This window comes from Aotus nancymaae, unplaced genomic scaffold (genome assembly GCF_030222135.1).
Source record: "Aotus nancymaae isolate 86718 unplaced genomic scaffold, 86718_ANA_hifiasm-v0.15.2.pri h1tg000048l, whole genome shotgun sequence".
Taxonomy (NCBI): domain Eukaryota; kingdom Metazoa; phylum Chordata; class Mammalia; order Primates; family Aotidae; genus Aotus; species Aotus nancymaae.
Genome location: NW_026988462.1, coordinates 6,205,263 through 6,266,210, shown reverse-complemented (window position 1 = coordinate 6,266,210; position 60,948 = coordinate 6,205,263). Strand labels below are relative to the sequence as shown.

General features: G+C 37.3%; 1 protein-coding gene and 1 pseudogene across 2 annotated transcripts; both read left to right on the top strand.

Annotated features, from left to right (window-relative positions):
- Window positions 1-330: 330 nt before the first annotated feature.
- GPR180 (G protein-coupled receptor 180) lies at window positions 331-27,677 on the top strand. Of its 2 annotated transcripts, none has more exons than XM_021667909.2 (9): window positions 331-556; window positions 3,751-3,909; window positions 11,267-11,467; window positions 16,794-16,974; window positions 17,112-17,161; window positions 18,872-19,029; window positions 21,800-21,991; window positions 24,462-24,539; window positions 25,430-27,677. In XM_021667909.2, exons 1-9 carry the CDS (start codon window positions 412-414, stop codon window positions 25,586-25,588), a joined length of 1,323 nt encoding a protein of 440 aa, XP_021523584.2. In that variant the 5' UTR covers window positions 331-411; the 3' UTR covers window positions 25,589-27,677. The 2 variants fall into 2 exon arrangements, with proteins under 2 accessions (XP_021523584.2, XP_012314033.1); XM_012458610.3 differs by having other exon boundaries at window positions 480-556; window positions 3,776-3,909.
- On the top strand, window positions 10,497-10,932 carry LOC110567708 (NADH dehydrogenase [ubiquinone] 1 alpha subcomplex subunit 3-like; annotated as a pseudogene).
- Window positions 27,678-60,948: the final 33,271 nt, after the last annotated feature.

The following is a 60,948-nucleotide window of genomic DNA, read 5'->3' as shown; positions in this document are numbered from 1 at the left end:
TTTCTGAAGTTTCTTCCGAATCCCACATGCCCCTCGAAGGCCCCGCGGACTCCAGCCAGCGGGCCGCCGCATGCGCAGTAGCACGATGTGCTAGGCGATGAGGAGGGGGATGAGTTTTCCGTAACCTGAAGCTACATCCTCTTGATTCCTCATTAAAGAAAAAGGCGGGAACTAGTCAAAACCCGGGGAGTGACGGGACGCTCGGATCTGCGCGTCCCGCCCCTTTCGGCCTCTGATTGGCGAATGTCCGCGGCTCATGTCAGAGGAGCCCGCCTTATTGGCTCTCAGGCTCCAGGGGAGCAGATGTCCGGGGCCGACCCTGCTTCCCCCAGCTGCCGACGTGGGGCGGGCAGGGGCGGGCAGCAGAGGGCGTTTGGGAGCCGCCGCGTCTGTGCGGAGCGGGAGGCGGGCATGGGGGGGCTGCGGCTGCTGGCGGTGGCCCTCACGTGCTGCTGGTGGCCGCAGGGCAGCCAGGGTAAGACCCTGCGGGGCAGCTTCAGCAGCACCGCGGCCCAAGACGCCCAGGGCCAGCGCATCGGCCACTTCGAGTTCCACGGTAGGTCTGGGGGCGGGGAGAGGGATGAAGGCGCGCTGGCCCTTCCCGCCGGCGGGGTCCGCCGGCCGCCCCTCCCCGGCTCCTCCCCGCCATGTTGGGCGAGGTCTGCGACTTCCCCAGCCTCACCTGGACCTCCAGCGTCGCCGCGGCTGCCAGGAATGGTGGGATGCGTTCTTTGCCAACCCCGCTGATGCAGCTTTCCAACCCGAGGCAGCTCAGCAGCCTCTCGCCACTAGTGATCGTGTTCTGCACCTAGAAGCTGGTTTCCATTTCTCCAACCCTCTCCTTGCAAACGAATGTGCCAATGAGTGGTCGGCCTCATCTTTCCAGATCCTTCCCCCAAAGAAGCATGTTTGCTCCCTCCTGTCTCGGCCACACTGTGTACACTGACGTCCTATAGATGCTGGAGAATTAAAGCCTAGGAACTTAAATTTCCTTTTTTTTTTTTTGAATACCGATTTGCTGAGACCTACTTGCAGCAGAGTGGATTGGGAAACCAAGTAAAACACCTGATAATGTAGTTGTCATATTGAACAGTTTGGTTACTCGGCCACTAGTGCAGTAGATTTACTATAGGCGGTGAGGCCTAGAATTAAGTTGATGAAAATGCATTTAAGTAGCGTCCTGGAAGCGCCCTAATTTATATTCTGTGTGGCTCTTCTGAAATTAGAGCTGCATTTGATTCTTACCTTTTGGTCTCCTTAAAAATCAGCAGTTTTTCCTTCAATAAATGAATTTGCAATTCATTCTAATTTTGGTCTCATTTGCACCCTCACTAGTACTCTGAATTTGACTAGTACTGTATTTCAATAATTATTTGCCTTGATGACATTAGGATCTTTGGTTTGTACAGTCTTTAGCATTAAAAGATGCAGCGATGAACATCAGAATATTGGCCTAGAAAATATTCGTAGGAGAAGCTAATAGAAACTAGGAGCTACTTTGGTGAGGAAAGGAATTTAAAATATTGGGAAATTACAGAATTGATATAATAAAGGGAAGGGATCCTGATTTTGTTGTTGTTGTTGTTAAATTTTTAAGATAGCCGAGAAAAGGAGTTTCAGCAACCCAGTTTTTCAAAATCCAACGTAGAATATGTTTTGGGTGAATGAAGAAGAAACACTAGAAACAGTTTTATTATTTTTGGTCACATTTTGAGTATCCCAATCAATGGACTGTAACCTTACTTTGAGTATTGACAGCCACTATATTAAATGGCACAGTATGGACAGTGTTGGAAAATCTGGGATGTATAGAAGACATGGGTCATTACTTAGGACCAGCACAGAGACTTGGATGACCTCATAGTTCATGATGATCATCTGGTAAACATGGAGGAGAAACATGTACTAAATTGAGATTTCTCAAGACAGATTGGGGATAAGGTGTTTCAAGTACATTCATTCTTTTTCATAGGTATAAAATAATATATGTATATTTAGTTATTACCAATTTTCATGAATCCCAATTCAGTAAATACTGAAGTAATGAACTGTAACTCAGAATGCAATTTACAGTGTGAATTGGGCCTCAGAGTCACTTTTAAGACTTCATAATATGTAATCAATTTATGTAAGAGACTTATACATTCTTTGATATATATACTGTATATTTAAATGTATTTAAAATGTTTAATCAATGTAATTACAGTAACAAAAGCATAGAAAAAAATTTTCCAGGAGAACAGAAGATCTTAAAATGAATAACAGTCTCCTGTCTTACCTCTCTCACCTAGTCCCTTTCCCTAGAGACAATAACTTACTGCCATTTCTGTTCTGGGCCTTAAATGTAATTGGTGTGTGCAACCAGGTTCATTCTGTATTCATCTTACAACATATATTGTTCTAAAAGTTCTTTTTTTAAAAAAAAAAAAAAAAAAAAAAAAGGAAGAAGCTGGGTTCAGTGGGTGGCTCAAGCCTGTAATCCCAGCACTTTGGGAGGCCGAGGTGGGTGGATCTCGAGGTCAGGAGATTGAGACCATCTGGCTAACACAGTGAAATCTCATCTCTACTAAAAACAAAAAATTAGCTGGGCATGGTGCCTACTGCCTATAATCCCAGCTACTGAGGAGGCTGAGGCAGGAGGATTGCTTGAACCAGGGAGGCAGAGGTTGCAGTGAGCCAAGATCGCACCACTGCACTTCAGCCTGGGCAGCAGAGCGAGATCCGTCTCAAATAAAATTAAATTAAAAGACCATCCTGGTGAAACCCTGTCTTTCCTGAAAATACAAAAATTAGCTAGGTGTGATGGCTCATACCTGTAATCCTAGTTATTCTTACTTGGGAGGCTGAGGCAGGAGAATCTCTTGAACCTGGTAGGTGGAGGTTGCAGTGAGGCCAGATTGTGCCACTGCACGCTGGCCTGAGTGACAGAGTAACACTCTGTCAAAAAAAAAATTTTTTTTACTCTGTCACCCAGGCTGGAGTACAGTGGTGTGATTGAAGCTTAGTACAGCCTCAGACTTCCAGGCTTAAGCCATCCTCCCATCTCAGCCTCCCAAGTAGCTGAGACTACAGGTTCAGCCACCAACACTAAGCCCAGCTAATTTTTTTTTCCAGTAGCAACAGGATCTCACTTTGTTTCCCAGGCTGGTCTCAAACTCTTGGGCTCAAGGGATCTTCCCACCATGGCCTCCTAAAGCTCTGGGATTGTGGATGTGGCCACTGAGCCCTGCCCCTGAAAGTTCTTTCGTAAAAGTCAGAGATACCAAGTTTTGTTTTAGGTATAATATGTCTACCCTAGAACACATACATTTAAACTTTCCTGCTATTAGCTATGTTTATTTTTTATATTGAGTATAATTAAATATTAACACCTATGTTATATTAAAAAACAAACTTTAGTGGGACATTTCTATAGATTATGAATAAAATGTAAAACATGTGAAGTGGTTGTTAAGTGAGGCAAAACTTTTAATACAGTAAATTGTCTGAATACCCCAGGTATTGCTGTTTATTGAGTGAAATATTATCACTTATCAGCTGAATTACAAGGAAATACCACACATTAATTTGAATAATCTCTTGCATCTGAATGTGGTGTTCATTCTGATGTGATTTACTTAGTTAAGCAAGATTTAAGAAGAATTGTGCTTTTTAAATTTCCATTTTGGTAAGTAGAGGTGTTGAGTTGTCCTCGTGTCTCAAGTTTCACGTAAGACCGAAGTAGTTGATAATTTTTGTTTTAATGTCAAGGTGACCATGCTCTTCTGTGTGTCAGAATCAACAATATAGCAGTAGCTGTTGGAAAAGAAGCTAAACTCTACCTGTTCCAAGCTCAGGAATGGCTGAAGCTACAGGAAAGCAGTCATGGTTATAGCTGTAGTGAAAAATTATCCAAAGCTCAGTTGACAAGTGAGTATATCCCTTTTCCTTTGATCATTAGATATAGTTTTTTTCCTCCTAATGTTGAAATATTGTACCATATGTACATACCAAGATGTTTCATGACAGCATACATCCCACTGTGATGACACTTTGTCTAGTACATTTCAAGCTGAGTTTTAAGAATGCCTTTTCCCTCTGTATCATTCATCATTTTCTGAAAAAAAAAAAGTTCCAGGTAATTTACAAAGGAATCCTTCATTCAGACTCTTTACAGTTTGCATAATTTATGCCAATATGGAAGATATACTTAGACCCAGTGGCAGCATGGAATGAATGGTAACATTTGTTGAATGCTAATTATCTACCAGCACTGAGCTAGATGCTAAACATGTATTATCTTAGTTAATTGGATAATTTAGCTTGAGTGATGCTGTTTCACAACATGTCATTCGAACATGAGACTTAGTTACATGGTAATACAATATGTCACTTTGACGGCCAGGTGCAGTCACCCACATAATCCCAGCACTTTGGGAGGCCAAGGTGGGCAGATCACCTGAGGTTGGGAGTTTGAGACCAGCCTGGCCAACATGGTGAAACCCTTTGTCTACTAAAAATACAAAACAAAAAAAAAATTAGCTGGGCATGGTGGTGCACACCTATAATCCCAGCTATTCAACAGGCTGAGGCATGAGAATCGCTTGCACCTGGGAGGCAGAGGTTGCAGTGAGCTGAGATCACGCCACTGCACTCCAGCCTAGACGACAGAGTGAGACTTTTTCTCAAAAAAAAGAAAAAAATCACTTTGAGATGTACCAGCACCACATCATTTGTACACTTCTGAGTTTGCCTCTAGAGAGGCTGTACTTTTAAAATCTTAATCTAGGGGCTTAAATCTGCGATCCCATTCATTCTCATCAACACTGTCCCATGCATTAGGGTGTTAGCCATCCAGAGGGAGTGAAAATTTTTTAAAATACGGAAATGAAGGACGTATGCCATTTTTTCCATTTTGCATCTTGCAAGTTAATTAGTTGTAGGAGACATTAGGAATTTGAAGCATCCGTGAGGAAAAATGGGAATTATTCCTCTTCCCCTCTTTCCCCTTATTATTCAGAGACTCATCCATATATGGAACATGGTAGTCTCTTCTTTTAGCCTAGTCTAGTGAAACATTCATTTCTAAACATCCATTCTTTATCTTAACAGCTGTCTGATTCCCTTGTAAGGCAACTAGCTGGAACAGTGATAAGAGCAGAGGTCCTCACTCCTTGCCACCCATTGTGGGGATCTTTAATACAGATTTGTGAGATGACATTGTGAGAATATAGTATCCTGAAAAATGAATGATTGGATTCAGATATCAAAGAGACAATTAAATAAAATTACTTAGACCCTGAATTCAAAACTTACCTGGGAAATGTATGCAGATTCTCATTCTCAGTTATCTCTTCCTTTCTCTGCCAATTTGCTCATCTAAGTGTTCCATGTAAAATTTGCTAATCTAAGTGTTCCACATATGTGTATAAGGTCATGTCCTTCCGTTCCCAATTCCTCTAGTGTCTAAACTGAACTCACCATCTTCCCCATCCAGACCTGGTCCTCTTCCGGTGTTCCCTGTTTTAAGAGCTGGCACCACCATCCATCTAGTAAACAGTTGAGAAACCAAGGTGTCTTCTAATACTCCCCTCTTTGACCTTTTTTTTTTGAGACAGAGTTTTGCTCTTGTTACCCAAACTGGAGTGCAATGGCGCAATCTCGGCTCACCGCAACCTCCGCCTCCTGGGTTCAGGCAATTCTCCTACCTCAGCCTCCTGAGTAGCTGGGATTACAGGCACGCGCCACCATGCCCAGCTAACTTTTTGTATTTTTAGTAGAGACGGGGTTTCACCATATTGACCAGGATGGTCTCGATCTCTTGACCTCGTGATCCACCCGCCTCGGCCTCCCAAAGTGCTGGGATTACAGGCGTGAGCCACCGCGCCCAGCCTTTCTCTTTGACCTTTCTAAGTCCCCCATCCATCGGTGTCTTGAGGATTTACTTCTAAATATCTCTTGAATTCATCTACTTTTCTTCCTCTCTACCCGCACTGTGTTATTCCAAGTTGCCATAATCTCTTGCCTTTACTATTTCAACAGTCTCCTGCATGGCAGTTCTACAGCCAATCTGGTCCCCCTTCTGTAACTAGATCTTTCTAAAGATCAGATTTGGTTATGTTACATTCACTTCCTCACCACACCCTTAAAATAAATGGTTTCCCACTGCTCTTAGGACAAAGGTAGGCCTCCTTAACCTGATCAGCAAAGCTGTCATGGACTGGCTGCTGCTTACCCCTCCATTTCATCTCAGGGCATTGCCCCACTCACTGCATTTTATTTCACTGCCATCCTGAGCCTTGGCATAGGCTTTTCATCTTCAGCTGCCCCTCTGGCTCTTCCCTCGATTAAGTTAACATCTAAGTTTTTTAGCCTCTTGCTTTCCTGCGCAGTCCTTACTATAATTATCACTTTATATTTTATTTATTTGTTATAAAATCAGTCAATGAGAGCAATAGGGCTCTTTGGGCGTGTTCATTCACTGAGCACTTTCATTGTTTCATGAACTATGCTAGGCACTGGTGATACAGCCGTGACCAAAATGCTGACACTCTCAGTCCTTAAGGCTGATGGAGGTGACCAGAATGAAGGGGATCAATGTGAATAAATGTAAAATTGCAATTTTGATAAGTACTGTGAATGCTAATTGTATGGCACTATGAGAATGAGAATTTATGATACCTTGGTGCGTAGTTAAGTTTTTACTAAGTATTTGTAGAATGAATAGTCATAGACCTTGATGCTTAAGGGCTTTTTGTTTGGTAGGTTGTTTGCTTTTCATGTTTGGCATCTCAAAGACTTCTTCTATTTCCAATAAAAACTTACTAAGCAGTTTAAAGATTTGAGCTATAGGAATATTGATTTGTTCTCTTATGTAGTATTATACTCTATATACTTAAAAACATCATTTTTGTGTCAGTCATATTCCTGTATTCCCAGAACTTCTATATACAGGGAGACAGTAAGGTGCAATGGGAAGACCACAAAACTGAGAATTATGCTAATGATTTATAACAATAATGTGTTATCTTTGAACCTAATTTTACTTATCTGTACAACAAGCAAGTTAGACTAGGTTTCCCTAAGGTTTATGATAGTTCCATAATGCTGCCATTCTCATTCTAACTCTTTTTTTTTTTTTGAGACGGAGTTTCGCTCTTGTTACCCAGGCTGGAGTGCAATGGCGTGATCTCGGCTCACCGCAACCTCCGCCTCCTGGGTTCAGGCAATTCTCTTGCCTCAGCCTCCTGAGTAGCTGGGATTACAGGCACGCACCACTATGCCCAGCTAATTTTTTGTATTTTTAGTAGAGACGGGGTTTCACCATGTGAACCAGGATGGTCTCAATCTCTTGACCTCATGATCCACCCGCCTCGTCCTCCCAAAATGCTGGGATTACAGGCTTGAGCCACCGCGCCCAGCCCTCATTCTAACTCTTAAGGATGGAGTTACTTATGTATAGGACTACAACTTAACAAAACCTTCTGCTATTGTTTCTTTCTCTATTTTCTCTTTCTTTTCTATGTCCTGTTGAGTGCAGAGGTATTCTTTAAAATTGTGGAATGAAAGATATCAGGAAACAGGAATTTGGGAGTAGTGAAGGTTGTATTGTCAAATTTTGGGGCCTAAAATAAATTTAGTATTGATTTCTACATATGTTCTATATATTTCACCAGTTTTTTTTTTTTCCAACAACAAAATCCAAATCTTAAGTCTCTAACTTTTATATATTAGTTGTCACATTTATAGTATGTTATCTGGGAGCTTAGGTACCTTTAAACAAAAGGCATATCCTTAAATTCATGACAATGTAATAGTAACACATATTTAAGAATAATTCCTTATAGCAAGTGCTTTTCCTAGGTGTTAATGAGACTTAAGAGTTAACAGCCTTTCACCTATTTGGTAATGAACTTGGTGACTATGCCCAGCTCCTACGTAAAACCCTGTTGCTGCTGTGCACTATGAAAAGACCAGCAGATTTTAAAAATCTCAGTGTTGAATGTTGCTTGACTCTCCCAAATTAATGTTTGAGAAATTATTTTTCAGTCATCTCTTTGTTCTGTCATAAAAATCCGACTTAAAAAATATCAAAAACTATTTTGTAGATTTTTAAAGCAAGCCGACAAGACATTTAAAAGCACTGAAAATGATGAGTTTATGTATTTCTATCTAAAATTTAATATGGAGATTCAGAGGAATTTTCTATCAGATTACAGGAGCTAAATATAATATTTTATATAAAACATTTCAGTGTTCTTTTTACAAGTTATGCATATGATTCCTTTTGTAGTTTGGTATATTTTTAAAATCATTTAAAGGTGTTAGTATTTTATCGTGTGTTTTGGTTAGCAGTATTCATTTCCTTTTATAATATGATTGGACAATTAGCTATTCAACACCATTCTCTGCAGTTCAAGTTTTGTTAATATTTGAGGTACTAATTACACCAGCATAGAATATGCATGCTGTGCTGTAGCCTTTTGTTTCAGAAACAATGAACACACAGTTTTGTCAAGAGGCTTGTTTCCCAGGCTTGCTGAAAAGACAGCAAGACAAAAACTAAAGGCTGGTATCACTTTATGAAGCACACTTTTCTGTTTGAAGTGAATCCACATAATTTAAAATGAAACATCAAAAGTATATTGGTAAAAGTGTGGTTTTTTTATATTATTTTATCTAAGAGAAAAAGTGCAAATGATAAAAACAGTGACACAGCAGAGCCTTTATATAATGAGGTCTGGATTATATAATTGCAAATTGCACATTTAAACAGTCCTATTTCTGAATCATTTATTGAGCATATATTAAATTCTTATTAAAAATCTTCAAATATTTAACAGAAACTGGAGTCTTTGCTACGTTTTTCCAGAAGCTGTATGGTTAAAAAAAAAAAAAAGTAGTTTAAATGTCAGCTAACTTACAGTAGCCAAAAAAGCAATGCTGTGGTTGTATTAATCAAATCCTCCTGTCCAATTTAACTACCAATGAAGGAAATTCCCATTTGTACTGTCCGAGTCCTCACAATTCAATCCTAACTACATCTGTATCTCATTCATAAAGACAACCTATAAATATTTCCCAACTTTCTACTAGGAAAATTTCCCAACATACAGAAAAGTTGAAATTATAGTACAATCAGCATCTGTATATCCTCTGGTTAGACTGAATAATTATTAATATTTTGTTAAATTTGCTTTATGTTTGTATGTATGTGATTTTTGTTTTAACTGAACCATATGAAAATAAGTAGCGGGTATCACGAATAGTTTGCCCCTCCATACCTAAGCATACATCTTCTAAGAATAAGGATATTCATCTGTTTAACTATCATACCCTAAGAAAATGAATAATTTTATAGTATCCTCTGAAGTCTATTCCATACATAAATTTCTGGTTACCTCAAGAAATATCTTTTATTTATTTAAAAAATTTTTTCTACAATTGAGAAAAAGATTAAGACTAATTTGTCCTTAAATATTGACATGTTGTGGGGGCAACCTAGAGTTGGGGATTAGACCCGTCATAATACTGTTTTAAAAATACTTTATTTAAAATCATGCTTTTTACATAACATTCCATATACTTTTCATTTGCCCCTCACACAAACTCTGAGCTAGACAGGGCAAGTATCTTTATTTTACTGTTGAAGAAACATATTTAGAGAGGTTGCCATTTATTTGCTGAGTCACAAGGCCAAGACTTGCTCTTCTAACTGTACTACTCTTTTTGTTATACTCAAAACTTGAAACACTCCTCCTCTAGGCAGCTTTGTGTTAGTGTTGGTCAGTGCCTCTTAGGTCAGGTCATATTCAGAAACCACAATTACTTTTGCACCAACCTAATAGTTTTAGATCCAGAAGGAATCTTAGATGTCATTTTGTGTTTCTCAGAAGGGAGTGCCGTTGGCATTTTAGGGGGAATAATTTTTTCCATGAGGTTGAACACAGCCCCCCTCCAAGTATAACTAGCTATTGTGACAAAAAGTTGTCCCCTCACATTTTAAAATGCCTTGGAGGAAAGGAGATTACCCTAGATTGAGAATCACTTATTAGTATAACTACATTGTTTTAAAGAAAGGAAAAACAATTGACATTTAGCAACTGCGCTGTGACAGATACCATGCTAGGTGACTCGTATAACTCAGTCCTTACATCAGCTCTTTGCTGTAGGTAGTATCTTCATTTACAGATGAAGAAAGTAAGGGTCATCGCTTATGTAACTTGCCCAAGGTCACATAACAGTTAAGTATTGAAGCCAGGATTCAAACATACATCTGAATGATGCCACACACCCCCACCCCTGACTATATCATACTACTTCAAAAGATTTTGGAAAATCTTTTGAAAATATTAGCCATGGTTTTTAGATATAATTATTTCCTAAGTTGAATGCCCCATTTAAAATTTAACTCAATTAATTTTCAAAAATGTCACTGTGATGTATAGTTTTGTGGATGTTCTTAATGGCATAGACAGTACTTAAAAATGGTTAAAATGGTACGTTTAGAAAGAAGTACAAAATTATTAACGGATGTTTTGATACTCTGGGTGGTAGAATTGTGTAGTTTTGTGTATATTTTACCACAATAATTTTTTTGAATGTCATTAACCCACTTAGAAACTTTGAAAATATTGAAAATTAAAATTCAGAGTTTTGGCTGCCGAGACCAAGATGGCCCCAAGGTTCAGCGCCTTCCTCAAGAATGCCTGGGCCAAGGAGCCAGTGCTGGTCGTGTCCTTTGTCATTGGGAGCCTTGCTGTAATTCTGCTGCCACTTAGCCCCTACACCAAGTACTCCATCATGATCAGTGAGGCCATGCCCTACAACTACCCAGTGCCTGTCACGATGATGGGAACATGCTCAGCATGCCCGGCCACCCCCAGGACCCCCAGAGCTCCAGCTTGGAGTGGCTGAAGAAACTGAGCACTTCCTTCCAGTGACAGAGGCAGCCCCTCCCATGGCTCCAAATAAAAATGTGAAAACAAAACAAAACAAAATTTCAAAGTTTCAGTGAAGCCATTCCACTCACTTGTGCTTTATAGTCTTATTTTTATAGTGATTCCTTAGCTAAAAACATCATTTTTATCTCCTTTGCAGATAAATTCTTATTTATTCCATAAATGTCTGATTTTTAAGACTGATTCCAAATACTACACAAGGTCTTAGATTTCTGAGGCAGTAAAAACTAAACAAAAGATTGTCCTAACCTCAAATTGATTGTATGACTAAAACAACACATATGAGAGTTTTGTTATGATAGGTGTTGTTTTCTTTCTCTTTAAAGTGACCATGAACCAGACTGAACATAATCTAACAGTGTCCCAGATTCCATCTCCACAAACGTGGCATGTGTTTTATGCAGACAAGTATACGTGCCAAGATGACAAGGAGAACTCTCAGGTGGAAGATATCCCATTTGAAATGGTGTTACTAAACCCAGATGCCGAAGGGAATCCATTTGATCATTTTAGTGCTGGAGAATCCGGTAAGAATATGTATTTGAATATATCTTAAATTTAGGAGATGATTTATGCACAAACATATTCATGTTGTACTTTTAAAATAAAAAATGAAAGCAACCTATATGTGCAAAAGTAGAGAAGTGGTTAAATGAATCTTACAGCGTTTTGATAGCCATAATATTAGTTTTTAAAGGCAGAGTATTATCTGAGTGTATTAAAACCTGCATAGAATAAGACAGAAGTACAAAAATATTAACAGATTGTTTTGATACTCTGGGTGATAGAGTTGTATAGTTTTGTTTGTTTGCTTGCTTGTTTGTTTTGGCTCCTAGCAGGAAACAAGTTGTGTAGTTTTTAGTTTCTTCTATACATTCTGAATATTTTTGTTTTTATGATAACCTTGCATTATTTTTATAAACAGAAAAATGGTAACAAATTGAACAATTTAAATTGATAACTCAATGATTAAATGAGATTAGAAACTGAACTACGTTGTATGGTTAACTCTTTACTAGATTGTTTGAACAAATTTAGGGATTGCCTTCATTGAAGCTTAAAACAATTCAGGAATGATTGGAGTCTATAATACTTCCCAGAATCATTTACTCATTTAAAATATTTCATCAGAATGTTGGATGATCCTTTCCTATTGAAGTAAGATTCCTAGCCCCAGCAGAAATGAATGACTTCTTATGTTCATGATAAGCATGCTATAAAGTATAACTGATTTGTAAATGAACGTGTTGAAATAAGGATTTGTAGGCCATCTGTCAAAGAAAAAGGTTAAGGGTTTACCTCTTCATGAGTTCATTGGCTGTTTGAAAGAGTCAATCTGCTCAAGAGAAAAATTTAATTCCATTGTATCCCATTGGCCATAGAATGGGGTGGGTGGAGGTGAGGCGGGAGTGAGGCCACTTTAGCTTAAACTGATTGTTTAGTTCAGAGCGTAAATTTGTCACATCTAGTTTAAGGTTATGAGGTTTAAAACAAAAATTCAGATGTTCACACCCAGAGACTCAGATAGATTTGGTTTGGAGTGGAAGCCAGTTAATGAAAGCTCTAAAGCTGATTCGTACGTACAGAACCACTGATCTAAAAGTCCATATTTGACATTGTTATAGTAGTGTGTTCTAAAATAGAGCCTTGAGGGATTCTTTCTACTCTGTAGCCTCAGGTATGGTATTTGTTTACAGGGGAAATCTTCAATTCATTTTAGAAACTTCTGCTAGTTTGTCTAATTATCTGCTCCAAGTAGGAAAAATTGATTTGCTATGCTTTTTACAGAGAATTGACTATTACCTCATGTCTCAGAGGTTTGAATTAGAATAACCTGGTGCAAATAGCTGCAGTTAATGTTACATGTTATTCTGGTTAAATTTTGTAATTTGTTCTCTTTCAAACCAATTATGTATTTTATATCTACCAGACTTTGGTTAATCTTCTATTTTACAGAGTTGGTCTAGATTAAACAAAGTAAGGTAAGTGTGATGCCACTTGACAAAGTACTAAATAGAATTATAATACTTTAAGGTAAAATAAAACTGCTTCTTTAAAAGATTAGAGTCCTTGTTAACTATGATTGTACTCAAGTTAGAGACTAAGAAGTACCTAGAATCCTGAGAGCGTTATTACCTCAAGACATGTAGACTGCTTTTCACTGGAATATTACAGGCTCTGCCACATCTGCCATCTCACTGTTTTTAAGATTCCAGCAGCTATGTTCATTATTTTTTTCTTTTTCTTTAATTTTCACTACCCAAATCAAAAGGAACTGTGTTCATTCTTTAGTGCTATCCCTTTTACCCTCCATGTCCCAAAAGACAGTGGGTTGGAGCTTCCATTTAACTTCAGTAATATGTTCCTGGTAACACGTTTGAATGTTTTTGGCTTAAAGTAACAGAAAACCCTAATGCAAGTGGTATAGACAGTAATGAAATGAGTTATCTTACACCACAAGAAGTTTTGAGGCTTCTGCAGGGTGGTTTATTTAGCATCTCTGTACCCTGCTATCCTCAGACTATTAATGTTGTTCTTAAGCTAGCTGCCTCAAGTTCAAAGTTAGCCATGGCAGTTCTGAGCATCATGTTTAGATGATGGCAAAATTCAGTATCTCTTGAGGAGGAAGCAAATCTTTCCCAGAAGTTTCCTATCACATTTCCTTTTTCAGATCTGGGTCATAGCATCATAAGAGAAATGTAAGTTGACATGGAAGAAAGAAGATAAAAGTAGACGAATCTGTCCAAAGGGTTAGGTTTACCTCCTACTGGCAAGGGTATGAGAATTTCCGATTGATTTATACTAATCAGGATGTATCTTGAGACACTTGAGTATGGGGGATCACTGGGGCTCTGAGATAAGGTAGGCAGGAATGTCTGTTCCAAGTGCTGTCCGGGAACCCAAGGACTCTTTTCTCCTCACCTTCTCCTCCTTTCTCATTTACCATCATTTAGCTGGGGCTGAATTTATTGAAGCTGTCCACTAAGTTTTCTTGCTACTTTATTTTGCCAATGCTGCTTCCTTTAAGCTTGCCTAAAACCTTATACATTTTCTTACAAGTGTTCACCACCTGTTGTATGCTCATTAAGAGTATTTTTCTTCTTCACTGTATATTTTTTCAGTGTATATTGTCTTAAATATAAGATTTAACAATTAATTGTTAATTTAGTTAACAATTAATTTAACCACCTATTTTAAAATTAGACTTTAATTTCAAAGTGAACAAAAACAAAACAAAGTGAACACAAAGTGAGTTTAATTTCAAAGTGAACAAACAATTTTTTCTTGTGGCAAATAAAAAAAAGTTGGTAGCTGATGATCAAAAAAATAGACTTTTTAAAGAGATGATTTGTTTAAATCAACATTGAGTTCAGAGCTAGCATTTTATCTTTTTAGCGTTTTATGAACAGGTTAAAGGTAAGAATCATCTAAAATTCAGTAAATAAAGTGTGGGATGTGTCCCAGTTCAATTTATTTAATACATCAATGAAATAATTTTTGTATTGGTTATAATATTAGCTTTTTCTGGAAGATTAACTTTGAATAATCCTAAAACATTTTTTTGCTTGTGACATACATCTTATTTTCCAGAGTCCTTTCCTTCTACATTGTTCTGATTCCTCAGTACGTAGTCTGAGGATTTTCAGAATTGTAACTTAATGTCAGAAACTTTATCCTATAAGTCAGAAATTTTGTCTTATAAAATATTCTGTAAAATATTATAAATAAATAGAACTTTAGATTAAATGCCATGTTTATTTCTTTAATACTAAGAAGGAAAGATAAAAACTAAGATTTGAAACACAGGATAGCATAAGGAACTTTGCTCACCTACAGTTACATAATGTTTAGCATTTGTATTTTCTGTCTTGTTCCATTACTATAGTAATCCCAGGATTATGTTGTCATTATTTCTAAGGCTGGAATGCTCTTCTATGTAAGGAGGGACAGCAGGGGGTGGGGAGTTGGGGAGAGATAGCATGGGGAGAAATACCACATATAGGTGAAAGGGAGGAAGGCAGCAAATCACACTGCCACGTATGCACCTATGCAACAATCTTGCATGTTCTTCACCTGTACCCCAAAACCTAAAATGCAATAAAAAAAGAAATATAAATAAGTAAATAAAAAGAAAATATATTCTTTCTTTTGCTTGATATTCCCTTCCTGAAGTCTAAACATGCTTTTGCACCTGCACTAGAAAGGTTAACTGTCCACATTTATATTCATAGAGCAGGAGAGACACCCAGTGGCAGAAATATTTTCTGCTGCTTTTTTCCCCCCAACCAGGCCAAAACATGATGGAACTATTTATTGATTTTTGTGATTTGTGTCTTCTGATTGCTTTTCCAGAATTATTTTCCACATAATAGAAATATTTTCTTATCTGACTGTTAATTGGAGTTTACCCAAATGGGAAACTAGAGTAGGCTTGGTGTTCACACTGGAATGAAAGTTCATCCACAGACTCAGGACGGCTCTATTCGTACCACTGTTACAGCAGTTTGGTGTTAGATAGAATGTAAAAACCTTAATATTAGGGACTGGCTTCACATGTAACCAAGTCAGTGTTAGCCATTAAACTCAAAGCTAGCGTGCTGCTTTACTATGAAAATTGTCTGAAATTTCTGAAAAATGGTGACTCAGTCAAAAGATTTCAAGTTAACAGAAGAAGTGACATTTATCATGAGGTTACATGAAGACTGGACTAAAAAGCTGCTAGTAGGGACTAGAGGCTGCTGTAATGACTGGTTCCATTTTTAATGTAAAGTCTGCACATTCTTTGTTCTTTGCCAGCCATCTCTCTTTCCTCACTTGTAATTTCTACTCCCTCAGAACTTTGATTTTTATCATGGCTCATTTGGTTTCTCTGGCCAGTCCTGACATCAGCTCTCAGCTCCTTTCAACTTTGATTTCTATGGCCCCTTTCCTTTCCGTTTTATAGTTTGATGTACCAAGAGAAGTGATTAGCTTAACTTAGCTTGCAGAATTGTTATGTTGCTGGCCTCTTGCATTGGTAGCCATTTGGTTAGGTGTTAACAATTTTCAGTCAATGCTAGTATGGAGTCACCTGATCTCCTTAGTGGGGGTTTTTGTTTTGGTTTTGGTTTTGGTTTTGGTAAGAGCTGCAGTTTGTCTCAGAAGGGATCTCTGGATCTGACAGGTATTTTGAAGGTTTGTTCAAGTGGAAATTCAAGGTATTGGGACATTCTAGAGCTGTGGTCCTCACGTGTTAGCTGTATCAGAATCACCCTTAGGGCTTACTAAAGCACAGATTACTGGGCTCTACTCAGTCTCTGATTCAATAGATCAAAAACTGGATGGAACTCAAGAATTTGCATTTATAACAAGTTCCCTGGTAATGCTGCTGGGCAAGAGAACACACTTTGAGAAGCATTGTCAGGGTATATTAAACTATTATTGACTGTGAACTAATCTATTTCTAAACATTTTACAAAAGAAATTTATTTTGGAGGTAAACCGTATACCTAACTGAATGCTGAAATTATTATTTTCATTTACTGTTTTCAAACAAAACTGATTTTATGAGTGGTCTTTGGGTTTCTGTAAGAAAGCATAATGGACCATTATGCTTTCTTACAGATTGACCTTAACTAGTTTGGTTTCATCTGCTTTCTTGTAGTTAAAATTTTGCCCCAAGGTACAAAATTGTTTAAGTTTTAATAATTTTTTTCTCTTACAAAGGTGAATGCTATGACTCCAGTTAAAAAATGCGATGACTCCAGTTATAAAACAAGTTCTAGAAATATATTGACAGGGAGATTTGAAAGCAACCCAATATGATGACTGGCTTTGTTTTACTGAAGCAAACTCCCTTTCTTCTCTTCACAGGGTTACATGAGTTCTTTTTCCTCCTAGTCCTAGTGTACTTTGTGATTGCTTGCATTTATGCTCAATCATTGTGGCAGGCTATTAAGAAAGGAGGACCCATGCACATGATTTTAAAGGTTCTGACAACTGCATTGCTGTTACAAGCTGGTTCAGCTTTAGCTAATTACATTCATTTCTCCAGGTAACTCAAAACCACTAAAACTGTGTTCATCATTACATCTAATTAATCCTAATTAGTCCACCAAAATTATGCTTGCTTTGATTATTAACAATTTTTTTCACATTTGTAATTTATGCTAATCTTCTTCAATTCCTCAGTTACTCCAGAGATGGAATAGGGGTACCATTTATGGGAAGTTTGGCAGAATGTGAGTATCTTTCTGAACATTTTTTAAAAAGCATACACTTGCTGTCTGCTTGGTTTTTTTAAATTATTTGTGATAGTAAAAATTTTCTGTCCAAGATTGGTTAGAAATCAGATTGACTGAGAACAGGGTTACAGGTTAAATTTCCATATGTCCTACTTAGTTACTTCTTAATAGTAGGTAATATGTACAGCTCCTCATTGTTTTTTGTTTGTTTGAGACAGGGTCTTATCCTATAGCCCAGGCTGGAGTGCAGTGCTCCTAGGCTCAGGTGATCTCTCCTGCCTCAGCCTCCCCAGTAGCTGGGACTATAGGCACATACCACCATGCCTGGCTAATTTTTAAATTTCTTTTTCTGTAGACGAGGGTCTCACTATGTTGCCCAGGCTAGTCTCATACTCTTGAGCTCAAGGGATCCAGCTGCCCTGGCCTCCCAAAGTCCTGGAATTACAGGCATGAGTCTCCACACTCTGCCTCTTCATTGGTTTTAGGCATATTTATATATATTCTCTCACCTTATCCTCAGTAGAAAAGTAGGTCTGCATATCCTTATTTTGCAGATGAAGGATCTGGGCTCAGTGATATGAAACATATTTCCAAATGTCCTTCAGCTATTTAGTGGTAGAGACTAGACTCAGACCCAAATTTTTTTACCTCAAAGCTGAAGATTTTCTTCCTATTAAAATCCTATTCTCTGTTATATTGATTCTTCTATTTCTGACCCAAAGCCTAAAACTTACATCAAGATACTCTATGAAGAAAAGTGATAAGCTTTCTTAAAAAGCATTAAATACTACCTCATATAATAAGTATATATGAAACTTGAAGCATTTATGGATTTTTGTTGTTTTCTTGTAGTGTTGACCCGGATACAGGTGGTTTGGGTGCATCTTTTCTGTTTGAAGTAGCATGCTTCCCCTGCAGTGTAGGTGATGGCCACCTGGTGGCACATCACACTAATGCATGGAGCTTTTCATTTGTCTTCAGGATTCTGAAAGGAAAGCCAATGTTTGGATGTTACGGGAACTTTGCATTTCATTGTGTTGTTTCTTGTTAATAGGTTTAGGAAACACTCTTCACATTATAGTTCAGCCATCAAAAAAAAAAAAAAACCCAGAAACGAAGATACTCATATTCTCCACATGGCAGAAATCATATTTAGAATTTTTTGTTTTAATAAGCAATGAGTTATAGAGAACAGGATTATGTAGTTAGAAAAGCTAAGAAAAATGGAAAAGAAAGAGAGTTAAGGTTGGACTTAATAGACATGGTATGGGCATATATATGTATTTTTATTTTTTATTTTTTATTTAACACTGGATAGCTGCCAAATATATATGTATTCTTAAATAGTATTGCTGCTGTTTTAACTATTATAAATATATACAAAATGTATGGCAATTTTTAATTCTTTAGAATTATTACATGCAAATATCTCTTAATGAATTTCCTTAGCTTCTCTTTGAAAATGGCTTTTTGTGGTTAAAAAAAAATGTCCTCATCTTATTGCAAAAAGTACTAAATTTTACCAGGCGCAATGGCCCACGCCTGTAATCCTAGCACTTTGGGAGGCTAAGGTGGGTGGATCACCTGAGGTCAGGAGTTCAAGACCAGCCTGGCCATCATGGTGAAACCCCATCTAAAAAAAAAAAAAAGTACTAAATATTTTATATTGTGAAAACTTGGCTGACGTTGGTTTTCATGTCCCATTAGTTTTTGACATCGCTTCCCAAATTCAGATGTTATACCTACTTTTGAGTCTATGCATGGGTTGGACAATAGTCAGAATGAAGAAATCTCAAAGCAGACCTCTTCAGTGGGATTCTACCCCTGCATCCACTGGAATTGCAGTATTCATTGTCATGACACAGGTGAGTGTTGATACTCAGTGTTTCTGCTTAGTAATCCTCAGAAATGCAAACCTGAGCATACCTCATTTCAAAATTGAAACCTGGGACCCATGAGGAATTTGTGTCTTTTTTTCTTGAAATTTCTGCGCTTCTACAATTTGTGTCATTTTAAAGTATGAATTTAAAGAGTGATAGATCAAATAAGCTTAATCATCTGGGTGCTACTATATGTAGATTGCAGAATTTAATTATAATTTACCTGAATTTGAGCTTCCTATCAGCTTATTTAAGCACAGTATGTTTAATACTAGGTTGGAGTCTTATTTCCTACTTAATAATGGCTTTCTTTCATATTTCTCTAGCACATGGTAAGTACTTAACACTGAATGAGTGATTCAATGAATTTGAGATTTATCCATTGTCAAGAATCTTTAGGATTGGCTACTTTGTACATAAAAGAATTCAGGTGATTAGCTAAGATTAATTAAAAGGCAAAATATAGACTAAAAAAGAATGAGATCTTGATTTTGAAAGCAAGTATGAAAACACACAGAAAAACAAAACCAGTCTTTTACGAAGGTCCTGTATGCCTTTTTTTCTTTTCCTCTATATTGATAGTATTGACATGCTAGGATATCCATATGCCTATGTTCAATGGATTTGTAAAAACTAAGAAGAAAGGTTTAAAGATAAAAATTTATACTGAGTTTTTGATGACCATTAGCTATAGATGAAAATGAAATATATACTTGTGCTCTGTAAAGGGGCATCATAATGTAAGTTTAATGCATTAAATAAGTTGAAAAAATATATTAATGAAGGATGGACCAGTACTTTATTCATCTTTCTATCCCTAGTATTTATTTAGCACAGTAGGTTTTAAGTGGAATAGCAGTATTGAATTTACATGAGTCATTTGAGAAAGAGACCATATCACAGTTGGTGATATTTAGAAAGGAGATAGTGCCAGTAAAGGGGCTGATGAGAAATAATTGAATTCGTAGAATTGATTAAAATAAGGTTAAGATTCTACCAACTTAATGTTTTTGAGCCAGGACTTACAGAGAGTAGTCTCAATGTCAAGGTAAATTCTCACTTTTCATTTCTTTTTAAAAATTTTATTTTTATTATCATTTCATTGTAATTTTAATTTACTGTCAGACAAATATGAATCGATAATTGAGATGATATTATACTAGAGTTTATTTGAGCGTTTATGTGAGCATTTATGAAGAATACATTAAACATAGCTCTGATCTTCAACAACAACCCAGACAAGGCAGATCAGACAGGCAGAGACTATACAAATACATGCATATTTTATACAGATCACATATTAGCATATGTATATGAAAACAGGGAAGTTTAAATATGTAAAAATATGAACCATGGGCTATGGTAGCTCTGTAGTAGCACTTCTGTGTTGCAAAAGTAAAGTTTAGAAATGTAGGTTAAGAAATCAGATGGGAGGCCTGGCACAGTGGCTCATGCTGGTAATCCCAGCCCTTTGGGAGATTGAGGTGGGCGGGTCACCTGAGGTCAGGAGTTCAAGACCAGCCTGGCCAACATGGTGAAACCCCATCTCTACTAAAAATACAAGAATTAGCCAGGCATGGTGGTTCGTGCCTGTAATCCCAGCTACTCGGGAGGCTGAGGCAGAAGAATCACTTGAACTTGGAAGGTAGAGGTTGCAGTGAGCTGAGGTTGTGCCACCGCACTCCAGCCTGGGCAACAAAGTAAGACTTTGTCTCAAAAAAAAAAAAAAAAGAAAAGAAATCAGATGGGTATAATTTGGTGGTTTGGAGGAGTAAAACTTTCAGTAACAGAGCAAATATTGAGCCCAAGAAGGAATTTCACATGTCATAGTGACAAAGGAGTTTACCTAACAAGAATAGTAGCAGGATTAAAATTAGGGTAGAGGATGTGAGAATGAGGAAAGGAAAAAGCTGCTGGTAAACCCCATAAAACCTAATAATTGGATTTAATACTGAGTTTTGATCTCTTCCAAAAGTTCTTGGAAGTCACCGAAGACTCAATTCTGAGAGCTGAATTGACAAAGGAAAGAAGTGCAGAGAGCTACAGATATGTGTTGTAATGGTTAAAACATTAAAGTAAGTTAAGTGATTGATGTTTAGTAAAGATGGAGGGAACATAGACACTGTTTTCTATTGAGTAGTAATAAACAGAATAGCTTAATGAGGAACTAGCTGAGCTTTTTATTGTTAGCAATATGGGAGAAAAGGTCAATAAAAAGTGGCGAATAACAGTGTCCTGAGGAATTTATAGTGAATATTAAAATATGCTGTCCTTTACCAAGAGAGGTTATTGTGAAAAATAATAAAGTCTGAAATAAACAATTCTGACTTTTTAATTTCTGAATTATACAAAAAACACTGAAATATTTGAAAGTTATCCTGAGATAGCCAGTTTGAATGCAGAACGGTTTACATTCAGTGATGGTGTTGAAGTAAGGAGGAAATGGATTTAGAAGAAAGTTTGTTCTTTTAACTTTTTCAGCTCATTTTCATCCTTAGAGATAACTTACTTGAATCATGACAGCAACTGAATTTTTTAAAAATCTTTTAACTATGGTCTCACTTGATAAAAATTCATTTTGACTAGCTTAGGGTATTAGAGTGATGAAAAGACTGTACTTTATTAATTAACCTCTATGGTCTGATAGAAATGTTTATATAATATTTCAAGGGATGTTTATTAAAGAGTTGAAAAAAGTACTTTATTGTAATTAGGTATGATTTTTTTTTCTAAATGTAATTTTTTTTTTTTTCAGAGTATTTTGCTACTTTGGGAACAGTTTGAAGATACCAGTCATCATAGCTACCATTCACACCACAACTTAGCAGGGATCCTCCTAATCATTCTAAGAATTTGCCTAGCATTGTCATTAGGCTGTGGACTCTATCAGATCATCACAGTGGAGAGAAGTACGCTCAAAAGGGAGTTCTACATCACATTTGCCAAAGTATGGGTTTGGAAAGAAAATGGTTTCTTCTGATTATCCTACTTTATTCTGGTTTCTTTGGGAAGTTACTAAACAACCACATGCTAACTTTTATTAAACTTCTGGGCCAGGCACGGTGGCTCACACCTGTAATCCCAGTGCATCGGGAGGCCAAGACAAGTGGATCTCTTGAGCCCCCAAGTTGGAAACCACCCTGGGCAACATAGTGAGACCCCATTTCTACAAAAAATTAGCCAGGCTTTGTGGTGAGCACCTGTTGTCTCAGCTACTTGAGAGGCTGAGGTGAGAGAATCCCTTGAACCTGGGAGTTGAAGGCTTCAGTAAGCCAAGATTGCACTACTGCACTTCAGCCTGGGTGACAGGGTGAGACCTTGTTTGAAAAAAAAAGAGGGCTGGGCGCGGTGGCTCACGCCTGTAATCCCAGCACTTTGGGAGGCCCTGGCGGGTGGATCACGAGATCAAGAGATCGAGACCATCCTGGTCAACATGGTGAAACCCCCGTCTCTACTAAAAATAAAAAAAATTATCTGGGCACGGTGGCACGTGCCTGTAATCCCAGCTGCTCAGGAGGCTGAGGAAGAATTGCCGGAACCCAGGAGGCAGAGGTTGCGGTGAGCCAAGATTGCGCCATTGCACTCCAGCCTGGGTAACAAGAGTGAAACTCCGTCTCAAAAAAAAAAAAAAGAAAAAAAAATTCTGTTGTGTGACAGTCAGATGCTACCTTAAGTTCTTTATGTGGTTCACCTCATTTAACCTTAGCAACTTACGTGATACAGAAATTATCCCCATTTTACAAAACCTGCGAAACAATATTTTCCGTATACCCTTTGGCAGGTCAGTTTTACTTGGTTCATAGCTTCTTTATCAATAGGGATTTTATTTTATTTTTTTCTGTAATATCAGAATTTTAAATATCTAAAATAAATTCAGATGTGGTTTGGATTTCTTAACAGTTTAAGTTGACTATAAACCGTTTTTCTCAGAGTTATGCAATGTTTTCTAACAGACTATTAGGAGCTGTCCTTCAGCATAAGCAGATGGAGCCAGGAGGCTGAGTCCGTGTGTTTCAGCCACCTCACTCCATCCACATGAGGTCATGTCACTTTATTCCTTCTTTCTTGTCCTTCTTATGCTAGTGAGATCTAAAAGCAAATTTGATTTTTTTCTATACCTGTTTAGTAACAGAAGAGATTAGGAGGGTTAGAGCAGTAACATTATAGAAGCCTCCCTCCCTAGAAGGTTTCATTTTTCTGTCAGATTGAGAGAATCCATACCCCTTCATTTTAGCACCTCAAACCAGCATACTGATCAGACTGATTGTGTTCATTGAGCCCACCTCGTCCAGAGTCATTGACCATTATTCTGAGGCAGCTATGGAAGGAGAGCTAAATTCCTGCTTTATTCCTAGTGTTGAGCATTGCAAAGCTGCTGCTGCAGTCCTAGGAACCAACTTCAGGCCTCTGAGCACCAGACTAGAAGATGCCATGCTGCCTTTGAGTTTTTCACAGGGACAGTAGTGCTTATTGTTTGATAAATTAATATGTATTTGAGGTGTTGAGGCACTATGTTTTCTTATTTTGCTTTATGTTTAAAGCAGTGCAAACTTTTTCTTCAACTTCAGGTATTTTATGTTTCACTTAAACTTTCTGAATAGGGTCAAACATCCAAAAGTATTTAAGGAATAGCAAAAAGTTATTCTCACCTCCTCATACAGTTGCTGCTAATAGTTCTTAATTTATCTTTCTGGAGAATTTTAAGTATATATGCCTATGTTACAAATGTAATATACAAAATGTATATTACAAATAATAACATACTATAAATATTTTTCTATATTTTGTTTTTTCTCCCTATATCTTCAATGTACCAAACATTTCAACAGCTACTATTTATTAACTTATTTTTTTATTTCAAATTTAAGTTTGGAAAAGAGAATACATTGCCGTGGTTCAAGGAAAAATAGAAAAATATTTGAAAAGTATAATGTGAACAGTTACCCATTCTTACCTGCCCAGTTCCCTTCCCCTTCCTCTGTTGTACTCCTCAAACAAGAAACCACTATTAGTGTTTTTTACATATTATTACAGGATTTCTTTGTGTATCAGCATGCAAATATGAATTGACATTCTTTTTTCTTTTTACAGGAATATTACACACTTGTGCCTTGCTTTTGTCACTTAATAATTTGTTACTTATATTTATATATTTGTAGTGTATCAAAGTGTGTATGCAACTGATTTATAAACGTAGGATTATAAATACTCCAAAAATACTCATTTGGTTAGAAACAAAAAATGTCACAGCAGCAGTAAATTTATTTCTACATTTTTTTGCAAGCTCTACCCTAAAGGCCTAAATCAGGTTGAGGTTAATCAGGACCTAAATATGCTAGTAACATTTTTTTATCTGGTTCATTCTGAAAAAAATAAAATACATACATGTACTTATTTCACTGTTTCATTTGTTTCAGGGCTGTATCTTGTGGTTTTTATGCCATCCAGTTCTTGCATGCATTTCTGTCATTTTTAGTGACTACCAGAGGGACAAAGTAAGTAATATACATGATCAAAGTAGTTTTTAATGAAAATATAGTCTTAATTGGGAGAATATTTGAATAGGAGGAACCTATTTATTTTTCAGACATTTTCTGTATTGTTTAAAACTTTGAAACAAAATAGTAAACCAGTAAGTATATAAATTAGAAGTTTAAAATGTGTATAAGCCAAATGGTGGAAATAGCTTTTCTTGATTCTATTTCAGCTTATTTTAGAAATTAAGATAGATAATTTTAAAATAGAAATTTTGTTTTATCTAGTTGCTTTAAGAGACTACAAACCAGAGTGCCATGCTCAAGTGTGATGCATTTTGGTTGTGCTGATACCTACCTTCTTAGGTGAATGGCTCCATCATTTCAAAATAGAAGTCTGCCAGGAGCCCTTTTATAAGCAATGCAGTATACGTTTGAATGCACAAATGTTTATTGAGCCTGAGATATTTACAAAGAGTGAATAGACAGGACGGTAGTCTACAAAAATAGAGAAGCAACTTGAGAATTTTTGAAAGGGCTTTTAGAGTATTCTTTAAAGTTCAGGTAGGAGCATGCTTTATTCCTACTAATAAATTAGCTAGGAACCTGATTTATCTTATTTACTGAAACTCTGTTTGTAGTGCTTACCCTTAGGAGCAAATGGTTTAGCAAGTTATTCTTTTGTGCCTTACTTTGTCATCTACAAACTAAGTGTTAAAGGGATTTTTATGCTTAAACAATAAGAGTTCTGAGCATTAGTCAGAAAACTTTTTTGATAAAATGTATCTATGGTAAAGATGAAGGATAGAGTATTGCATTTATATAAAAAGTTTATATAGATTCATGGTAAATTGAATATTATTTCTCTGTTTCTGCATGCAGTAAAAGCATTTCTTTCCTTTTCTTTTCAGGTTATTACAATAGGCGTTATCCTTTGCCAGTCTGTTTCCATGGTTATTCTCTACAGACTCTTTCTGTCTCACAGTCTATACTGGGAAGTTTCTTCACTTTCCTCAGTAACACTACCACTGACCATATCATCTGGACACAAAAGTCGCCCTCATTTCTGATACTTGATTTTTGTTGAGAGGAAAAGTGAATTGGTTAAAAGAGTGCAATAAGGATCCAAATACAGTGACTTTTCTTCATACATTTGGTGTGAAAACTTGAACAGCGAAAGCAGAGCATGTTATTTATATAACTGCATTTAAGCAGTACCAAAACTGAAAAAAAAGGTAACAAATGAAATGTTCTGAAATGTACTTAAACAGACTTTGAAGAAAATGTTGTTATAAAATGATTGAAGCAATTTCTATATGGAAATAAATGTGAAAAATAACTATATGATATTTTGGTAAAATATTCACCACTTAAAATGCCTCATCTTAATAGCTAACTCAGGTTTAATAGTCTTATAAAAAGTAATCAGTTAAATGATTACTTGCTTATACATATCTAAATTAGTCCAGTTACGAAATCAGTGTAATACCCTGATTTTAAAAAGTGTTGCTTTTTATGCTTTAAGGAAAATACATTTCATATTTGAATTTAAAGGAATTGAAATTGAAATTACTTCAGGAGATGAATATAAAATATGTTCACAGTTAAATGAATAAGCTTTTGTCTATATGTGGGTGGAGTTATTCTCCATTTTTTTCTGCCATTTTTGGCTCTAGTTCAGGTCTTAGCTTGATTAGCAAAGGTTTTTGACAAACAGTTTATGAAAAAATAAAACTTAAATACATTACACGGGTTGTAAGGACAAAGGATTTTAAAATCTGGGCACTTAGGTGAAGGGACAAGCAGGTTTATGTGTTTAAAAAGAGAGAAGGGAAAAGGTACTATGTGATACGGTACTAAAATTTTAATCCCAATATAATTCATTTCTCTTACATTGAATCCCCAATCATAATTAAGCCGTATACACAGATTAAATTAACAGAACCATTTCACATAAATGTTGGTTTCAGTCATCAACTACCCATGAATTCCTGCCCAAGGATACTTAATCAGGATTAAATTTTCTATGAATAATTGAAAAACAAAACACTCACTGGATCTGTTATAATCCGTGTTGGCACTGGATTCTAAGTAGTTGCCATCTTGAATCCTTTGTAATAAAGCCATACTTTTGTGTGTGTGTGATGCCCCAGTATTGAGTATGCTAGCTAAAAAATATCAAGTGCCTGATTAAAGAATTGCTAAATGGTTGTCAATACTTGCTGTACAAAATAAGTATTCCCATTAATAGTCACTGATTGGAAATTATTCTGTTGATCTTTGTCAGGCTGTTGAGACCTTTTTCTTTTTACTTCTGGCCTTATTTTAAAAATACTTTTATCTACTTTAAGCAAGAAACAGTGCACTGATCTGGTAGTTAAATAGTAGCTAAAATAATGTAGTGCAACTTAAAAAATATCTATGGCTTTGTCTTTGTTTTTCCCTTGCACCTAGTCTCATTGGAAATAACTAGTATTCTGCATCATTTTCAGGTCAGAGTATGGGTTTGTGACTTGCAAAATGACAAAGTTACAAAGTTCAACCTGCTTATTAAATCATTTCTCTATTAGTTCTTTGTAAATCATTTAATAAATTAGAGCTACAGGTTAAGACTAGAAATTCTGAGTTATGTTTTAGGTTTACGTGATCGTCTGAGTGGTCATAACCTTTTCTTTTATCATGTCTCACTAGTAACCCCAGCTATTGCCTGTTGTGTTCAGCTGAGATGCAGTTAATTAAGCAAAAAAGGAAAAAGGTGAAGCCGTTTCATAAATTTTGTGAACTTGCCAAAAGGGGAAGGGAAAAATCTTTGTGTTACTTTATTCAAAGAACATAAATGACTGAATTTAACGTATATGAAATTTATTACTCTGCTTGCATTTATGAAACAAGTTTTTAAACTTTAATTCTTAAATTTATGGTTGAAATTGCTGATAATTTATTTTGTTATTCAAGAGCCATTGTTAAGTGGAGGAAAGTAGTTGTTAATAAGTGTATAAAATTGTTCTTGACTAGTTATCAGGGACAAAATTTATAGTTCATAAGTCATGACACAGTATCCCCTCTTTTTCTGAATGTTTACATCGAGATTCATCACTGCAGATTACAGAAAGTTACGTGTATACTACAAACTCTAATTAAAGATAAAAATATTTTCTATTTTGTCAGATAATGCTTTTTTATGTGTTTTTACATTTTTTTAAAAGAAGATGAATGGTTTATCCAGAGCTCTATTAATGAACGTTTCTTTTCTTCCCTTAAAAAATAGATGTTTATTTTTATTGATGTGTGTATAATGAGATGGGTGCCTACTATGATGCATCAGGCATTTTACTTTCATTATTATTAATCTCTAATAGCCAATCTCCCATTTAACTGAGTATAAGAGAGAATAAATGATTTCTCTAAGGTCACCAAACTAGTTTTTCCACTTTACCTTCATGATTTAATGAACACGTATTAGCTGTGTTTTAGTGAGAATGAATTGCTGTCCATAATTTTCGCTGTTGATGTGAACATTAAAACTGGAATTATGCCGAAATCAGAAAATGAGCTTGAATACCTGTAAGACCTCAGCACACTTCAGTATTTGAACCTGGCTTTTAGCCAGACAGTATTACTAGCAGGAGCGTTAATCAAGGAAGAAGACCTTGCTTTAGGGTAATTATTTATGATCTCCAGTAAAGTAAGTCACATCTGATGAATACAAGAGATACACAAACTTGAGATCATCTCTAAAATAATGAGACTAGAACCTATCTATCGACATGAACCTAGGCTCCTTCAACATGTTTCTTCTAGGAGACTGCACGTTCTTTGGAAATTGGAAACCTGGAATTATCTGTGAAACATTTTCTTATCTTCTGTGGTACCAAATCATGAGGTGGTTTTTGTTTGTTTTTGAGAATTGATATGATTGTCAGAAGTAGCCAGATCCGGAGAGGTAATACCGTTTTTTCTTCCAACATGTATTTGTGAACTGAGAGTAAAATAATGAGATTGGTTTTCCTCTGTGATCTGAAAATAGTGTGGTAGAAACACTGCAGCTTGATCTCTTGCAGTAGCTCTCTAAGTAATATTACTGCTTCCACACTTGGGCGGCTTTTTGCCCAGCTCCAGGGGGATCATATGTATTGTGCTGTAAGGAGTGCCATGAAGCCACGAGGTGAGGAAAGAAGCGGTTCTGCCCTCTAGGGCCATTCTCCCCAGTGTAGCCAAAACAATCTCTTAAAAATGGAAATCATCTGGATGATGAGCATACAGAAATTCTTTGTACTAATCTTATAACTTTTTTGTAACTTTGAAATTATTTCAAAAAGTTTTAAAATCATATAAATCAGATCAAACTACTACTACGTCCCTGATTAAAAAAAAAAAAAAAAAAAAACCTCCAGTTGCCTCTCATTGCACTTAGGAAAAAGTCCTTGCTCATTACCATGTTCTGCAAGGCCCATATGATCTGGTTACCTCTTAATTTGTACCACTCTCTCTCACACATATCCCAGCCTCATTGTCCTTCAGCATAAAAAGATGTAGCTTACATCACAGCCTCAGATACTTGGCACTAGCCATCTTCTCTGTCTAGGACATTCTCTCCCAAATATTGGAGTAGTTGGATGGCTGAATCCTCATCCTTCGGGTTCTCAGCTCAGATGGTGTCTTTTAGAGAACTCACACCATCTGTGGTGGATTTATATGGTACAGGTTAGTCAACCTGGAGATGTGTTCCCCAGAACTCTCTCCATGTGTAATTTGAGGACAATGTGGGCTATAAGAAATGTTTGATACAAGATACAGAAAGCAGAAGTAAAGCAGCAGCCAGATCTGGATTGTCTTTATAAGTGGAAGGACCAAATAAGGCACAAGGCACTGTTGCAGCTTATCCACATTATTGTTTATCTGTTGGCTCATCTTGGCCTGTGGGACAACAGTCAGGCCCACAGGAACACCAGCTCCTGTTGGAATGCCTCCTTCAGCTTCTCTGGCTCCTGAGTCAGGGGTGCATTTTGCTCTGACAAAGGATGCCAGCTTCTGCTGGACAACCCCGTCATTCACACTGGAGGGTTGGAGGCAGTAAGAGACCTGTATGGCTTCCAGTCCGTCCTCACAAGTTCCACTCCGTTCCCACAGGTTCTCATCCTAGCAGGTTCCTTGCTTCCCCCATTTCCCATGTCTTCCCTTTCCAGCTGACAAACACAAAAGAAACAGCCTCCTATAATTCCTATAATAAGTCCCTTATTTTGAATATTAAGATGTGTGTATGTGTGTTTGATTCTAGTTCTTTTCTGGTCAGACCCTGATTAACATACCATCCTATCTAATGCTATCCCCCATCCTAGTTCTATCATATTATCCCCTTTTTTCTTTGTTGAACTTAGCTGGTTTATCTTTGTCATCTCTCTAGAATATAAATTTTAAGCGAGTTTGTCTCTTGTTCATTGCTGTATGCCTAATACTAGGACAATCCCTGGTGAATACTAGATGCTCAAAAACATTTTTGAGTGAATGAATGAAGGTAATGCTGAAAAAGTTTCAAATTTGTACTTAGCAGTGTAGTATCAATTAAATAATAGAACTGCCCATAGTGACTTCAGTAACGCCTTGTCTGTTCTTTGTTCAGTTGTATGGAACTTGGTATTGTGTAAAAATCTTGACTATTCAAGTAGTTGTCTTAAAACATCAATTACAAGAAGATTTCTCAAGTTCTCACAAAAGCAGTTTCTCTTTATTTTGCGTAGTCCTATAATAGGGCCATGTCTTGTTTCTTGGCCTGCCACAACTAGATGCATCAATTTAAAAGAGAAGTTTCTAGTCAGCTAGAGGAGGGAATGTTGACAGTAGTCGGAAGCAGCTGGGAAAAGATAGAAAAACTGGAAATGACAATAACACTCAAATTGCAGCAGCCTGGGGTCATTTAGTGTAGGTGAAAGCAGCCCTGTGTATCTCAGTAGACTCTTAAGAGCTTTATTGTTCAATATATTTATGACAGTGACCCATGGTAATCAAGAAAATATTAAGTTATAAATTACGTTTAGAAACCTCAAAGAGGTATGCTTAAAACCTTGTAATGTTTTCTTCTTCTTAAACAGGTAATACATTCACATTGTACAAAAACCAGAAAGTTGAAAAAGGTGGAGAAAAGTCCTTCTCCCAGTCATTTCCCTTCCTGGATCTAACCTCTGTTACCAGTTATCTTTTTAGAAATGGCCCCATGCACATATAAACATACATATATATGAAACACGAATTATAGCATAGCATACAGACTTTTGCACATTCAGCAATTTATTCTGTAGCCCTACCTACAGAGTTGTCCCATTTTTTTTTCACTGATTGCATAGAACTCCATCATATGGATGTATTTTGATTTTTTTTAAAGAATCAGTTCTGTTACTGGATATTGCTGGTTTCCAGTCTTTTGCTAATACAGACAAGGATGAAATTAAGACTGTAATCAATAATTTGCCAAGGCTCCTCTCCTCCTCTCAAACTGCCTCCACTCCAGGTTCCAGGTCTAGATCCTTGTGATTTTCTAGGTGATAGAAGTATCTTGTTATTCATAGTGAGCTCTGATAATTATGCCTACAAGATGACTCAGATAAGCACTGGCCACACCAGAAGACAAACCATCGGATTGGAGGGTTGGAGTTTTGAGTCATATGATATTAGCCTAACCTCTGAGGTGGAGAGAGGGGCTTGAGATTTGAGTTCAGCCTTATATAGAGATTGAGTCAATCAGTCATGCCTGTAATGAAACCCTGAGAGAAGCTCTGGTCAGTGATGCTCAAGTGAACTTCCCTGGTTGGCAATACTCTGCGTGCTCTAGGAGGATGATGTTTCCCCAAGGACACAGAAACTTTGTGTTTGGGATCCTCCTACACCTTGCTCTATGTATATCTTTTTTTGGCTGTTCTGATTCGTATCCTTTTGCTATAGTAAACTATAATTGTATGCATAGCACTTTGCTGAGTTCTGTGAGTTGATCTAGCTAATTATCGAACCTGAAGGCATTGCAGGAAACTCTGAACTTGCAGCCAGTTGGTCAGAAGTAAGGATGGCTCTGGGAGTGCCCAAAGTTGCTGCTAGTTTCTGAAGTGAGAGCAGTCAGTCATATGGAGAATTGGGCCCTTAACCTGTGAAGTTTGGCTTAACTTTAGCCAGTTGGTGTCAGAAGGCATTGCAAATATCCTGATTATCCATGCAGAACAAAAACACTTAACAGGAAATTATGCTGCCCTCTCTGGTAGGGATAATTTTCTGTTAAGTGTTTTTGTTTTTCATGGATTGTACTAGGTAGCAATCTGATAAGTAACTTTTATTCATTGTAGTTTTAATTTGTATTTCTCTTATTAATGTATATGTTTTAAAACCATTTTCTTTCCAGTTCTATGATCTGTTAATATATTTTTCCTATTTTTCTATTGGGTTTCTTCTCTTATTGATTTGTTGAAACTCTTTATAAAAGAAATTGGTCATTTGTGATATGAGTTTAAACTGTGTTTCTCAATTTGTCATTTTTCTTTTACTTTTTTAATGGTATCTTTTTCTTATAGATTTTTTTTAATACAGGTGAAATTATCAGTCTTTTATTTTTTTTCTTCTGTGTTCTACCTTTTCACAGGTAGAAAAGCCCTATCTCTTTCAGATGGTTTAAATGCCCTGCATTTTCATCTAGTGGTTTTATTTTTTATGTTTAAATGTTTCTATCTACCTGGAATTTATTTACTGTTAAAATATGGACTAGAGATGCAACTTAATTTTTTTCAGATGGTTGCCCACTTATTGCAATATCATGTTATGTAATCCATCTTTTTTTTTTTTTACTGATTTGTTGCTAATTGATTTCTGGACTTTTAAGGCTATGGATGAACTGTTGATTCATGATCTGGTACCACACTGTTTCAATTATTGTAGTTTAAAATTGGTGTACTCTCTGGTAGGGATAATTTTCTGTTAAGTGTTTTTGCTTTTTATAATTTTCCAATTAGTCCTGCTCATATTTTATATTTTGAAATAATTTTTTCTGTTTTTTAAAAGAAAAAAATCCTGTTTAGTATTCTTGGTGGAATGAATTAAATTTCCATAACAATTTAGAGAAATTCGACTTTCTTAATGTGTTGACTGTTCAGCGCACAGGTGGTAGCATGCCATTGACTCCTCAGCCAAGTGTATTATCAACTGTCTGGAACTGGTTTTTCCCATTGTGATCCAAGAAAATAGTATGAAATGCCTTTCTGATTTTTTAATACTTATATATAATACATATTGTATATACTATATATTAAGTAATCAGAAGTATGTGTTTCTCAATCACCTTTTAAAAACTTCTTTATATAGCTCTTGTATAGTTCTTGATACCCATGAACAATTTTAATATTTTCTTTCATTATATGTTGCATATGGCTGTTGTTTTATGCATGGAAACTGTTGATTTCTGCATTTTAATTTTGTTCCCAGTCACCTAACTGAATTCTTCTAACAGTTGTAATAAATTTCTGGCTGGTTCTCTTGCATTTTCTAGGTGAACAACCATATTATTCGCTGCAAATAACCATCATTTTTGTCTTTTCTATTCCATTTTTTACCTCTAATTGTTGCCTCTTATTGCTGGTATCTCCAGAACAATGCTTTTTGCTTTTTATGTTTTAGAAAGATAGGGGCTCGCTTTGTCACCCAGGCTGGAGTGCAATGGCATGATCACAGCTCACTGCAACCTCAAACTCCTAGGCTCAAGCTACATTCCTACCACAGACTCCTGAGTAGCTAGGACTATAGGTGCATACCGCCACACCTGGCTAATTTTAAAATTTTTTTGTAGTGTCAATCTCACTATGTTGCCCAAGTGAATCTCAAACTCCTGGCCTCAAGCAATCCTGCCTCCGTCTTCCAAACTCTGGGATTACAGGGCATGAGCCACTGTGCTCAGCCTAGAACAATGTTAAATTTTGATAATTATGTGATGGTAAGATTTCTGTATTCCACATGTAGTGGTTCCAAGTAGACTTTGAAAAGCTAAGTATGTTATATTGTAATCCCTACTAGAGCATTAAAAATTTAAAAGACTGTACAAACAGATACTGTCAAAAATACAATGGGAAAATTAAAATGAAATAATCCCCAAAATAGAGAAAAGTTCTAGGAATTTAAAACAAAACATGAAACCAGGAAAACAAGCAGAAAATAAAATGTTAGAACTAAATCCAAACACATTAATAATTACATTAAATGTAAATGATGTAAAGATGCCAATTAAAAGACAGAGATTGTCAGTTTTTTTAAGTGACCCAGCTGTATACTATTTGCAAGAAACTAACTTCAAATATAATGATATAGGTAAGTTAAAAATAAAATGATGGGAAAAGATATATTCACATGTCTTAGTCTATTCAGGCTGTTATAATGAAACACCTTAGACTGAGTAATTTATAAACGAGAAATTTATTGCTCATCGTTCTGGAGGCTGTGAAGTCTAAGATCAAGGTGCTAGCAGATTCAGTGTCTGGTGAGGGCTTGCGCTCAGCTTCAAAGATGATGACTTCTTGCTGCATACTCACAAATACATATGGGGCCAGGGGAGTCTCTTGGGCCTTTTTATAAGGACACTAATCCAATTCATGAGGGCTGAGCCCTCATGACTTAATCACTTCCCACAGACCCCCATCTCCCAACATCATCACATTAAGTATCATTCCAGCATATAAATTTTAGGGGGACACCAGCATTCAGACCCTAGCATCATGCAAATAATAAAAGCTAGAATGGCTATATTAATATAAAAGTAGACTTTAGAGTGACAAAAATTACCAGGGATAAAGAAAAGATAGATAAACAATCACTTCACTAAGAAGACATTACAGTCTTAAATGTACACACCAAACAACAAATCTTCAAAATTCATGCAGCAAAGACTGACAGAACTGAAAGAAGAAATAGACAAGTTCATAATCATAGTTGGAGACTAATATGGTTTGGATCTGTGTCCCTGCCCAAATCTCATGTCAAATTGTAATCCCCAAAGTTGGAGGTGGAGCCTGGTGGGAGGTAATTGGATCATGGGGGCAGTTTCTATTGAATGGTAAAACACCATCCTCTTGGTACTGTCCTTGAGATAGTTCTCATGAGATCTGGTTGTTTAAAAGTGTGTAGCATCTCCCAACCCTCTTGCTTCTGCTATGTAAGACATGCCTGCTCCTGCTTTGCCTTCTGTCATGACTGTAAGTTTCCCGGAGCCTCCCCAGAAGCAAAGCAGATGCCAGCATCATGCTTTCTGTACAGCCTGCAGAGCCATGAGCCAATTAGACCTCTATAAATTGTCCAATCTCAGGTATTTATAGCAATTCAAGAATGGCCTAATACAGAGACTTCAACAATCTTTTCAGGTGTCAATACAACTAGTAGACAAAATCAGCTAGAATATAGAACAACTGAACAGCAGTGTCATCAGCTGGGTCTAATTGGCATTTTTACATCACTGAACCCATCATCAGGAAAATACACATTCTTTTCAGGTGTACATGGACCATTCACGAAGACAGACCGTATCCTGTCTTGGGTTATAAACCATAACAAATCTGAAAATTGAAATCATGCAAAGTATGTTTCCTGATCATAATTAGTAACAAATATGACTACAAAATCTACAAATGCTTGAAAACCGAACACTTCAAAATCATCCATGGTTTAACAAATGCTTTTTCAACTGGCTGAAAAATGAAAATACAGCATATCAAAATTTGTGAGGGGCAGCTAAAGTATTTCTTAGGAGAAAATATATAGCATTAAATGCTAATATAGAAAAAAAGAAAGGTCTTGAGTCAGTAAGCCTTCAACTTAAAAATGAAAACGCTAAAGCAAGCAGAAAGAAGGAAATAATAAAGAGCAGGTATCAATGAATTTGATTATAGAAAAACCATAGAAGAAAAACCAACAAAACCAAAAGCTCATTCTTTGAAAAGATCAGTAAAATTTATAAGCCTCTAGCAAGACTGACAAAAGAAAAAAGATACAAATTACTAATATCAGGAATAAAAGGAGATACCAGACTGCAGACATTAACAGAACAGTAAGAAAATACTACAAAAAAATTCTCTACTAACATAAATATGGCAATTGAGATGAAATAACCACTTCCCTGAAGATTATATAGCAAGAACTCTAAAAGGTCTGAGATTTTACCATACTTACAAGCTAACTAGTTAACCTGTTACGGCAAGTACCATAGCTTCATATTGGTTTATATTGGTTATACAGATATCTGAAGTTTATGGAAGCAATACAGGCAGGACTACATGAATATAATGCATGCAGTGGATTTATGTTGCACCCAAGGAACACTGAACCTAGACAGTTTATCTCCTTTATAACTGGCTCTTTGTAAAGGGGAAACATTTCCTCATCCTGCTCACCATATACATAACCTTCAGACATGGCCTAGATCAAGAGTAGTTAGAAACTTGTATTCTTGGTCTACCCATTAGGAACATGCAGGGATGCAAAAGGATGGTAGATTGTCTCTTCCAACATCACAAACTACCCACACCCACTCAAGAAATAAATATCCAAAATAGTCCTGTAACTATTAAGGAAATTGAATTCTTGTTTAAATGACTTTTGAAATAGAAATCTCTAGTCCCAGATGGTTTCATGGGTAAATTCCACCAAACATTAAAAGAAATAACACTGATTCTACACAATCTATTCCAGAAAAATAGAAGAGGTGGGAGAGAGAGGTGCAAAGGCAAATCCATGAAGAAAGGAATGCTTTTGCCACAAACGATGTTGAAACTATTGGACATCCATATGCAAATAAATGAACCTCAACCTAATTCTCACACCTTGTATTCATCTGTTTTCACACTGCTGGTAAAGACATACCCAAGACTGGGTAATTTATAACAAAAAAGAAGTTTAATAGACTCACAGTTCCATGTGGCTAGGGAGGCCTCACGATCATGGTGGAAGGCAAAAGGCATGTCCTACACAGCAGCAGACGAGAGAATGAGAGCCAAATGAAAGGGGATTCCCCTTATAAAACCATCAGATCTCGTGAGACTTACTACCAGGAGAACGGTATAAGGGAAACCACCCCAGTGATTCAATTATCTCCCACCAGGTCCCTCCCACAACATGTGGGAATTATGGGAGCCACAATTCAAGATGAGATTTGGGTGGGGACACAGCCATACCGTATCACACATACAAATATTAACACAAAATGAATCACAGATCTAAATGTAAAACATAAAACTATAAAACTTTTAGAACTCAAGAGAAAATCTTTGTGACAAGGTTATGCAAAGAATTCTTAGACATCTAAAGCCTAATCCACAGAGATAAAAAATGACAAACTTGACTTCAAAATGAGAATTTGTTCTGCAAAAGACACTACCAAGAGAATGAATAGATAGGTGATAGTCTGGGAGAATATTTGTAAATGTGATAAAGCTTAATAAAGAATTTTATATAAAGAATGTATACAGAACTCTTAAAACTCTACAGTGAGAAGACAACTCAATTAAAAGATGAGCCAAAATAATGAACAGACATTTCACCAAAGACAATAAATATGGAGTTGGCAAATTAACACGAGAAGATGTTCAGTATAATTAGTCATTAGGGAAATGCAAATTTAAAAGATGGAGAGATACCACTAGACATCTATTAAAATAGCTAAAATAAAAATACGGAAATTACCAAGTCCTGGCAAGGATATGGAGCAACTGGAAATCTCCTATATTGCTTGTGAGAATGGAAAATAGGACAGCCATTCTGAACAACAGTTTTGCAGTTTCTTATAAAGTTAATAAATTACCATATGGCCCAGCAATTCCATTCCTCTGTATCAACCCTAGAGAAATAAATGGTTCATACAAAAACCTGTACATAGTGTTTATAACAGCTCTATTCATAATTATCAAAAGCTGTTAATAACCCAGATGTCCTAAATCGTTAAAGTATGATCTATCCCTACAAAGGAATACTATTAGTAATAAAAGGAAACTATTGATTCACACAACCTGTATGAGAACCAAAGGCCTTATGTTGGTTGAAAGAAGCTAGTCTTAAAAAGTTACATTTTATTGTATGATTCAATTTAGATGGCATTCTGACAGAGACAAAGCCACAGTAATGGGGAAAAGATCGGTGGTTGCCAGGAGTTACAGGTGAGGGCAGGGTATGATTACAAAGGGATAACACCAAGGAGTTTTGAGGGAGGTGGTGAAACTGTTCTGTATCTTGACTGTGTAGGTGTTATCTCAGTCTACATGTGTGTTAAAATTCAAAGAATTGTACATCAAAGAAGTCAGTTTTACTGTATCATGTTTTTTTAATAAGATAATTTTTTTAATGAATGTTGGATATTGTTTGATGCCCTTTCATCATCCAAAAATATGATGATATAATTTTTCTCTTTTGTATATGGTGAGCAGTAGTAAGAGATTTTCTGATGTTGAACCATCATTCAATGCATTTTGGAAAGTTTTATCACAAACTGATGAAATTAAAAAATCTGGATACTTAATAGGATATAAACTCTAACAGTATGAAGAATGAGAAACAAATAGAGCACTCATTCTTCGTACTGCTAGAGTTTATTCTCAAGTCATACCTGTTTGCTCTGAAAAGTCTATTGAAAATCAGTTGTACTATTTGTTTGTTTCTTTTCTTTCTTTTTTTTTTTTGAGACATAGTCTTGCTCTGTTGCCCAGGCTGGAGTGCAGTGGTGCCATCTCAGCTGACTGCAACCTCTGCTTCCTGGGTTCAAGCAATTCTCCTGCTTCAGCCTCCTGAGTAGCTGGGATTATAGGCTCCCGCCACCATGCCCAGCTAATTTTTGTGTTTTTAGTAGAGACGGGGTTTCACCATGTTGGCCAGACTGGTCTCGAACTCCCGACCTTAACTGATCCACCTGCCTTGGCCTCCCAAAGTGCTGGGATTACAGGCGTGAGCCACAAAGCTCAGCCAGTTGTACTATTTGAATTTTTGCTTTATACCTCAATTGTATTTCAGATTTATTTCCACTAGGTGCTTTAGAATATGGCTGGTTAGGTATAAAACATGTTGAAATCTTTCACAATTAGAAGGTATTACGATATACTGGAGAAGAGTATATCTTGCCTCTGTGGCAAGACAGACCTGAATTCAAATCCTGGCTCTGCCGTTTTTCAACGATTATCTCATCTGTAATCTGGTTCAGAGCAAACAGTGATTCCTTTAGAACAGGAAAAGGGTCCTATAAGATAGAGTGAGAAGTGGCCAGATACAAGAGATGAGTTCTAATATTAAAAACTCATGGGATTGTTGTAAAACTATGTATGGTGCTTGTGGCCACTCAGTGCAATGCTCATCATTTATAGACCTAAAGTTTGTATGTAAAATTTTCAGTGAGCCTGAGGTTCTTCCTAATCTGTCTGTTCGTGGAGATAATATTTAAATGTCCATGAGATGAAATGTTTGTTTTAAATAATCGTACATATGTGGTTAGAACAGAAAGTAGGTGTGTTTGGGATATGTTCAAGATTCTATCTAATTCACACATGACTGCATTCCAACTTACTCCCACACAAAATAAACTTTTAAATCTCTTGCCTAGCCTGTGAGCCTTAGAGATCTTTCAGAAGATTAGTTTTTAAGACTTACTCAGAAGTCAGTGTTTGTAAAAGGCTTTTTTTTGGCCAAGGGGCTGGGGGAAGGTAAGAGGTGGATTGTTTAATGCAATCGTTACTTTCTGGATGCAAAGTCGTTACTTTCTGGGTACACCACAAATTGCTCTAACTTATTTTCCTTATCAAATTACTAGACTATGTTTCATTTCATTTTGTAAAGACAACAGTTTTTGCGGAAATAAATGATACCTGATAGTTGTTAAATTTTAATGTTTCCTAACTACAATCCTTTTAAATCCCTGTGAATTCTATCTTTGATTGTTCTTCAAAGAATGTAGAGTGGTTCATAAAGTTAACCTGAGAATTCAAGATGGAAAATGTTCCATCATGAATAAGTAAGGTCAGTTTTAAACACATAGCAAAAATTGCAGATTATGGCTTCTATGTAGATTTCAAGGTCATAGGTCATTCACCTTTTAAAATATAAATTCCCTTTTAGAGAGCAACATTTCACTGCCTGCTCTTCAGCTTCCAGGAAGCCCTCTCTCAGACTCCAGCACTCCTCACTCTACCCAGTGAGACCTCTTCAGTGTACTGAAAGAATCACCCTTTGCTCCAAACCAGATGTTTCCCTCCAGGGCCCTGCTTTAAGTCGGTAAGGCAATATTTTCTGCCCTTTGTCTTCTCTGTATTTTTCATACTTCTCCTCTTTATCATAATGTTGTTTTGGTGTTTCTGATTCTTGATGATACACCACTCTCAGCTCAAGCTTTGCTGAGTTTCAACAGCTGTGACATGTCTAAACTGCATTATCTTGAAAGTGTTGGCTCTAGTGAAAACTAGAAAGGAGCCAATTTAATAAAACAAAACATTTCAAAGGGTTCCTATGGATACATCCTGAAACTAGGAAGTATACACTGTGTCGAGTTGACTCACTCAGCCTGTAATAGCCTCTTCTACACTGCTGCATCATTTGTGTACACACTGTCTAATACATGCTTGAAGAGAATTGGAGCATCTGATGATTGCAATCACATCACTAAAGGTGCACCTTTTTGCCTATGAAGTCCATTCTTAAATGGGTTATTGTGTTTGAAGTGATTTATTACAATCTTTAGAGATAAAATACAAATACCATACTAGGGGTGTGGAAACCAAGGTACAAAATGATATGTTTTATGTAGAAGAGTGATCAGAAAATAATGAGTATGCATTCTAATAAGGGTAAAGTCACCAGAGCAGATTGAAAAGACTTCTTTTTATTGCAAGTTGAACCTGTGCAGAGCTGGACTCAGGCAGTAATAACATGATGCTACGTTCCTTTGCATCTGGTTTTATGAGATCTTTATGTGTCCAGTGTGACTTTCCTCTTTATATATTCATGTTTTAGTTTTAATATGTCTGCTTTGAGTTTGATTATTTTTAAGGAGCTTCAGGGCAGGAATGTGAACACTGCTATACAGCCCCTGGGTTATAAGTGGTAGGGGTGGAGGTGGTGTCAGCGGAGGAGTCAGAAAAGGAGGAATATATTCTGAAGTGAAGATCAGCTTATTTTTTATTTGAAAAGGAAATGCTTTTTATCTCCATATAAATAATGACTTTTTTTCTGGGTTATTTGCCTATGCTTGGCCTTTTCTGTTAGCTCTTCATCTTTTATGCTTTCTAAGAACTGTGGCTACAATGCATATCGAAACTATTTTTCCTGCTTTGTGATTTGCTTTTCAGTTTTTTATATAATTGTTTTGGCATACAGAAATTCAAAGTTTTTATGTAATGAAGTATGTGGATATTTTCCTCTGGGGTTCCCGCGTTTGGTGCTCTTCAATATCCAAGATTCCATCTTCACTGGTATATAGTCTAATGCCATGGCTTCCATTTTTTACAATCAATCTTTAATCTACTTGGAATTTATTTTGATACAAAAGACTAGTTCTCATCCAGGCTATGCATTAGAATCACATGAGAAAAAAAATATATTTGTGCCTAGATTCCATCCCAGACTAATTCATCGAGAATCTCAGAGGGTGGGGCGTGACCATTGTATTGTTTCTGAATTTCTGCAGGAGACTTGAGATGTACAACCAGATTTGAGAACCACTGTGTAAAGGGTCAGGTAGGGATCTAACATTTTCTTTTTCCAAATTGTTCCAATCCACCCTGTAAAGACATTTTCGAAGAATACTGATGTGCAATTTGTCATGATAAAATAAGCATTAAGTTAAAAAAAAGGATGAAAACTTCATATATGCCAATACTCTCCAATTCCAACTTTGTACTACTATATATAGTATTATATAAGAACTGAAAAAATACAACCAAATCTTGGTGATTATCTCAGGGTGGTGGAATTTACATTTTCTTATTTGTCCTTTTTTCATTTTCCAAATACTCTAACAGAGATCATGTTTTACTCTTATATTGATAAAAAGTTATAGAAGAACTTTAATATTTAAAAATGAAGATGAATTTCTAATCATTTATTTATTTATTTATTTATTTATTTATTTATTTATTTATTATTTGAGATGGAGTTTCACTCTTGTTGCCCAGGCTGGAGTGCAATGGTGCAATCTTGGCTCACTACAACCTCCACCTCCCAGGTTGAAGCGATTCTCCTGCCTCAGCCTCCCGAGTAGCTGGAATTACATGCATGTACCACCATGCTTGGCTAATTTTGTATTTTTAATAGAGACAGGGTCACCATGTTGGTGAAGTTGGCCTCGAACTCCTGACCTCAGGTGATCCACCCACCTTGGCCTCCCAAATTACCAGGATTACAGGCGTTAGCCACCATGTCCAGCCTATTTTTATTTTTTATTTTCTAGTCATTTTTTAAAAAGTACATAGAAGAGTTCTTTGACAACCCTAGGATCTTCCCTAAACGCTAGAGTGCAGCAAGGGGATGTGAAACATGTTATCCTAAACATTTGACTAGTTTGATCAGAGCAGAGTGGCAATTCTTAAAATCTTAGATCTGAAAAGGAGTCTTGGAGATTCTATTAAAATAATCCCCTTGTTTTACTGACCAGTAATCTAAAGCCTCCAGAGATAAAAATTTGCTGAAGACCACGTGGTCACACAGAGGCAGAATCAAGACCACAACAGGCAAAACTGATCTATGGTGATAGAAGTAAGATCAGTGAGAGCTGATTAGAAGGGGACACAAGATCACTTTCTGGGGTGCTGGAAATATTCTTATTCTGATTTGATGTTGGTTACATGGATATATACATTTATCAAGATTCACCAAAATGTACACTTAAGATCCATGCATTTTATTCTATGTAAATTTTACCCAAAAATGTTTTTTAAAGATGCCATTTTACTCAGAGCTATGAAGGGAGCTAACAAATAAAGTTGTTCCACATCAGATGCGGGCTTAACTAACTAGGCACAAAGCATAGAAGCAAAATTCATATTGTACTTAAAATCTAGTGACTAAGTTATAGAGTAGATTTTACTCTACAAGACCTGAATATATTAAATGTAATGGAAGCATTACATAGAAGAACTGGAAATGTATTATTTTGTTTTACTTAGTCTAGCTAGGCTAAACCCATTGCAATGTTAGATTATTTGGATTTTAATATTTTGAGAGGACTACTGAAGAGAGTAGAAGAACATTAGCTAAAACAATGTGACGTAAATTCTATGATGAAATGTTAAATGACAGATAGTTATAAAGATTGAAGAACAGGCTGAGGGGACTTCTTAAAAACAAAAATGTAAATGAGGCTGGGCGAGGTGGCTCACACCTGTAATCCAGCAATTTGGAAGGCTGGGGTGGGAGGATCACTTGAGTCCGGGAGTTTGAGACCAGACTGGCAACATACTGAGACTCCATCTCTACAAATACATACATATGTGTGTGTGTGTGTGTATATATATATATGTATGGTGGTAAGCGCCTGTATTCCAGCTACTCAGGAGGCAGAGATGGGAGGATCTCTTGAGCCCCCAGGAGTTTGAGCTGCTGTGAGCTATGATATCACTCTGCTGTACTCCAGCCCAAGCGACAGAGCAAGACTCTATTTTTTTAAAAAGCAAATGAAGGGGAAGTATAGGATGTGGAAGACATAGCTCTTTCATATTTCACAGATAACAGAATTATATACAGTAATTCAAAACAATGGTAAAAGCAATTTAAGTCAGATTTTTAGAAAGAACTCAGCGACTGGGCATGCTCTCCCCTGCCGAAAGTGGGTTGCCGTAGTCCGATGCTGGTGGTGCTGCCTGGAAGCAGAGAAATGGATAACTGGCCGCTGAGAGCCTCTCTCAGCCCTGAGTTGGGGACCGCAGGACATCTGAGAGTATGAATTAATGGAATCCATGAAAGGAAAACCTTAAGTCAATCCACATCCTCATTCATTTTGGCTCTCATCAACTATTGAAAGAAGGAAAGTGTTTGTTAATTTTTTAAAAAATGATTAATAAGAATCCCTTGGCTTTTGATCTTCAGGGTTCAACTTAGGTATGAGCTCCTCTGGGAAGCCTCTCTGGCTCCCCTGGCTCCCAGGTGGGTTAGATACCCCTCCTTTATGCTCCTGTGGTTCTTGCCTTGCCATACTGTACTTCCATTTTCCAGTTTTTTCCTCTTCTCTACGCTTTGAGCTCCTTGAGGGCAAGAAGTGTATCACTAGTCTGTTCTCAAAACTTAGCAGGAAGCCTAACACAGAATAGGCACTCAATAAATATTTGTTGAAAGATGACCACTAATCCACCTAAATAAGTTTGCCAATAGGAACAATGACTTCCTAATGGCTACATACAGCACTTTGGGAGGCTGAGGTGGGAGGATTGCTTAAGCCCTGGAGTTTTTGAGGCCAGCCTGGGCAACATGGTGAGATCTCATCTTTACAAAAAAATTCAAAAATTAGCTGGGCAAGTACAAACTATGCAAAAATATAAAAAATACAAAAATTAGTCTCAGCTACTTGGGAGACTAAAGTGGGAGGGTCCCCTGAGCCCATGAGGCTGCAATGAGCCATAATCACACCACTGCACTCCACTCTGGGTGACAGAGACCCTGTCTCAAAAGAAGAAAGAAGTATTTTTTTGTTTTAATTGAAAATTCCTTTTTTCTCATACTCCATTGCAAAACTAAATATGCAGGAAAATTGGAGGAATTTAATAGGGCAAAATTAGAAAGTATAATCAAGCAAAGAATATTACAAGCAAAAAAACCCCCAGAAAAACCTGTTTCTACCAGCTAGACATCAGTGTTAATAAATTTGTGTATATTGCAGATTTTTCCCCTTAAGGTTAAGTATAATATAAATATCATGTACATATTAAATGGGATAATACTATAATACTGTTTCATCATGTTCAGCATGTATTAATTTTTAACACCAGTTAAAATGCCTGAACACTATTCCACGGTGTGAACACACCTCAGCTTATTTAACGAATTCCTAGATATGTGGATTTTCCATTTTTCATTATTATAAACAATGCTAAATCATTTCTTAAAGATTTGTAAAGGCAAGCAGCCTCTGGGAAGGTAGCATAACAGAAATGCATCTTCACTGAAAGTTCCACTAGACCGGAATGGACCTGCTTTATCGGTCACTCCCTCTGGCATGTGGTAGGCACTAGGTGAGTTTTACAGGATAGCAAAGGAGAGAAAGGGCAGGTTTCCATGATAGTAGCCTTTCTTCTCTGTAGTGAAGTTCTACACTTCTTATTCAATTCTGGATTTCTTTTTTTTTTGGAGACGGAGTTTCGCTCTTGTTACCCAGGCTGGAGTGCAATGGCGCGATCTCGGCTCACCGCAACTTCCACCTCCTGGGTTCAGGCAATTCTCCTGCCTCAGCCTCCTGAGTAGCTGGGATTACAGGCATGCGCCACCATGCCCAGCTAATTTTTTGTATTTTTAGTAGAGACGGGGTTTCACCATGTTGACCAGGATGGTCTCGATCTCTTGACCTCGTGATCCACCCGCCTCGGCCTCCCAAAGTGCTGGGATTACAGGCGTGAGCCACTGCGCCCGGCCTCAATTCTGGATTTCTATTTCACACCCAAATTCACTTTCTTACTTTGCAGTGTACTCATTTATTCATAGCACAAGTGTAATGGTATTCCTGCTGTTAGTCTAAGTTTGTTTTAATTTCCTTCCTGCTTGTAGTGTTTTCATGGTTTGTCTTTATTGGCAATATTAGTTTATGATCTCAATTCATTGTACCTTTTAAACTTTACATAGCACATTGTATAATGCCAGGCATTTGTGGAAGTTTCATAAATAACATTTGATAATGTGATTGAGTTCCTACCGTATCTTCTTTCATTGGTGAAGTTTTACCCACTGCCTGCTGTGTCCCAAGGGGTGTGTTAGAGGTGAACATACAAAGGAATGAGAAAGGGGATGGAGGCTCTGTCCTCAGGAAGCTCTTACAGATAACGGATAGACATGGAATCAGATAATGGCATTACAGAGAGTAAGTACCAGAGGAGTTCTGCACACAGTTCAATGGAAAGACTGGAGAAAGCATCTCTGAGGTTTTGATGGTGGAAAGGGAGGGCTTCATGGCGATGAAAGTCAAGGTGAAGATATTGGAATCTTGAAGAATGAGCCAGGAAGTTTACCAGAAGAAGGAAGGACATTCCAAGCAAACTAAATGACCATGCAAAGCAAAGGTTTGAATGAGCACATTTGGGGAAATACATGTTGTTTGGTAAGGATAGAGGGCAGGGTACAAGTTGGAGAGTTCCAGAAGAGGCTAGCAAGGTGGCCAGATCAAAAAGCCTTTTGAATATCAGACTAAGGAATACAAATTTTATTCATGTGTTTACTTTTGAGGCAGGGTTTCACTCTGTCGCCCAGGCTGGAGTGCAGTGCTGCAAACTTGGCTCACTGCAGCCTCTCCCTCCTGGGTTCAGGTTGAAGTGATTCTTGTGCTTCATCCTCTGGAGTAGCTGGGACTTCAGGTGCCTGCCACCATACCTGGCTAATTTTTGTATTTTTGGTAGAGACAGGGTCTCACCATATTGGCCAGGCTGGTCTCAAACTCCTGGGCTCAAGCCATCCACCTGCCTCAGCCTCCCAAAGTGCTGAGATTACAGGCATGAGCCAGGCCTGGCCTATTTTTTATTATTTATTTATTTATTTATTTTTGAGGCAGGGTCTGGCTCTTTTTCTTAGGCGAAAGTGCTGTGGCACAATCATGGCTCACTACAGCCTCGACCTCCCGGGAGCAAGCAATCTTCCCACCTCATTAAAAAACATTTTTTGTAGAGATGAGGTCTCACTATGTTGCCCAGGCTGCTCTGGAACTCCAGGGCTCAAGTGAGCTGGGTCCTCTGCCCAGGGTCTTATAAAGCTTCAATAAAGGTGTCAGAGTGGCTCTGTTCTTTTCTGCAGCCCATAATGTTCTTCCAAGCAAAAGCCTATGTGGTCGTTAGCAGAATTCAGTCCCTGTTCTCTTACTGGCTGTCAGTTACAACCACTCCTAGCATCTAGAGGCTGCTCCTAGTTCCTTGCCATGTGGCTCTCTCATAGGTCCTCTCTAGACCCTCTTTAAAGGACTCACCTGATTAGATCAGGCCCACCCAGGCTTATCTCACTTTTGATTAACTCAAGGCCAGCCAAAGAGGGACTTGAATTACATCTGCACAATCCCTTCACTTTTGCCACATGGGGAATCACTGGAGGGCTCTCATCACATTCATGGTCCTGCTCACACTCGAGAATGTGGGTCCCTGGAGCATCTTAGAATTCTGCCTACCACAGAGAGTGCATCATAAATTAAAACAGAAAGTACATAAAGAAGGGCAATTTCATTGGGGTTAAATATGGAATTTTGTCTTCAAATTAATTTTGTTTGAAATGTCTGTGTCATCTGGTGGAGAATCCTGCGTTTGGTGACTTTCTACATAGTACCTGTGGGCTCTGGCACACATTTTGTGTCAGCCCAAATCCTACAAAATCATCTTCCTGATCACTGTAGTCACCCCATGGAACAAAAGTAGTAATCACATGAATGACAAGAGCATCTTAAAATATCTTTGCATCATTACAATCTTAATGTAAAAGATCCATCTTATATGCTTTCACTTCACTTACAGTTTTGTGTATGTGACACACATATACACACACATCTTGAATAATATAAAATTATTTCACATTATATATTTGCTTCTAGGTAGTATGAGGTATTCCTGCATAAGGTATATGTACAAAATGCGTCTTTTACCTATTTTACCAACAGTATACATTTAGTCCTCAATACTTCTAGATTCTCCGGCTTCAGGACAGAAACGAAACCACATTCTTTTTTATGCTTTGAATTTTAAGAAAAAGTATCTTTATAATGATATGTTATTATGTACTTCTACAGAGTGTAACCTTCATGCAGTAAAATATAGTTTATGTGATGCCTGATACTACACAGTTGATGTTAGTGAATATTGCCATATTTACATTTATAGCACGTGGGTTGGCATTTTATAGGAAAAGCCTGTGTTCCAGCTACACAATTGCCCCACTGAGGTTAAAACAGTTGCCAGCTGAGAGGAGGCACTGCCTGAAGCCTTTGAGACAGTCTTTAACTACAAGAACAACATCAAACAAGATGGTGGATGGCTTCATTAGCAGCCTGTTTGAATAGCATTTTCTCACTTTAAGATAAAAATGTTCTGAAGAGTTTGTTTAGGTCTACTAATGAATATTTCATCCCAGATGGAGAAAGTACACAGGGGAATATTGCACAAACAACCGGTCCATGAACTCGCTCACCCTTTGTGTTCAAGTGGTATGTGTATCTGAAGAGGATGGGGCTGCATATTTGATGGCACAGACTCTTTTCAAACATGGTTTTGCTGTTGTCGTTTAGTTTTGCTCGCCTTGTGAAACAACTGAATTCTCATTCGCACTTTAGGAGGATAGTACATTGTTGAGAAAGTAAATTAGATCAGTATGTATTTAGCAAACATCTAATTTTAGGATTTTTAAAACTCTCTCTCCTAAAGACTTCTATGAGGCTGAAACTTTACATGGAATACAAAATTAAAAGGTTTACAAATAAGTATGTTTTGCAGTGTCGTATAATGATTTAAATTTATGAGTTAAAAAAAAATCTTTGAAGTTATCAGCCCTTACATGTTCACAAGATCTGGAGGATCAGGGCCCCTCATTTGCATTTGTGTATTTTCTTTAGCTCAAAATAGATTTGATTAAAAAACAAAATTTGGCACAAGATTAATCCATAATAGGATTTTATTGCTTCTGTTATTTTTTAAAAAACAATGTTATGCTTTGAGGTGCGATTAGCTCGTAAGTACAGCAGCTACTTTTCAGATATGTCTCATTTCATTTTCTGTAGTATTCACCCGTTGGCGTCCACGTTTGTGGAATGGTGTGTGGGAAGTGTACACTTTAGCTCACTTTCCTTGGATCTACCCAGAAACACAAAATTTAGCACCAGTTTCTTTTGCCAGATTGTGACAAATGAATCCTCATAGTTACTAGATATGACGTGAAATATATTTGAAAAGATAACAGGTTTGCCAACAAGTACATCCAGTAGATATTAGAGTCGTAAGAAACCTAAAGTTAATGGCTGAAATGCTAGAATTGAGTTGCCCACTTTGCCTCAGGAATGTAGATTACAAGGACCCGATTTTGCTCTATTAGACAGCTATGTAAGAAAAGCTTATAGAAATCAGAATATTTACTGTAGTGTGTTCAACAGTGTCCTACTTGGAACATTGTTCTTTTTCTTACAATCTATTTTGCTTTGAAAAGTTTAGATCAGAATGACTGTTGGCTTAGTTTTCCATAAATGACCTATTTAGTTTTTCCTTTGATATGACTTTTGATTTTGAGCTGTTCACTTTGTTTCTTGTAACATTACGGCTAAATTTTGTTTTAAACCTACAGCACCTGGTATTCCCAGGCGGTCTCCCATCCAAGTACTAACCTTCCCAGATCCGACAATGTCGTCTATTCTTGGATGCATTCAGGGTGGCATGGTATGGTATGGTCACAATTTAATATTTCTTGAACACAAGCAGAGAATTAAACAAGGTCAAGACTGGAAAGTAAACTTGGTCCTTGGATTTATGATCCAAATTAAGCATGTACTTCAAAGACAAGTTGTTAAAACCTGTAGCAAATATATAGAACTCATTATCTGAAGAAGCTGTGTCAGCCATGCTTATGTATTAGTTATACCTGTGAATAATATACATGCCTAGCCTTCTACATACTCATCCCTTTTGTTATTTATGTGTGTGTGTGCATATGTATATGTGTATACCTATGTTTATGTGCATACACACATGTAGTCATGTATATACATATATACACAAATAAGATAAAGGATGAGTATGTAGAGATCTAGGCAAGGGTGGAGTTCACATATTTTAAAGTCACGACAGTTTATTTTGGTGGAAAGCACATGCATGGACATTGGCCTTTTATAGTCAAGGATCTCTCTAGCTCTATCAAGTAATGGTGTGACTTTGGAGAAGTTGTTCAAATTCCTATATTTTTTATAAAGAGAGAAGTGAGAAGAGCCTCCTTAGGAAGGCACCTTTCAAGAATTTAATCCTAGACTGGCATTTAATCCTAACTCCCCACTAACTTGCTATTTAGGGTTGATAATATCTTTATTTTACTGGAAGCAACTGAAAGTTTGGGCCTATCTTTTCATATGATGATGCCATTGTAAGCCATCACTAAGCTCTCTTACAAGATACTTTTAAAAATGCAAGACTAGATAATCACTTTTCTGTTTTTATATCACATGTTTTCCACGAACAAAACATGGAGTGTTTAAAAAAAGCAAGCTGGATGACTATTTGACTATTCAAAGTCAAAAATTATTTTTTGGACTTTCAGACCCCGAACTGGAAAATACTAACATTACCATTATGTATTACTAGCACTACTAGAAAATAAATGAAATGTTTCAATAATGTTTTGAACTAGATATAAAAAATTGTAATTTAAAATTTTCTTTAGAAAAAGAAACCTGTATTTATGATAATTTTCTTTGAGTGAATTTAATTAGAACTGTGAGAAAAATTGAAACATTGCCAATTAAATTTATGAATTAGTAAAAATAATCAACTACTAAAGGTAAGTTTTTTAAAACTGAATATTAAATGCTTTGAGAACCACCATTCTTAACAAGGAAAAAGAAACTTAGCAATATGAGACAGTCAAGACTGAGAAAAACTCTGTAACTCTGATTTTAAATTAGAAGTATTACTATGAACTCTACATGTAGTTTATTTTTAGTGTATACTTTCCTAATATTTATTGTTAATATGTGTACTTTCCCAGTGCCATTCTTGCAAAAAACAAGAAACAATGGTGAGCCCAATAACAGTGAGTACCTGTAGCACCCTGAATGCCAACTGCATATATCACAGGTTTGGGGCAGGAAATTTATAAGATGATGCCAGAACATCTTGTCAAACCAGAAAGAAAGGACATAATCAAAGATTACTGAGATCTTGTCTAATGGACTTAGAGGTCAGTTTGAAAAGGCTCCCAATAGCCAGAGACACAAGAACTTCAGCATCAGTAAGAATAGTAATTGCTTCCACTGGATAAAAACATAATACAGAAAAAAAATGAAGGACAAGAATAGTAACTGTAATGGATTGAAATGCAGCAAACATGACTGAATATATTAGTTCATAATGATACCAAAAAAATAGTCATGATTGAAGGAAACCAAATCATAATTTTGAAGATTGCTAAAGGGGAAAAAAATCTAACATTTACTATGCCCTCCCTGTATAAACTATACTAGTAAAGGAGCAGACATTTCTCTTTATACAAGTATTTCAGCTAATAAAGAAGGGATGGGACAAGAAACTATTCCTGTTTTGCAATTCCAAATAATGAATGGATCTATGCATTGAGCATCATAGCCTGCTAATATCACGAAAATAAAAGATTATATGCCTCCTGATACAAGGATACAACCACCTAACAAAGTGGCCTTATCAAAGAATACACTTGATCATATCTCTAGATCCAGTGTTCAAGTTCCTAGAAAAACAGAAGACAAAGGGACAGGATAAACTTATCACAAGGTGCAATCAGCAAAATGCAGAATATGAGAAACTCTACAAGACAAAACAGATTCTTCAATAAAAAAATTTGCAAAGAAAAAGAAATGGAAGATGATTACAGAAAAACAAAATAAAACAATGAAGACTTAACAGACATATCAACCAGACAAAAAGATGTGTCCTTTCTTTGAATTTTGCTTTTAAAAAACTGCCAAAATGGCTGGACACAGTGGCTCATGCCTTCCAGCACTTTGGAAGGCCAAGGCAGGTGGATCACTTGAGGTCAGGAGTTCGAGACCAGTCTGGCCAACGTGGTGAAACCAAGTCTCTACTAAAAACACAAAAATTAACCAGGCATGGTGGGGCATGCCTGTAGTCCCAGCTACCCCAGAGGCTGAGGCAGAAGAATTGCTTGAATCTGGGAGGCAGAGGTTACAGTGAGCCAAGATTGTGAGACTCTCTCTCAAAAAACAAACCAAAAAGAAAAAAAGAAAAACAAAAAAACTCAACCTTACCAAAACAACTTTTTGACATTAAAGAGATAATTGGAAATTTGAATTCTAGGTATTTTATGATATTAAGGAATTGTGGCTTTTTTTTTTTTTTTTTTTGAGACAGAGTCTTACTCTATTACCCAGGCTAGAGTGCAGTGGCACAATCTCGGCTAACTGAAATCTCTATCTCCCGATTTCAAGCAATTCTCCTACCTCAGCCTCTCGAGTAGCTGGGACTACAGGTGTGCACCACCACATTTGGCTAATTTTTGTATTTTTAGTAGAGAAGGATTTTACCACGTTGGCCAGGCTGGTCTTGAACTCCTGACCTCAGGTGATCCGCTCTCCTCAGCCTGAGAAAATTCTGGGATTACAGGCGTGAGTGACCACGCCAAGCCAGGAATTGTGGCTTTTAAAAAGTGTAGTAATGATATTGTGGGTTTCTTAAGAGTCATTTTTAGAGCTACATATGAAATATGTACGAATAAATGTCATTATGAAATGATAATGCATGGACGTTTGCTTCAACTTTAGGGAGAGTCGATGGAGGTTTAGATGGGGAAGAACTACCATGGGTTAATATCTGCTAGAGCAAGGTGATAAGTACATGGGACTTTGCTGTTCTAACTTGTCTACGTTTAATAGATTAAAAATTCTCTGCAATCACTTTCTAAAAATATATTAAATAGCTAACAGAAACTGAGAGGGTTTTTTTCTTTCAAAGAAAATAATCCATAAACAGATTTTTCAGGATGCACAAATATAAGAGTTTATGGATTTTTTCTTTTCCATTTTTACCTTTTTTGACTTCTGAAGCTATGACTGAAGGTACTTAAAACCTTTTGTTGTGTAATATTTTATATAGAGAAAATGATACTCCTACACAACATATTGTTTTATTTTTCATGGGTTTGAGATTTGTAAAAATGGTGTTATACTGGATATGACTTCTTCAGTCAGGTTTTTTTTGTTTTGTTTTGGTTTGGTTTTTGCAGAAAGGTGATTTTATTTAAGTAGAGAAAAGAGGGAAAAATGGAGGAAAAGAGAAAAACTTCCATGAAAAATGTGGAAGGGGATCAGTCAGGTTTTTAAGATACATTTTGTTGTTATGTGTCTCTGAAATTCTTTTATTTTTCACCACTGTATAGTATTTCATTGTAGGAATATACTACAAGTTGAACATCCCTAATCTAGAACCTGAAATCTCAAATGCTCCAAAATCTGAAACTTTTTGTATGCCAATGTGACACCACAAGTAAAAAATTCCACACTGGGCCACATGTGACAGGTTGCAGTCAAAAGAAAGCCCACACATAGAATTTATTCAGTGCCCCAAGGGAAAAAGATCCTCCCACCCTCCTTCAGCTGTGATGTATCTTTTTAACACACTGAAATTCCCTCATGCAAACACACCCACAAAGGGTAATAAAATGGAATATGTGCAAGCTGGATGCTCCACTGCCAGGTTCCCCATGATGCCCCATGTTGGACCAAGACCTACGTGCATTATTCAGTCTGTTTTTTAACTTATTCTCTGCTCTACAGTGTAAAGATATTGTTGAAAATGCTGAAAAAGGCCTGCAGATGCCTCTCTGGGTAACAGTGATAAGAGAGAGAAAAAGCATTTATGTTTCTGTATAGCACAGAAAGTCAAGATATTGTGAACTGGACAGCTGCGTAAATGAGAAGCACCTTACAGGAGAGCATGATGTTGGAGTGACCACCATATAGGGCCTGAAGAAACCGAAGGGTGAGCTGTTGAAGCTCTGTGTTGAAAGTGATGAACAGAAGTTGAAATTAGAGAAATGCTGCATAAAGCTAAAAATGAAGATCTTGATGGTGTATTGAAAGTGTGGATCTGTCTGCATTATGGAGGACACATGCCACTTATTGGTATGCTGATCATGAAACAAACAAATGTGTATCATGATGAAATGAAAACTGAAGGGATCTGTGAATATTCAACAGGCTGGTTGCAGATATTTAAGAAAAGGCACAGCATTAAATGTTTAAATATTTACGGTGATAAAGCAACTGCTTATGATGAAGCAGCAAAGATATTCATTGATGTATGGGCTGGGCATGGTGGCTCATGCCTGTAATTCCAGAACTTTGGGAGGCCAAGGTGGGAAGATTGCTTGAGCCAAGGAATTCAAGACCAGCCTGGACAACATTGCAAGACCCTATCTCTACAAAAAATATTTTTTAAAAATCAGCTGGGTGTGGTGGCATGCACCCATCTTCTCAGCTAACTGGAAGGCTGTGTTGGGAGGATCACTTGAGCCCAGAAGGCTGAGGCTGCAGTGAGCTATGTTCATGCCACTGTACTCCAGCCTGGATGACGGACTGAGACCCTGTCTCAAAAAATAAATAAATACAAGTGAGAACTTCATTGATGGGTTTGCTAAGGTCATCACTGATGAAAATCTGATGCTGAACAAGTCTATAATGCTGATAAAACATCACTGTTTTGATTTTATTGCCCCAGAAAGACTCTGATTACAGCTGATGAGACAGTTTTTACAGGATTAAGAAGGCCAAGGACAGAACAAACGTGCTGGGATGTGTTAGTGCAGCAGGCATGCATAAATGTAAACTTGCTATGATAGTAAAATATCTTCCATCCTTGCTGTTTTCAAGGAGTGAATTTCTTACCAGTCCATTAGTATGCTTACAAAAAGGCATGAGTCACCAGGGACATTTTTTATTTGTTTGTTTCACAAACACTTTTTTATAAGTAGCTTGTGCTCACTGCAGGAGGTTGGACTGGATGATGACTGCAAGATTTTTGTTGTGCCTTGACAAATATTCTGCTCATTCTCCAGCTGAAATTCTCAGAAATAACGTCTATGCGATATACTTTTCCCCACATGTGACTTCATTAATTCAGCCATGAGACCAGGGTATGCTTATGTCAATGAGGAGTAATTATAAAAACACTATTGAATAGCATGCTAGGAGCAGTGAAAAGAGGTGTGTGTGGAAGGTTTTCAAAAAGAGTTTAGTGTGAAGGATGCCATATATGCTGTTGCCAAGACATGGAACACAGTGGCTAAAGACACAGCTATGCATGTCTGGCACAACCTCTGGCTTGTGACTATGTTCAGTGATGATGAGGAATAAAGACATTGGATGTTCTTGTACACTTACAAAAGCAATTCTCTAAGACATACATTGAAGGGTGGGACCACTGGCTCACAGACAACACATATATTCAACTTTACAAGAAAATCCCCAACTATTTTCTACAGTGGTTCTACCAAATTATACCCCAGCCATCAGTTTATAGATATTTTTGTTGCTTTGTAAGTATTCTTCATATTTTTCTGTAAAGAAATAGAAGTGGGCTAGAATGACAAATAAACTTTATATAGGTGTCTTTTAGAATTCATTTTTAAGGACTCCTTCAGGATGATCTCATTCCTACTCACATATGTGAGTGCATCATTTGTTTGCTGTGCAATAGTATTTACATATCCATTACTTATCTATTTATATTATTAATTAGTTTTTCAGTTGTTTGTCTTTTCCTCTCCAACTAGATCAAAAACTACATGACGGTCAGAAGGTGGGTATGGTCATTTTTGCCTACCCACCATCCGTTCTCTTCTTTTGATAATAGCACCTAAATTTCCCTTTAGAGAATCACCTCTTACCACTCTCTCAATCCATAGTCTCAATGGGGTTCACTCCCCTTACCATTCCCAGAGATGCATGTCTGTTCTAGGCACAGATCGGCAGGGACATATGACTTAGGTTGTGCCTAAGGTCAGCCCTTGAGACTCAATTTTACAACTTCTGTTGAAAATTTTAGCAAAGTTTTGCTTGCTTTTATTTTTTATTCTGTGGTTTCTGAACCAATAGGATGTATGCTTAGAGGTACTGAAGGTCATCATGCGAGTGCACGAAGTAGACCTGCCTGAGAGTGAATTCAACGCAGAAGAAAGAAGCACCAAATGGAGGAAGAGACATTTCTGAATCCATCATGCCAGGAGCCAGTGAAAACCCCTGGCTTTTCAGTTACATAAACCAATGAAAATGCTCTCTATTCTCACTCCCAGTCCTGACTTATGTATAATCTATTCAAAAATTTTGTTTGTGGCCAGGGCAAGGTGGCTCACACCTATAATCCCAGCACTTTGGGAGGCCGAGGCAGGCAGATCACCTGAGGTCAGGAGTTCGAGACTAGCCTGACCAACATGGAGAACCCCATTTCTACTAAAAATACAAAATTAGCCGGGCCTGGTGACGAATGCCTGTAATCCCAACTACTTGGGAGACTGAAGCAGGAGAATCGCTTGAACCTGGGCAGGAGGCGGAGGTTGCGGTAAGCCGAGATCGTGCCACTTACTCCGGCCTGGGCAACAAGTGCAAAACTCTGTCTAAAAAAAAAAAAATCGTTTGTTTTTTGAGATGAAGTCTCACTCTGCCACCCAGGCTGGAGTGCAGTGGTGTGATCTGGGCTCACTGCAACCTCTGTCTTCCAGGTTCAAGTGATTCTCTTGCCTCAGCCTCCCAAGTAGCTGGGATTACAGGTGCCTGCCACCATGCCCAACTAATTTTTGCATTTTTTTAGTGGAGACGGGGTTTTACCCTGTTGGCTAGACATGTCTCAAACTCCTGAACTCAAGCAATCTTCCTACCTTGGCCTCCCAAAATGTTGGAATTACAGGCGTGAGGCACTGCACATGGCCACAAAAAGTATTTGTTACCCGCCCATGCTAGGGTTAAAGATACTGCAATGAATATGTTCTATGAATGTTTGTTTTGATTTCCATTTGAATTATCTTGCTATTGTGAAATTATAGGTTTAGCCTCTAATAATTTAATTATAGGTTTAGCCTCTAATAATTTTTAATATAGACACATATAAGTAAACAAATTTTCAAGCTTCCTTAAGAAGCAGTTGCTAAACGCGTTTGTTCAATATATTAAAATATTAAACCAATACTCTATATTCTGGTACTCAGCACTCTTACAGAATATAAATAAGAACTAGTCCCTATTTTAGAATGGTTTATGATATCATCTAATGGGAAAGATAGCACAATTGGAGGGAGGAAAACCCTCCGGCTCCTAGAACTGATAACACACACAAGTGCAATACATAGTTCAGAGAGAGAGAATGAACAGGCATGTGTGTATATCCTAAGAACATTCTGACTGAGTAGATGTCCATACCTAGGTGAAATAATAAAGCAGAAAGGCTGGAGTAGATCTTGATTTTGTGGGAAGCGAAGCTTATACAATTTACATAAGGGTCCTCCTTAAGAAAACAAATGCAAAGTTAGGCAGAAGGTCTTAGAAATGGCCAGTGCAAGCAAGGCTCTGAAGCTTAAGATTCGTTAGCATCTGGGTTAGTCTGCCCATGCAGGAGAGGTCTGAGTATGTGTGCAAAACCCTAAGTGGTGGTTCAAAGAAGAGCCAACAGGTTTAACTAACTAGGGTGGAAAAAGAAAGCTAACGTATAGAGGAAAGTGGCAATTATATTACTAAATGGTTGATTGAAAAGGCCGGTCATTTTAGGGGTCCTAAAAGCTAAGGAGATTAAGTTTCATGATTATGTAATTGGGAACTGGAGCAGATTTCTAAGAAGGAAAGTCGTGTGGTTAAGGAAAAATTTCTTGCCACTGAGTTTAAGATTAATAAATAAATAAATAAAAGAAGGTACTAGGGCTCCTAGAGACATTCGTAGCAAGAAATACTGATTTTGTGGACCAGGATGGAGACTGCAGAAACTGAAAGGAAGGAAATGAAGTCATATCCAAGTGATGTTAAAGGAAATAGTCTAAATACGTGGAAGAAAACAGGACTGAAAGGTCTGCAAGTTTTCAAGGCTGAAGTGCAGCGAGGTTGGCCATGGATTCTTGTTACTTTTTCCTAACATTGTAAGCTTCTTGTGGGTCAGGGTTTAGGCTTTTAGGATTATTTTACACTATTTTTTGTAGATGCACATTTGGTACATATCTAATATTCTTCTCTAATGTTCCAGTAATATAAGAAATCTTGATAGTGTCCACATGTGCGATATTAAGGGGAAAGTATATAGCCTCTTCCATGATGAATGTAAGTGCTGGATTCCAAATCTACATCCTCCAGAAGAGGAATGTGCCTGGGAACATGGTCAAAGGAAAGGAAGTTAGACTTCGGGTTTGGAAATCTCTCCCCGTCTCCATGTTCTCAGTTTAAAATATTCAGGTGGCTTCAGCTCACTTACAGCCTCCCTTGGGTGTCCACAAAGGCCTTGAAGGAAGCAGAAGACAGTTCATCTCACCTGGAAACACTGAAGGTGATGGAGGCCCCACCCTTTGTGTGCAGAGCAAAGAAAAAGGATTAAACACGGGCATGGCAACAATGACCGTTTTCTTGGAGGTGACACTTGAAAAACATATAGGATTTTTCAATCATTTAAAGGTAATTCTATCCTATAGGACTGAAATAATCCAGTTTGGGCTAAACTTTCCTGAAAACGAGGCATAGATCATTTCTATGATTTAGTCACTTTCCCTTCAGAAACTGAAGTCTACCACCAGCATTATTGAAAAGATAGAGTGCATTACAGCCCGCTAGTCACTGATTTCAGCGATGGAAAAAACCTGAGTTTATTCATCAGTTTTAAGAAAACCCTCAAGGTATAAAGCTGGCTCTGTGGGAAGCTTTAGTCTGATTGCCCTAAGAGCAATAGCCACAGTCTAGGAGCAGGAAAGGAGGAATTGAGTGGAAGTGCAGTTCAGTTCTAAATGGTCTGACTTTGGTTTTATCTGCAGTTTCTTTGCTATGAACCTATAAACAAACCAAGAGGGCAGTTTTGGAAAGGCGAGTATTCACAAATCATAGTAACAAGAATCAGACCACTAGGGGGGATTGTTAAGCCATTTTGTGCCAAAAGAATGACTCTTAACTTTTGAAAATGACTGCAGTTTCATTATTTTAAGCCATCATTAGTCAACTTTAAGCAGGCACAGCACAACAGAACTGGAATTCAATCTTTTTAAGCAAACTCATATCTCCACCTAAAGCGATCAAATGCCTGTAAACATCCCTTTCTTGTTTTAATTGCGAAAGGATTAATGTGGGCTTTGAAGTAATAGCTGTTCCCACTACCTGCTTCCAGAAGCAGCTGTTCCCACAGCATCACGGCAGGTGCAGCCCAGAAGCTGGGTCCTGCCCTTATCATGTAGCGGGCGGTATATTTGCAGAGTCCAATGTGTATTCAGTCCTGAATTAGCCAACTTTGTTATCTAAATTCTCTTAAACCCAAAGCCTAACAAGAAAATAGCAAAGAGTAATTCCCCCATAATAATTACAGAGGGGTGGGGATCAGGGGGGATGCAAGAGGCCAGACTAAATGAAGCATTTTTTTTTTCAGACAAAGAGGCAAAACTAGATTTAAAAAAAAAAATGAGGGGCTGAAATGCACTTGTGGAGGTTGTTTAAACAAAACTCCAGTATTTTTAGAATTGCTTCTCCAGCGGATCAGATATCTTGCTTGCACTACGTTAATAATCACGTTCAGATCAGTAGCTAGAAGCCAGCTCCCTCAGCAGTTCCAAGGGTCGGTGTCAGTGCAGAGCCTCTGTGTGGGAAGCAGCAGAAGGCAGCCCGTTTGGAAAGAGGAGAGGAGGAACTGGGGGCACATCTCAGAAACTCATGATTGTTTCAGTCATTAAACACTGATATTTAATTTGAGCTTTGTAATCCAGGACGCTATTATTTGGTCCCAAGCAAAAAGGGGGGGAAAAGAAGATGAAATGAGTATAATAAAAGAGCAAGGAGGAGCCAGCTGCTTTGGGCAAAGAAGGGCAATAAAAGGAATCTTTATAACTGCCGAATGGTGGAATAGGCTTTTTTCTCCCCGCCAAGCAGAATGTCAAATTCTGTCCCCCTTTTTTCCCCTCTTAAAGCATGCTAAAAGGAAAATTCTTCACAGAATCTTAAAGAACTTTTTTGACACAACAGCTGCAAAATCTATTTTCTAAACAAAGATTTATACATATTTATATGAGCTTAATCCAGATTTTTTTTAATAAATCATCCTCAGAACTGCAGAGGTAAACTATATGTAAATACCTCAAGTAATAGGCTTGTAGTGCAAATCACATCATTTTATCTTCAATTTTGCATTCGTTTTTCTGGCTTAAAGGTGCATCAGAGATATGCATTTTAGCATATTCAGAACACGGGGCGTGAAATTAAATGTTTGACAGAGTGAGAAAAATATACAGACTTTGGAGATGCCTTAAAAATAGTAATTTATGCAGATCTAGAGGAGTGAAATCATTTGCAATGGAGTGACCCTCTCTCCAGGAATTTTGTGCTCAGTGTTCTTCCCTAATCTCCCGCTGTATCTTCATTTTTCATTGAACTAGCCAGTTTTCTGCGAAGCCGTCTTGTAGATAAGGGGAGTGCTAAAGAAGAAGAAAGAGGACGCTCGGTGAGGCCGTTTCCATTGCACTTTTACCCAAGGCAATGGGCAGAATTTAACGGATTCCTTCCAACATATGTTTTTGCCAGATAAGTAAACAGTGTGTGTCGGAAATGAAAAAGCATTTGCAATTTAATGACATTACAGCTCTCAGCTTAGGCTGGCGTGCTGCGAGGCGAAAAGCAGAAAAAGAGAGGAGAGTAGAAAGAGAAAAAGAACAAAGTTCATCTTCCCTTTTGTGCATTTTTATCAAGGAAAATATTACTTCTTTCTCCCTCTTGTTCTCTTTTTCTTTTTCGTCTTTTGGCTTTTTTGTCTCACTCATTTACATTTTTTTCTCTCCTGCCTTTCTGTCCTCTGTTCACTTTTACCTTTTTCTTATATCTCCTCTGACTCATTTCTTTTTTTCTCTCCATTGTGTCTCCTTATTAATCTATTTTGGCCATTCAGTTTTACCTTAGAAGAAGCTGTTTATCCCACAATGTATCTTTTTTTCTGTGTTGTACTCCTAGTGCTATAGCTCATAGTCAACAGGATTGTCAAAGGGATTATAACGTTTCGTCTGAAAGCACTACAAATCTGCTCTCTTGCCTTCGCTACCTTCCCCCATTTCCTCTGATACTTGTCATTTTATTTCACATTCATCGTGGTCTTTAGTTTCACCCCAGACATCGCAGCACCCTGATGGCTAACCACTGATACTCCCTGTCTTTGCAGTGTATGTTGGTACTACCAGATTCTAGAAACCTAACCTTGAAATGGCAGAACCATCCTCTCCCACCCTTAGTTAAGTTCGGATGGGTATGAACAGTGAATATACCAATGGGTCAGAATGGGTCCTTCCAGTGGCTCAGGGTCAGGACAGGGTGTCATGTAGC

What these genes read in the sequence shown, in the direction of transcription:
- GPR180 (XM_021667909.2), top strand. Translation starts at nt 412, where the DNA reads ATGGGGGGGCTGCGGCTGCTGGCGGTGGCCCTCACGTGCTGCTGGTGG. An exon ending in AATTACATTCATTTCTCCAG is followed by an intron (nt 16,975 to 17,111) that starts GTAACTCAAAAC and finishes TCAATTCCTCAG; the next exon opens with TTACTCCAGAGATGGAATAG. An exon ending in TATTCATTGTCATGACACAG is followed by an intron (nt 19,030 to 21,799) that starts GTGAGTGTTGAT and finishes TTTTTTTTTCAG; the next exon opens with AGTATTTTGCTACTTTGGGA.